Source organism: Girardinichthys multiradiatus, chromosome X (genome assembly GCF_021462225.1).
Source record: "Girardinichthys multiradiatus isolate DD_20200921_A chromosome X, DD_fGirMul_XY1, whole genome shotgun sequence".
Classification (NCBI taxonomy): Eukaryota; Metazoa; Chordata; class Actinopteri; order Cyprinodontiformes; family Goodeidae; genus Girardinichthys; species Girardinichthys multiradiatus.
In genome coordinates, this window is record NC_061817.1 from 14,961,521 (window position 1) to 15,033,609 (window position 72,089).

Here is a 72,089-nt window from a genome sequence, read left to right on the forward strand (position 1 = left end):
GTAACCATATCACTGAAGTCGCCTTGTACTTTGACGGTCCGCAGTAAAGGCGCAAAAGTGTCGCCTACTATTTGTGGGCTGACCACGTCGCTGTAACAGTATAGGTGATAGAAACCAGCCTTTATATCTGCCGGAAAAGGAGCCAGTTTTGGTTCAGATACATGAATCCATTCCCCTGGTTTCACGCCCATCATATAAGCCAGAGTGTTGAAGAAGCGTATTTCATACGGACCGCTTGCTTGAAATGCGAATCTCTTTTGAACTTTGCTGAATTTAATGCGGATACCCGAGTTAATTTTTTTGAAAAACATTTCCATCTCTGTCTCGAGTTGAATAGCGCTGTTATAGTAGCCACTATATCCTTTGCGTATTGATCTCCACATCGCCAACCTTCCTCCATTCAAAGTAGGCATCATAATCCGGTAAATTATGCCATGTATGAGGGTATGAAATCTCTACTAATGCAACCATCCATTGGCCTTCTAAATCAATATGTTGAGCTAAATTTACACGGAAACTCGAACTGGTATTATTTTTAAACACTTCCATGCTAGCATTAGAGGGAAGGGTAATGTAAAAACCGTCATCCTCTGCCTTGCGTTCCCTGATGCTGTATGAATCATTAGGTTTTAGTACACACCTATTTTATACGTTTCGTAGTTCATCAAACTTGATCCAACTGTTGAATTTCTCAGGCCAATTTTTCCAGCATACAAAAACCTGTTTGACACCCTTGACTGTGCGTTGATTTAATATTTTTTCCACTTGATACATCTTGTCCTTAAACATTTTTACTTTTTGAAGTTCCTGAGCGTAAAAAGGTCCCTCAATTGGTTCTCCATCCAAATCTTTGAGTTTGTATACAGGAGGAGATCGGGGTATCCGCTCATACACTGTAAACACTTCATCTGTAAAACTCTGTTTGTATTTTTTGTCAAACACTCCACGGACCTTGGATATTCTGACAAGATCCCCTTGTTTAAACGTTGTCACTGAGTCCCTGCAATATCTGTTGGACTTGACATCGTACAGATTCTGAAACACTTGAAAGGCATTTTCTGAGGTCACTTTCATTGGGCTCATCTTAATGCTGGTGTGGTAGGTATGGTTGTAGCTTCTAGTTAAATTTTGCAGGACGTCAATGTACCGCCGGGTGTTGTTAGCTGTAAAATATCTCCACATCCTTGTTTTTAACGTACGGTTAAACCTCTCAACCACAGAGGCTTTTGCTTCACTTGCAAAATGTTCAATACCGTGTTTCTCCATTAAAAGCTTAAATTTCTTGTTAAAAAATTCTTTCCCTGCATCAGTCTGAAGTTTTTTGGGGACCTGACTTTCTTTAAAAACTGATTCAAAAGCCTTTAGCACCTCTGCAGCAGTTTTCCTCTTCAAAACACGTACATACTCCCTCTTTGAAAAGATGTCAATGACTGTTAATAAATAATTGTAACCGTCATTTTCCTTGGCCAGAGCTTGCATGTCACAGAGATTGGCTTGGAACTGTCTCAATGGTCTGGTGACAAAAACTCTGTTTCTCGGGAACTTTATTCTTGCAGGTTTATGTAGAGTATAGGTATCTTCTCCCGATAAAAAATCTTTAACTTTTTCAACCGCTACCTTCTTCCCTGTTTCATCTTGTATAACCCTCCTCAACCTTTCTAAACCCCCTAAACTTCCAGGATTTGATGGGTTGTAATATACATTTTTCATGATCCTTTTTTCAGACATCCCAGTTTTATGCTCACTCTGACGACTACTTGTTAAATAATGAATAAAACAAACACCTGAGGGTATATTTATACTTCTTTTTTTATTTTATACCCGTATTTAATAGAGAAACAGAAAAACAAAAACACATTCAGATAATAAAGATCAATTCAAACATTGCAATCTTTAAACCAAAACTGTTATATATGTATACCAGTAGAAAGCTGAGAGAGAATACAGAAAAGACAAAACAAGTCATCAATCATCTGAGATCGAATCGTAGCACTCTGAGACAGAGTTAAGCTGCTTGAGACAATCATTACCGCTCATCTTATCGTACATATCAGTGATTGCACTATGGAAGCCTTGTACCGATTTCAGTTCATATAAAACCGTCTCAGCAATCGTTTTCACTCTGAAGTCATCTGCTTGTATGCGTCGAAGTGTCAGAAGTTTCCGAATAGCAGGAAGGAGCTTGGGGTTTACGAGTCGTCGCACGATGCGTTGAAAGTTGACTTGGTAATACTCCTCCTCCAATATCTCCAGGCACTGATGCTGTCGTTGGCTCGGGTGGTTCGTAATGCACCCATAACAAGTTTCTTTGACATAGTTCAAACAGGTTATGTTGAATAAATGAAGTATTGCTGTTTTCACCGTATTGATGAGAGCGCTTGAGATCCAGCCGTCAATTTCATCACCCTGATTACTCTCCTCCTCCTCTGGTGAAGGCTGAGGGGCAGGTATCGGGTCTGGAGTTGGTGGGGAGGGTGAGTAGCTGATGGTTGCCTTGTCCTCCACGATCACCCTCTTGTCTTCAGGTTGGATATCTGTGTGTACAGACTCAGCCACGCATAGTGGTGAATAGAGGCCGGGTGAAGGCGGATGATACGATCTGAGGTTGTATCCTGTCGGTGTCCCTGAACTGAATAGGGACTCAAAGAGCTGCGACGATGAGGCGACTGGTGAGTAGAGGTCTGGAGAAGGTGGATGATATGGCCTGGTGTTGAAGCTTTTCTCATCATGATCAGGAGAGAAGACGGTCTCTTCTTACTGGCTGTAGAGGTCCCAGTATGGTGTTTTCCCGTACGCTCCATACATTCTCAAGGTCTGCCGCCCGCCGTTATGAAGAAGAAGAGTCTGTGAGCTCGCAGTTAGACCCTGATATATAGCGCAGGAAGGTGGGAGGGTCCTCAAGAAGGGGAGTGGGTCCTCAAAAGAGGGTGGGCTTTAGATCCACAACAGGGAACGTCGGGATTCTTTTCACTGACATAACATCAATCCAGCAGCGTGAGTTTTCGAAAAGGTTGGAAAGACGCTGTCCAATTTCATTCATCTTCTCAGCCCAAGCATCATACGGTAGAGCCAGCACAGTCTTGAATACACCGCAGTTCTGATTTAATGCCTCCAACAAAACAGATCTGAGGGGGTCATCTGGTTATTCTTGCGTTCGCTTGCCTGAAAAGACCAGCGGCCATTTGCTGTGGTTTTTGACCCCCACACTGCACTAAAGAGAGGTTCTCTCGCAGCTATTTCGACATCAGAAGGACACATTCTCATCCTTTTTGCTGGTCGAGGAGAGCTTTCATCTTCATCCTCCCTTTCGTACACTGAGACTTATTCAGGGTTATCGTTAAGGTGTGGGATTGCCAGCCGTAACACAGCCCAGTCGTTGTGGGTGAGAGTACACAGAGCCAATGATTCATTAAATACCTCGTCTTGATCCAATTGATACAGGCAGAGCTCTCCTATTTCGTACATGAAAATATACCCCCAGCTACCGCTCAGTCCATATGGTTCCAAAGACCACTCTTCCTGCAGAGTGTCGAACGGAGGCCTTTGTACCTTGCATAGGTAATATGTTGATTTCTTTGGGGCATCCATTTCACGGCGCGTATGCCTGTAGACGGTTACTGGGGTTTCACACAGAAGAGATGTACGTCTTAGCTGACCTGAGGCCTGTTTTATCAGGGGTTAAAACCAGTCTGCAATATCGCATAGACTTGTGAAAACATATGCTTAGAAATATATATATATATATATATTTATTTTTTTATTTTTTTATTTTTATTTTTTTCACTTACTCTCCTCTTCCGGAGCTGTTAATTTTTCCGGCGCACGGTCAGGGGACTGTGGCGCATGAATGGCTTCGCCCTCTATTTCATGTTTAGCTGGGATCGGATTGTCTTTTTTAAAGACAAGTTTCCGTCTCAACTTTGATTTTTTCGGAGGCAGACGGTTACAAACGCTGACCTCTCTTGTTAAATCTGTAAGTAGAATTTATCTCATTTATTTTTTAAATCACAAAATAGCATTCACCAGTTGACTAAACTAGATGTTGTTGTTGCAGTTAATAATTACCATAGTCAGACTGTGTAAAAACGATACCATCCAGCTCATCACTTGTGGGTTCTAAAGAATATAAGTTAAACATTATTATTATCCAACGAGCATTCACAAGCACTTAAAGAATTCTTAAAGATGAATACTTACTACTGAAGATTGCATTGTATCTTTCGATAGAAGCAGAATGTTCACCTTCTTCGTTTCCTGAAATATTTTCCGACATTTTTTTTTCAGCTTCTCCTTACAAGTGTTCTAAAATATTTCAGTGTAATTGGTTAAAAATAAACTTTTAGTTACCAGATTTGAAGCCGATCTCCCAGTAAAGATTGCGCTGTATCTCTCGATAGAACCAGGGATGACTGACTGCTCCACCTTCAGCGCGCTTAGTTATGCCCCTTGGCCATACCCCCCCGAGACACCTCAGCAACAGCGCAGACGCGTTAATTCATTAAACAGTGGATGTGTATTGTCAGACAATGCTCCAGACTTATAGCCAGGAAAATGCCATTTTCCTCTTGATTACTTTTGTCTACAGTTGGTGTGAAGACTGTCTGAGACAAGTTGTCTGCTTTAATTCAATAAACAGTGACATGTCTGAGGATTTTATAACCTTTATTTTTTCTTTTTTCAGTTTCTTGTTACGTTTTACATAGACATACTGGTTACAACCTCTGGCTCCCACGTGGAATGAGGAGAAAACTGTTTTCTCTAAATCATCAAGATCTCTAAGATGAAAAAAAAGAAAAGCTTAAGGTAAGTAAAATTATCATCCATTTTACCAAATGGAGTCTCTCATGATTCCAAACAAAGTCTTTTAGCTGTAGAATCCATTTCTAATTTGGAAACAGGATGCTGAGCACTCATAACATTTTTTTTTTTCAGTTAATTGGTTTCTCTGTTTTAGATCATCTCTACAACAGAAGCCAATTCATCCTTCTTTTCTAAATAGCATCTAAATAACCCCCTGTGTTAAAACAAAATGAATTTACAATCTGTTAGGTTCTCTCTTCTTATCAGAATTTCGTGTGATGTGCCTGCATTAAATTGAGTGACCTTTTAAAGTGGAGAAACTACATGTTTTGTTTTTAGATGTAAAAAACATCTAAAAAACATACAATTAGAAAGATTCGCTTCCTTGTAATGACAACTTCCGGTTAATGACAACATCCGATTAATGATGATATCCGGCTAATGACAACATCCGATTAATGATGATATCCGGTTAATGACAACATTCGATTAATGATGATATCCGGTTACGTCACAGGAAGGCCCAGCCACCGGAAGTCCCGCCCTAGGATGTCCCAGCCACCGGAAGTCCCGCCCACCTGTCAAAATTTTCACACCTCGTTTGATTGAAGGATGTCCTTTATGTCTCTCACACGTCGAACCTTGAGGCAGATGGGCTACAGCAGCAGAAGACCACACCGGGTGCCACTCCTGTCAGCTAAGAACAGGAAACTGAGGTTACAATTCACACAGGCTCACCAAAATTGGACAATAGAAGATTGGAAAAACATTGCCTGGTCTGATGAGTTTCGATTTCTGCTGCGACATTCAGATGGCAGGGTCAGAATTTGGCGTCAACAACATGAAAGCATGGATCCATCCTGCCTTGTATCAATGGTTCAGGCTGGTGGTGGTGGTGTAATGGTATGGGGGATATTTTCTTGGCACACTTTGGGCCCCTTAGTACTGTTAGGAATAACCTTTATTAATATGCTTATAGCTGTTTTTCCCATTTATACCATAGTGAAGTAAAGTATAAGTTCTAATGTTTCCCTTTTGTTACAATATGATAAGAATGCTCATAGACATACAGTACAAGGATAAATGGCCCAAGGTTTGTCATAAAATGACCCAAAGCTGGGGCACTGGGGTTGATAGTGGAGCAACCAGTATAACTGGGTTGATTAAAAAGCTACAGCACACTTAGATTAAGTATGGACACCCGCTACTACACAATCTAACAGATAGACACCACAATGGTGACACATAGTCTACTGATAATCACTGAGGGAGGGAACATCCATTGCATTGGAGTGCCTGATATAAAACTACATGTGACCTTCTATAGAGGCTCTTCGTCATGCTCTAATAGACGGCGACGGTGCAAGACGGGAGCCTCAGCGCAGATCTCTGTAATCATTCCTCTGCCTTAACTTAGATTAAAAAGAGCTAAAAGTTAGAAACTGGTTGAGAGTCGTTCCTTTAAGAGTCATTAGATACAGTATGTGATCGCTTCTGGGGTTCCAAGGACCGGAACGGCTCTGAGGTGTCTGACCGCCAACAGGGTGCGGTAGCTCGGACACATTGGTGTTCCCGAGGCGGAAACCACTTTTGGATAGGATAGGGATGCCACGGAAAGACAACACATCACAGCAGCGGCCGTAAACAGGTAAAGAGATACCTATTAAAAATCTCCAGTGTTTTTCCTGTAAAAACACTCTGGGTGTGTTGTTAGTCCTGAGTGAGCTGTTTTTGTAATTCTTGGAGGCAGAGAAATGGTTCAGAATAATTGTTGCGAACGTGTTAAACCATAAGGCGTGTATATAAGCGGTGCGACTCTAACAGTGGTAGTCCGGGAAGAACTGTACACTCTTCTAAAAGAAACTAGAGACTAAGGGAGAAGGTTTGAATTTTCTTTATTGTATGCGAGGGAATATCGGGTTCCCTCGCACACAATATAAAAGTGAACTCCCTGAATGAGGCACGCTAATACTCGGGTTGGGGTTTGTTGGGTCCCGACCGTTCCATAAGAAGGGTCAAAAGATACTACCGAGGGGAAGTGTATGGGTTTAAATGGCCTCCCTGATCTTCTTAAAAGATCTCAAAACTGCCCACTCCTTTGATCGTAAAGCACGCAGGTGGTGCGCAAACTTGGGTAAGGTTTGTAGGGTCCTGGACCTCGTTAAAGAAGTCCAAAAGATACTGCCGAGGGGAAGTCTTCCTTGTGACTAACCAGCTGTGAAGAAAAGAAAAAAGAAATAAAAAGAAAAAAATATATATATATATATATACAAAAGATGTAACATCAACTGTCCAGTATGGATGTGCGAGAGTCGATAACAGTGAGCAGACGGAAGTGAAGGGGGACACATTAAGACTGATGGACTTTGACTGCTACATGCTGAGCTAACAGGCTAAGCTAACAGACCCTAGCTCACTGAATAAACTGTGGTGAATAAGCTTTGGTGTCTGAGAGATAACGGAATAAGCTCACATGTGGACCAGGGAACGGTGCTGTACCGCCTGGTTGGCCAGAGTGTGTGAAAGTGTGTGTGAAGTGAGCAAATGACTGAAAGAATCACTAGAAAATTAGCTCCTTGCTTGTCCTGTAGGAGTAGGCTTGGAGACAGGGAGGATAAATATATTAGCAAGTTTCAACCACAAAAATGCTTTAACAAGTTAAAACAACAGTTTGATGGAGTTTGTTAAGGTCCCAGAAATAATTGTCAAATCACCAGAAAAGGGTAAGAAATCATTTTTAACCATTAAGTAACGCAAAGTGGTTCCACTCTAAAATGTTGTATTTAAAGGGTAATCTAACTTTTCATGTGGCCAATGTTCGTCCATTTTGTTTGTCTGTTTTTGTGAAATGAGTGTCTGTTTCATGTTATGTAAAAAGTAGGGTATATGTGGTAGGATACATTTAATTTAAATTGTTTTCTGGTATGAAACTAATTGGAATTTTGAGTTTTTAGGTCTTGGGAAGCAGTCCTGACCATGGACCGCCTGCTTAAAAGGTAAAAACATTTTAAACTGTCTGACGCTCAGTGTTAGTTATTAAATAAGGTATCACAATAATAATTAGAGGCTACAAGAGCAGGTCTGATCCAACAGTAGCATAATAATATTAGGTCAGTTCTTTATGATAACACGAAAGGAAGTTCCAGAAAGGGACAATCTCTCCCCTCAAAACATGATTTTAACAGATGGTTTGACTTTTTCCAGTCAGTTTCAGAATGATCAAATTAGACTCAAATTTAACAGAATTACTGGACTGGACTGAAATGGAGAAAACTTGAGTTAACTGAAACAAACTTTAGTTACTTGAAATAAATACAAAGTGTAATTTATAGCTGACTGAAACTTTATGGTGTGTTTATAAAACTAGGTAAGACAAACTAAGATTATAAGACATAACATGCCCTTCGTTTCTGTGTTCATCAATTTCGTTAAGCCTTCCAAACGGATGAGAAGTGAGTTTTTTCCACAGGACTCAGTTACAGTTAAATGTAATTGAACCAGATTTTAAAAATAATAGCTATGGGTCAGATTTAATACTTACATTCAAAATTCAATGAACACAATACTCTGACCCTTTTTGATGCCTACACTACACATAAGAAGAGACCAATCAAGGTATGGAAAGAGATTAAAATAAGCACTAGAACTAATGGAATTAGCACTTCGCATTATTAGAATAATAGCAACTAATAAAAACTAGTGACCTCGTTCTTAAATATAATAAGGACTTACTGCATTAGAAAATATAGATAGATCTAAATAAAGCTAAATTAAAATAGATCATTCAGAGCTGTTATAATCTTGCTGACGAATACCACAAAAATTGTTATGGAACCAGATGATTAAAAGAGAGCAGCTTTATCATGGCCAAACAGAAATATTTGCAGGGAAGATCCAATGTCCTTCAACCTGATTTTGACTTTATTTAACCCTATCATGACACAATACCAGTAGTTATTAAAATCTTGGGTGACACATATTATGTATGGAAAGACATTAAAGGTATAATTGGCAGCACTGATACCTGATTATTTCAAGGGTAGTAACCCCTTGAGATGCACCATCTCATTTTTGACAAGGTCCTTGCAGAACAGAAGATAAACAACAGTTCTGGATTAAATCAATCGATATATCTGTAAAATATTTTATCAGGGGTTAAAACAAGTCTGCAATATCGCATAGACTTGTGAAAACATATGCTTAGAAATATATATATATATATATATATTTTTTTTTTTTTTTTTTTTTACTTACTCTCCTCTTCCGGAGCTGTTAATTTTTCCGGCGCACGGTCAGGGGACTGTGGCTCATGAATGGCTTCGCCCTCTATTTCATGTTTAGCTGGGATCGGATTGTCTTTTTTAAAGACAAGTTTCCGTCTCAACTTTGATTTTTTCGGAGGCAGACGGTAACAAACGCTGACCTCTCTTGTTAAATCTGTAAGTAGAATTTATCTCATTTATTTTTTAAATCACAAAATAGCATTCACCAGTTGACTAAACTAGATGTTGTTGTTGCAGTTAATAATTACCATAGTCAGACTGTGTAAAAACGATACCATCCAGCTCATCACTTGTGGGTTCTAAAGAATATAAGTTAAATATTATTATTATCCAACGAGCATTCACAAGCACTTAAAGAATTCTTAAAGATGAATACTTACTACTGAAGATTGCATTGTATCTTTCGATAGAAGCAGAATGTTCACCTTCTTCGTTTCCTGAAATATTTTCCGACATTTTTTTTTCAGCTTCTCCTTACAAGTGTTCTAAAATATTTCAGTGTAACTGGTTAAAAATAAACTTTTAGTTACCAGATTTGAAGCCGATCTCCCAGTAAAGATTGCGCTGTATCTCTCGATAGAACCAGGGATGACTGACTGCTCCACCTTCAGCGCGCTTAGTTATGCCCCTTGGCCATACCTGCATTAGAAAATATAGATAGATCTAAATAAAGCTAAATTAAAATAGATAATTTGGAGCTGTTATAATCTTGCTGACGAATACCACAAAAATTGTTATGGAACCAGATGATTAAAAGAGAGCAGCTTTATCATGGCCAAACAGAAATATTTGCAGGGAAGATCCAATGTCCTTCAACCTGATTTTGACTTTATTTAACCCTAACTATCATGACACAATACCAGTAGTTATTAAAATCTTGGGTGACACATATTATGTATGGAAAGAAATTAAAGGTATAATTGGCAGCACTGATACCTGATTATTTCAAGGGTAGTAACCCCTTGAGATGCACCATCTCATTTTTGACAAGGTCCTTGCAGAACAGAAGATAAACAACAGTAATACGACGTTCACAAGGACCCACAAACACACACTCTCACAACCACCACCATAGCAGCTGCATGGCACATAGACTTAACATCAAGACACAAAATAAGACAACATACAGATGCAGAGTTCCTGTGCATATCTCTTTGCATATCTCTGTAAGTCCAGAATAAATGAACCTTTATTCTTACTGAAAGTAAGAAAAATATGTTTTAAAATAAAGTAAGTAAAGATAGCTTGGATCTATGAATAACAGTAATACAGCAAGTGAATGAGGCAAAGTATTCCAAGCTGATGAAGCTTTAAACCGAAATGCAAACTGTCAAAATTTTGCCTTATTCTTGGTATAAAACACAAAAAAGATAACTGATCAGTATTTCTCAGGCCATATTGTGAGTTAAATTGGATTAAGTATTTCTAAATACGGAGTATTTCAAAGTTTGAGGGGATGAAGATTAGTTTCTGTGACATGGAAATAAATAACATCTGCGTGTTCTAGGATTGGCAGCACCAGTTGTGGAAAACTCTTTTACGAGCTGGAAGGAAAAAACATTGTCAGAACGATAATGTGACATATTTAAGGCAACATGCTTTCAAACAATATTAAATTTAGGATTTTAATTTCAACCAGTTAGACTCAGATTTTATTTGACTCCAAAAGATGATTTTTTGAAAACTTTACAACAAATAATTGCAGTGATTAAACTTGGAAAAACTTTCACTCATTTATGACTTTCAGCAGGAGGAAAAATGCTGTTAACTTTACATAATTTGAAAAGAATAAACCTACCATTGCCTTCTGACAAAATTAACATTAATGTCATATATTAAAACTTGGTTTTCACCAAAAGTAGTAGTTGCATGAAATGTTAGAGTTGATTTAAGTAAAAGCAATAAAATGCCAGGCAAATTATACATACCGATTTATGTCAAGTCAAATTTATTTATATAGCGCTTTCCAGCAACAAGACACTCAGGACGGTGTGCATAAGGAAGGATTGCAGTGATGCAAAATCAAATAACAGAGGTAAGAATAGAAGGATGGATCAGAAAATGAACGGAAAGTTGGACTGACAACTTAACTAATAATGTTTAGATGTCTGAGTCATTATTTATGCATGAATAGGTTTATTGAGGAAGGCAGAAGTACAAATTAATTTTCAACTTTCACTACTTGATGCTGCAAAAAGGGTGACAAGAGGTCAAGTATCAATAGTTTTTGTGTCAGACCACCAGGTGCAACAAAGGTAGGCTATACTTTCCTTTTTTTGAACGAAATGATTCTGTTTAATCTATTTGCTTTTTATCTTCTTTTACTCCTTAATAAGCTGGTACACAGCAAGACTGCAATGTCATTTATTTTTGTCTTCTTTGTATATAATAATAATAGAAATAACAATGTACAAATATGATTATGTGTTGTGAAATGAAGATGGCGAAAGAAAGAAAAATTGCTGAGTTCACTACCCAAGTTTGTAATTTCCTGTTTGTGTTAATTTGTTGTACTGGGATGACTGTATGATCAAATTGTTTTCAGGCATTGCCGGTCACACTCCTCATGATTTCTCTGGAAAGGTTGATGAAGAGTCGTCCCACTATATTGACCTGATGATGTGAGCGATAACCCTAAACATATATTTTTCTCCTAGGTGAAGAAGACCTGAAAAGGTGGCTGGGACCAGCCTGACAAATGGGTCCATTGACACATTATTACTTAGAACATGAGATCTCTGGGGTTCAGGAACAATAGGAATCCAAAGATTGTGTTTGAGGGTTGAAAACGTGTGGTTGAGAAGAGTGTGACAGGAATGAATGAAGACCCAAGGTATGAATGATGAATGATGTGGGCCACATGAGTGAAAGGTTCATGGATCAAATGGTATGTTTTAGTTTCTGTGAGCTCATTATTTGTTCTGGGTTTTGATTCATAGTTGTGTTCAGACAACTAATGAACGTTTTAGAGAGCACCAAGTTTTGTTTTTCATAGTTTTTCTCTATTGTCGGTATTCTTTATATGTCTTCCAATAGTTGGAACAATTTTCTGGGTTTTAGTTTCAGAGTGAAAACTTAAATGTCTTATGAATTTTCTTGAGGTGAAATTGGATCTAAATTCTCTTTGGGATGGGAACAGAACCAAATAGAACCTTTCATTCTGCCATAGGGTTCTGATTGAATAACTTGACAGTAAAAGATTTGGCCGCCCAAACTTCCTTACGAGGGGAGGCCGAAGCCGGCATGTGTTGTGTGTCTTAAGTGTTTGTCTAAATTTCTGTTTTAATGTTTGTCTCAAATGTTTGTCTGACTAACCTTTAGACTTCAGAGAAAAAAAAAGAAATAATAATCATAGGATGAAAAAAATGGAAATGAATTTATTGGGGAAAAATGACTGGTTATAGCGATCAAATGTTTAACAGGAATGAATAACTAAATAATGGTATAATTAAAGTTGTACAGAATATGCAAATTACTTTTATCTAGTATTGGGGGTAGAGGTTATGGGGAAGGACCCCAAAGGTCTAATTTAGGTAGATATAATCAAATTATCAACATGCTTGAAAAGTAGGTTGTCCAAAACACTGGACACCTTCATGGTAAATGATTCAAATACTTTGTTCTGGGGATGATTTCAAAACTTTTTATGGAAAATAACTGTTTGAACATATCTAACTTTGGCTACTAGTTAACGGACAATAAAGTAGCAACTAACTGGGTTACAATATAATATGATTTTTGGTTAAAGGTAAGAAGATGACTCTGTTATATTATCTACATATAAGATTTTCATGAAAGCAGGTATTGGAGTATTTCCTGTTCTCAACAAGCCCTAAAAGAAATTTTTCAGCGCTGATCTCTGTAATCATTCCTCTGCCTTAATTTAGATTAAAGGAGCTAAAAGTTAGAAACTGTCTGAGAGTAGTTCCTTTAAGAGTCAAAGTTAGATAGAGTGTGTGATCGCTTCCGGGGTTCCAAAGACCGGAGTGGCTCCGAGGCGTCTGACCAACTGGGTGCGGTAGCTCGGACAGTACCAATTGAGCATTGTGTCAACACCACAGCCTACCTGAGTATTGTTGCTGACCATGTCCATCCCTTTATGACCACAGTGTACCCATCTTCTGATGGTTACTTACAGCAGGATAACGCACCATGTCACAAAGCACAAATCCTCTCAGACTGGTTTCTTGAACATCCCAATGAGTTCACTGGACTCAAATGGCCTCCAGTCACCAGATCTCAATCCAATAGAGCACCTTTGGGATGTGCTGGAACGGAAGATTTGCATCATGGTTGTGCAGCCGACAAATCTGCAGCATCTGTGAGATGCTATCATGTCAATATGGACCAAACTCTCTGAGAAATGTTTTCAGTACCATGTTGAATCTATTCTATGAAGGATTAAAGCAGTTCTGAAGGCAAAAGGGGTCAAACACGGCACTAGAAAGGTATACCAAATAAAGTGGCCGGTGAGTGTATATAACTGCAGATGTGTGTCTAAAGCATAGTAACTGCAATTATCTTCCTAAATATAATATACTGAGTTTTAGCAATGAGATTTTGTATATTGGAAACAGTCCTGTTTTATGAATGGCAGCACTTCCATTGAAAATATTAAATACACTGAAGAGGTTTTCCGAATAGATGATGAGATCCTCCAGGTCGACTGGTCAGAGAGACTGTATGGTCCTAAAAACAAACTCAGCTTCCAGTCAGTTTGTTATTTCATTCAGGGCCAAGAAAGGGGACATGCTTCATTATAGTTTCAAAACTTGGTACAACCTCCATATTTGCTCTTGTAAAGCCCCAAAAAAAACCTGCCCATTATCAACAATTGCTATCCACATTGATTGATTAATGTTGATTGATTATTTACTATATTTGAATGTTCTGCTTTTTATCACATTTTAATTTAGTTGAGTAAATGCATTTAATGAATTTATATACAGTAATTAACAAACTGATTAGCAATAGCCCCAATATTGATCCTTGTGGCATTCCCATAAAACAAATAGAACATTAAAACATAATATATATGTTAACTCTGAGGGATTTTTACAAACCCACAGCTCATGTGGAATATTGACCTGTTGGTCATCCACTCCACAAATCTGGCCTTACGGAAGCCTTATGTTTAGGAACTGACTCTCATTAGATGAAGCAAAATCAAAGTTTTCAGCCTGCATGAAAACACTATATGTCACAAAATCTTTTTCTTTTTTTTAACCATGTCCTGTCCGGCAGAGTAGCGCTCAGATTTGTTGTCTGTGTGCCAAGAAGAAGCCCAACAGATTTACTTTCACAAGTGGAACATTACAGCTAACACTTTAATGCTCTCCTCGATATTTATAAAAGGAACTTTATTAGAAACTACTGTGGGATTATTTCAGTTGTTACGGACACGGAGACGGAAACGAAAAACCACCCAGCAGCCACAGTGCAGAACCCCCAGGGAGCTGCAGCGACGAGCCCACTGGCCCCACTGGCAGCAGCTTACGCCAGAGGAGATCAAGCCACGGGCCCAGAGACCCAAAACCCTGAGAAACATCATCCCCGAAGCAGAGGCCCGACAGAGCCCAGGGGCCAGGCCCCGGCAAGCAGCCACCAGGAGTGTGCCGGCACACACCAAAGCACCCAGCCCTGGACACCAAGAACCACAGGTACACCAGCAGGCAGAGACACCAGCCACCAGCAAGTAGTGTGGCGGGGAGGAAACAGTCCCCACATTTGATGGGTGGCCTAAACTGATCCAGGAGAGGGAACAGCCCAAGACCTAACCTGACACAAAAACAGGCAAACACAGTCACAATCACACATTCCTACCCTCATGCGACACATAAAAACACTAACACCCACGCACCCAACGTAAAGACAAACAACAATGGACGTTGTACACTCACTCACATCCCTTAGGGGCAACCAGCCCCCAGACCGAGGAGGTGGTCCCCATCCCTCCCAGTGTGGAGACAGGCAGACCGTCCCAGCACCAGCCCAGACTAATGCTGCACCACCCAAACCCGAGCAACCCTGGCCAGACCCCGACCCCCCGCACTGACCCCAGTCCCCAGTCATGTCCATCACCATTCGGAGAGGGGGCTGTGTACAAAAGAGGGGTCTACCTGGTCCAAACGAGCCCGCCAACCAGAGCCACCACCAAATGAAACAGTTCCAACTCCCCAATGAATTTTGATCCCAAAACCATGAGCCTCCAACTCCCCATGAACCCGAACATGAATTTCCCCAAAGGCCCACCCCCAACCAAGACACAGATATCGAACACATGCCCCTGAACCCAAACGCCATGAATCCCCTCCCCACAGGGGCACACCCCCACAGGTGAGCTCCATCCCCGAAAATAGGACATTAATATGCAAACAGCCTGTTGCCAGTGCAACACCATCTGCATTGCTTTGCCTTTGGGTTCGACATCACCGCAAGTTTTCATCCAACAGAAAAACAATGAATGAAGAGATCAGAAAAAACATAGAATACAATAAGGTGTTTCAAGCACTGTTGAGAGGAGAGATTCAAGGTAATGCATCTATTTTACCCACTAGTGATGTATGAAAAGGTTTATAAGCTGAAAAAAGACAATATGCTGAAACATCATAAAGTTTTTGAATAATGGGAATTTAGTGCACTTTAAGTATTCACATCAAAATAGTAAGAACATAAACACTGTGGCTCCTTTTAACACAACTTTGTATGTGAGAACAGTAGCTTGGGTTATTTCTTCAGTGTTTCTTTGTGAATCAGTGAATTAAAATGTATTGAATGAACTTAGCTACAGAACAGCATGACAGCTAGAAAGCATATGAGGAGTGGCAAAATAATTATTTGGATGATTTTGAGGGACAAAATGAAGTAAGTTGGAGAACAGAGGTATTCCTGAGGTATTTCAGGTAATTGAGGTATTTCACTCCATGAAAAGAAAAGAAGACCCTTTACAAATTAAAGGAAGGAAATACATTTTCCTGAGAAATTGGTGTACAGAATCAATTTCTGCCACAAAAAGCAGACTTTTGTCATGTTTAACCAGTGGTTGTATGACTATGAGTATGAAAAGCTCTTCTAGTGACATACGATCTAAAGCAATTTCCAGTTTGAAACAGTAGAGGTCAGTGTAGAACCACGGATAGCCTAGCACTGTCACTAAAGGTTAGTAAACGGACCTAAGCTAAACTTTTCAGAGAGCATTTTTGAAGTTTCTGAAAATAAAAAAAAAACATAATTTTCTACAGAATTGAGACTGCACTGCACTTGTTAAAACATCCACTGATAAGGAGAAAGCAAGCAGGAGTGATTGGTTTTAGACGTCAATGGCTTCAGTGAATAGTTTATTTACTGTTGGAATCATCTGAATGCATCCCACCCACTGACTGCAAGGTTTGCATATATAAAAAAGCCATAATTCTAACTCTTCTCTAGGTTTAGCAAATATAAAGACAGTAATGTGTAAAGGGTATTTGTCCTTTAAAAGATTACAAACACTTAAATGTTTCAGACCGTCATGCACATTTTAATATCATACAAAAATGACCTCCGGGAGAGCTTTGACTCTTTGACAGATTCCGAGGGATGTTGGAGACATAGAGTCCGAGTGGACCATGTTCTCCGCATCTATTGTCGATGCTGCTGGCCGTAACTGCGGCCGTGAGGTCTGCGGTGCCTGTCGCGGTGGCAATCCCCGAACCCGGTGGTGGACACCGGCAGTAAGGGATGCTGTCAAGCTGAAGAAGGAGTCCTATCGGCTGTGGTTGGCTTGTGGGACTCTTGAGGCGGCTGACGGGTACCGGCTGTGGAAAAGGCAAAAACTCGGGCCAGGGAGGAGTTCGGTGAGGCCATGGAGAAAGCGATTCTGGCAAACCGTCCGGCGCCTCAGGAGGGGGAAGCATTGCTTCGCCAACCTTGTTTACAGTGGGGGTGAGAGGCTGATGACCTCGAACGGCGACATTATCGGGCGGTGGAAGGAGTACTTCGAGGATCTCCTCAATCCTTGCCATCACGCATTCCCTGATGGAAACAGAGGATGGGGACTCGGGGTTGGACTCTTTCATTACCCGGGCTGAAGTCACCGAGGTGGTTAAAAAGCTCCGTGGTGGCAAGGCTTCGGGGGTGGATGAGATCCGGCCTGAGTAATTCAAGTCTCTGGATGTTGTGGGGGTGTCATGGTTGACATGCCTCTTCGACATTGCGTGGCGGTCGAGGACAGTGCCTCTGGACTGGCAGACAGGGGTGGTGGTCCCCCTTCATAAGATGGGTGACCGGAGGGTGTGTTCCAACTACAGGGAGATCACACTCCTCAGCCTCCCTGTTAAGGTCTTCGCCAGGGTATTGGGGAAGAGAGTTGAAAGCCGATAGTCAAACCTCGGCTTCGGGAGGAGCAGTGTGGTTTTCGTCCCAGCCGTGGAACACTGGACAAGCTCTATACTCTCTACAGGGTACTCGAGGGTTCATGGGAGTTTGCCCAACTGGTCCACATGTGATTTGTGAAACTGGAGAAGGTATTCGACCGTGTCCCTCGTGGTGCCCTGTGGGGGGTGCTCCAGGAGTATGGAATCGTGGGCCCTTTATTAGGGGCCATCCGGTCTCTGTACAAGAAGGAGTTTGATCCACATTGTCGGCACTAAGTCAGACCTGTTCCCGGTGCATGCTGGACAGGGCTGGGCTGCCCTTTGTCACCGGTCCTGTTCATAACTTTTATGGACAGGATTTCTAGGCACAGCCAAGGGGATCTTGTTTGGGGACCAGTAGATTTTGTCTCTTCTTCTTGACGTGGTCCTGCTGGCCCCCTCTAGCCAAGACCTACAGCAAGCGCTGGGGCAGTTCACAGCCCAGTGTGAAGAGGCTGGGATGAAGATCAGCTCCTCCAAGGCCACGGTTTTCGACCGGAAAAAGGCTGCTTGTCCTCTTCAGGTTGGAGGGGAGTTCCTGCCTCAAGTGGAGGAGTTCAAGTACTCGGGGTCTTGTTCAGGAATGAGGGAAGAATGGAGCAGGAGATTGACAGATGGATTGGTGCGGCTGCCACAGTAATGAGGGTGGTGTGCCGGTCCGTTGTGGTGAAGAGAGAGCTGAACCGAAAAGCGAAGCTCTCGATTTACAAGTCGGTCTACGTTCCTAACCTCACCTATGGTCCATGAACTTTGGGTCATGACCGAAAGAACGAGATCCTGGATACAAGCTGCTGAAATGAGCTTCCTCTGTAGGGTGGCCAGGCACTCCCTTAGAGATAGAGTGAGGAGCGCGACCATCTGGGAGGGGCTCAGAGTAGAGCCACTGCTCCTCCACATCAAAAGGAGCCAGTTGAGGTGGCTCGGGCATCCTGGACGCCTTCCTTGGGAGGTGTTCCAGCCACGTCCCTTCAGGAGGAGGCCCAGGGGATGGCCCAGGACACGCTGGAGGGACAATGTGTCTCGGTTGGCCTGGGAACGCCTTGGGCTTCCCTGAGAGGATCTGGAGGAGGTGTCTAAAGAGAGGGACGTCTGGCTGTGTCTGCTGAGCCCGCTGTCCCCGAGACCCGGTCCCAGATAAAACGGAAGACATCGAGTACGAGTTCAGAGATGACCGGAAAAAAACATCTTTGTTCTATGTGAAAAAGCAATAGCCCTTCCTTGTTGAATCATCATTTAACTTATGAAGGTCATTTTTTGGTTCAGTTTTACTAGCTACACCAAGGCCTGCTTACTGCCTCACCTGGACCATCATGAACAAATGCATTTCAAAACATGGAGTATGCTAGAAGATGTTAAAAAGAGACACATCGTAGCCCAATTCATAGAAATTCAAGAACAGCTGAAAAACAAAGTAATTGACATCATTCAGTTTATAGAGGGTTACAAAGCCCTTTCTAAGGCTGTGGGACTCCAGCGATCCTTTATCCACACAACATAGAACAGCGCAGAACCTCCTCGAAACTGTTCCAAGAGCTAAAAACATCTAAAGCAATAAAGGTCTCACCTGCTGAGTTCAAATCAGTGTTAATGATTCAACAAAAAAAGAGACTGGGCAAAAATGGCATCCATTGGAGAGCACCAAGGCCAAAACCAGTGCTGATCAAAAAGAACCAAAAGGCCCGTCTTAAATTTGCCCAAAAACTTATTGATGATCCAAATGACTTTTAGGAAATATTCTGTGGGCTTACATGACTGAAGTGAAACATTTTGGAAGGTGTGAATTCTGTGACATCCGATCAAACACTAACAGCCTTTCAGAAAAGAACATGATACTTGCAGTCCTATATGGTGTTGGTAGTGTGATGGTCCGAGGATGCACTTCTGCATCAGTATCTGGACAACTTGTTGTAAGAGATTAGCTCTCTAGCAGAAAATCTTGAAGGCAAATATTCAGTCATCAGTTGTTGACCTTAGGCTGATACGCACCTGGGTTGTGCAGGAGGGAAATGTTTGAAAACACACCAGCATGTCTATTTCTGAATAGCTTAAATAACTTAAAAATTAGTAAGTTTTTAAGTAAAGTTTTTAAGAACAAGGAAAACAACAGATATGTCAGAGATAAAGGTGTGGAGATGATGAAAGAAATGTTAGGTTATAAAACAACTGATAGGTCAGGAAAGGAGAGCATTAACCAAAGAAGCAACCAATAGACTTATTGTGACTCTGTAGGTGCTGCAAAACTCCACAGCTCAGGTTGGAGACTATTAACTGTTCAACTATTAGTGTCACACTCCACAATGATGGCTTTGGCGGAATGGTAACAATATAATCATTCCAGAAAAACAGCTTTAAGAAGACCTGTTGTCCACAAGCCATGTAGGGACATGTGTGGTAGAAGGTGCTCTGGTAAGATGGAGCAAAGCTGATTTATTTTTTCTTGTTTATGTGCAAAATGTTACATATGGTGGAATGCACAATCCCAACAGTGAAATACAGTGGTGTCAGTGTCATGCTGTAGGGAATTTTCTCTTCAGCAGGAAACCTGCACAGAGTTGATGGGGACATTGATGTAGCTCAACATCGGGCAATGCTGGAAGAAAGCTAGTTGGACATTGCAAAGTGTTTGAGATTGGAGCGGATGCTCACCTTTCAACAGGACAACAACCTCAAACATGCAGCCAAAGCTGCAATGGATCGGTTTAGATCAAAGGATATCCATGCATTAGAATGCCCGAATCAAAGTAATCACCTAAATACAATCAAGAATTTTCTGCAAGACCTGAAAAATAATTTTCACAGAAAATCTACACCCAATCTGACGGAGATTAAGCTATTCTGCTGAGAAGAACGGGTGTGACGTTGGTAGGGACGTTGGTAGCAATGTACCCTAAAAGACGAGGAGACTGTTGATTCAGAGGGCAGGATCCACATGCACACCACCCACAGATATATTTTCTTTAATACTGTGGAAACAATGTTTCATTTTTTCCACTTCATAGTTTTGCATTACTTTTTTTGGTCTAGTTGTAAAAACTACAGACTTTGGAACACTGATTTCCAAATGAAATGCCAGATTTACTTTGTTCATTTCTTCCTTACCTTCATCTAAAAAGAGGACTTTGGACCACTGAGCAACATTCCAGTCATTCTTTTTCTCCTCAGATACATTAAGATGTTCCTGACATTGTCTCTGGTACATGAGTGGCATAAATCAAGCAAAGTGGCAGTTGTAGCCCAATGTCCTGGATATAGCTATGTGCAGTGGCCCCTTGACATTTCTGACTTCAGCTGCAGTCCACACTTTGTAAATCTCCACCAAACTCTTTAAAGGGCTTTGTTTCACAATCCTCTCAATACTTTTTTTTTTTTTTTTTGCTTCTGCACCCTTTTCTACCACACCTTTTCCTTCCACTGAACTTCCCTGTATCAGGTTTGAACACAAGACTCTGTTGGAAGCCAGCTTCTTAAGTGATGACATATAACAGGCCTGTAATAAAGGGTGTTGGTGACCCAAAGTATGTCACTATGTGGATTGTAAATCTATATATTAGTTCTACTTCATGAATTAAATTACTGCAACAAATATACATCCGTGTATATAAAGAAAGCACGTAATATAATATAATATAGTGTTTGAATTATAACATCCCTTTTCATTTGTTGCTTCACCACTTGAACTCATCCTTGCAGGTAAAAGGTCAGCAGCTTGTTGCTCCGCCCACTCTATACGTCACTCCCTGACTGAATGGGCTCTGCTGTAGTACAGAGCAGAGGAAGCAGACACGTACTGCACGCTGTACGTTTGGGGACTTCGCTGTTAAGCTGAGCCTAACAGACCCGAACCAGAACCACAGGGCGAGGCAGCGGCTTCGAGCTCAGACAGGAAGAAAGAATCAATTTAAAACTTCAAGTCTAAGTCTGGTTTTTCTTGGAGGTGTATTTTAGAGGACTTCTGAACACCAAGATGTAGTTCCTCCTCATGTGAAATTTTACGTGTAGCACAAGACTGAACCTCCCACTTCTAACTTTACTGCACAGAAGGAAATAGGGGTGAGCTCGCTAGAAATGGAGAAATCAAGTTGCTTTTCTTCAGCTCGAAACATCCTGTGTCTGTTTGACGTGGACGGCACACTGACACCACCAAGAGAAGTAAGCTCCCATTCAACAGACAGCCCATTGTTGGTGTTTATTTGTCATTAGAAGCAACTTCCTCCTCTCTGCAGCTCCTTTCTCTGTCTGCATCATTTGCCTCCTACCCTGAGGAGAGCACACTGTGTCCTCATGGCATTATGTCCTAATTCATTCACTGTTTGGAGACCTTTTTGCACGTAATCCAGTGATAGCAAAGTCAAACAAAGTTGGGATTTGTTTGAAACGTGGAAACTGTCATTTCATGCATCTCTTAGGCTTTTGATTGTTTTAAATTTACATTGAATTATTGTTAATATGGTTGTTTTTGATGGTTTTCCACTGCCATCTATGAAGATTTTCTGCATGCATACATTTATTTTAGTGTTAGTAAAGTGCAGGCTGTTGTGTCAGGGGTTCAACAAATGCTACTACTGCTGTCACAATATGAAAGCAGTCTTTACACTCATGTTATTATGTAATAATTTAAGATATTGCTGTTTTTCAGCAGTGTGCTCACTGAGGTGTGTGTGTCTGTAAAAGGAATATCTGCCATCTGATAACAGATGATAGCAAAAAGAAATAACAGATAACCCAAAGAGCATGTTCCTGCAATCTGCAGAAAATCGACCCAAAGCTGGACGAGTTCTTCCGGACTCTGCGGAGGAAAATGAAGATCGGCATCGTCGGAGGGTCAGACTACCCCAAGATAGCGGAGCAGCTTGGGGAAGGAGATGATGGTGAGCAAGCCTGTTTCCTGTTTTAACCAAACATGCTTTGTAGATGCAGGTTTCAGGGTTCCACCGACATTACCTGAAGGCTCTTGTTGCAACATGGTAAACTAGAAACCAGTCTGTGGAGAGTAGTGAGGAGAAGTTTGGGGATAGAAGTAAGGCCACCAAAACCTAATGACCATATACCCAGTGTTTTCCCATGCATTGTTGTAGAATTACAGATAAATCAATTAGACCAGATCAATGTATTGGCATTTAATTGCATAACCAACAGCGTACAACGAGGGATGTGATCCTGTGAAAGGGTTGTATCATGATTACTGTTGGCAAATAAATCACAGTTATCAAGATGGTTTTGTTCAAAATGTTCAAAATATGCAGAAAGTGTAATTATAATAGTGAAGCCAACAGCATAAATGGTATCAACATCACTGTGAATATTATAATTTGTCGTATTAGTATTCAGTCATATATATCACAAATGAACTGCCTTGTAATAAACGATCTTGTACACTAATTATAGTCTGAAGTCCAAAACAAGCAATGCAATCAGCATTTGAACTGTAATGTTTTTACAAGCAAACAAGTTATTGTAAGCTATTTTGATTTGCTTTAAAATATGTTATTTGAAGTACAGACTGCAGAATCGATGCTGTTTTTTACAATGTAATTGGCTGTTCATACCGAGTGTAAGCAGACAGTAGATGTAGAACACAGAGAGGTCAGTGACGTCTTACACAGACAAATCAGATCATTCTGAAGATCCTACAGATTCAGCTAAAAGTTGAACCTACTTAACATTAGCTGCTTGTGGTGTTGATTCTGTGTGCATTTACTGAAGGCAAGAACATCTTCAAAAAGCCTTTTTGGCACACATAAAAAAAACAAAAAACAGATACATTTATTTAACTGAATGTGCAGTATCAAAAAAACATACGTTTCTTTCACTTTTTTATAAAAGTGTGCATTATTGTTGTTATCCTGAAGGGTTCTGATATTGAATTAAAATGTATATTGTAATTATAACCGACTAAAATTGGTAATCATTAAGACTGGTAAACGTTTCATTGCTACATAAAACACAACAAGAAAGCGGATCGGTGGAAAATGAGGAATATGATTATTTAAGTGGTAGAAACACAAAGTAGATACAAAGAGGTTGGTGTTTCTGCTTTTGATGCTGTGGTGCACCTTTTCAGCTGCCTTCACTATCCTCTGCAGGACCGTCTTGTCTGCCATATTGCCTCTGGAGTAGCTTCTATTCTGAAATGCAATACAACAACACACAATCAGCCACATTTCTGTAGTAAGTCGATATTATCTTTTGGTAATTCTCTCAGCACATTTTAGAGCCAGTTTTCATACTAAATGCAGTCCTCCATCTGACCCAACAGGCTTCAGTTTGGTTGACTTTCTCAACTCGTGATTCCTACAGCTGTTTCCAAAACACACTGACACACTGAGCGTCACACTGATTCAGCCGCCACCTCTCAGGGAACATATGGCTGCACCGGTTGGCTGATAGCTTGTCTGTCGGTAAATATTAGCCTGCAGCAGGAATGCAGATATGTTGTGCCAAGTCGGAACACAATGTGGTTTCACGTCCAAGTGTGTTAAAGGTGAAGCTTTTCTTGTAGATTATCTGCAGCTGATACCTTTGTGCGTTGACCAACAGATTGACTTAAATGGTGTTAAAAGCTAACATCATCATGCAAGAGTATTTTGAGACATCTTCGGAATTGTTTTATTTCTGTATGCACCTGTTGCTTATTACATGTTAAGACTGCAGTCAAGCGAGTTTATCAACCAGACGCCTGATTGAGAGTCATATGATTGTAGTGCAAACAGTAAGGTGATTTGAGATTGTTTTGCTAAAGTAAGTCCGGTTCCTCCTTCCTGGAAAACAGGTTCTCTTAGTAGCAACACATGTTGGTCCAAAGCCTCTAAAGCTTACATTCTTTAGTAGTATTGTTTGTTTTTAGACACTTTGATCTGTCCTCTCTACCCCAGAGAAGACAAGGATTTTCAACAAGTACATCATTTCTTATTTCCAGATAACAGGAGGTCTTTCCTTTGCCTTAGTCTTTGTCTCTATTTTTAGTTGAGGTTTTATTGTTAAAATACTTTGCAAACTTTGTAACAGCAGTCTTACCCGAGGTGTCCAAACCTGCACATTTCTACTACTCTCTCCTCTTAACCAGTAATAAGTATGGTAATTCATTTAATTTTAAAAACCTAATAAAAGTCTAGGATGAAATGAAATATCTGTTTCTCTTACCTTGAGGCTATCGAAAAACAGCAGTCTTCCTTCATATGTAGGTGATCAAAAATCACTTAGGAAAGCTGTGGCTGTTACATTTCGTGACACGAAAGCAGCAGAAGTTACCTGAGAAATCAGTGTAACTCCTAGGTCTCTGTACCAGCCTGCATCAACAGTCTGTATGGTAACCAGCCTCTTCCTTAAAAGATTCAGCTTTTAACTCGGATATTCTTCTGAGCATCAGGATAAAGGTTTTGCAGCACACCTGCTTCCTTGCAACCTAGAAGGAAGGACGTTAGCTGGCAGTGCTGCTAGTACATTTTAAAATGGATTTAAAAATTTTGTTATGGAGGCGGTCAAAAACAAAAACACATCAGTCTCCTACTCACAGTAGAAATTAGTAGACCGTTATATCCAGCGGATGAACATTAGGAGGAAAATGCAGTGGTGTAGTTGTTACTGCAGGCCTAAGTCATACCCAGCTAACCACCTTGGTGTCCACCCTCCAACTCCAAGCACACCGCATTGCCTGCATCTTCACAGTCTGGTTAACTTTCTCATCAGAAGACCATACAGCTTCTCTTCTGCAACAAGCCATCTTTTAGCTCTCATACATATTCAAAGCATAATCTAACCCAGATTTTAAACAAAAAAAGACATAAATAAAGACAAAAATAAACCTACATTTCCCGCGTGTCGGCTGTAAATGTACGTGCTCCAAAGACTCTTCAGTATATGCTCAGGGGCAGACTAAGTAGTTCTGAAAGTTTTCCCAATAGAGGTTTTTATACTTTTACAATTTATCTAAGCTGTTCGAAATGTAGTTTTTATTTTTACCTTCTTGCTTGGAGGTGGATAAATAACTGCCTTAAAGTGTTTTCCAATAATAAACAGGTATGTTCCGCATCGTTTTGGATTACTTTGATACTTTTACATACGGTATAATCAGGAGCCAGTCTAACAACAATGTCAGTTGTTAGTTCATTTTCTTATCGCAAAACTGTAAAAACTTGTTTGAATTGAGCCTCATCTTGTTTTTTCTCTCTTTCAGTGATACATAAGTTTGATTATGTGTTTGCTGAGAACGGAACAGTTCAATACAAAGATGGGAAACTCCTCTCAAAGCATGTAAATGAATGCAAGTACTTAGCATGGCTGTTTTGAACATCTTTACCCCCTGAAAACTGGAAACAGAGAATGCCTAAACTTCCCAGTTAATTCTGCTGGAAAGCAAACGTTTTTGATAATGTTAATTACCATACATTTAAAATATTTCTAGTATCCAGGCAGAAAGATGAAGGTTATGCCATCCTTTAGATCCTTCATTTATACTGTCATGTTGTTTCTTAAGTGCATTTTTCTCCGATAGGCGATCCAGAACCATCTCGGAGAGGAGCTGCTGCAAGATCTCATTAACTTTTGCCTCCGATACATGGGGCTCATTAAACTGCCAAAGAAAAGGTGTATTACACAGCAAACCTTTCTGATAACTTCGAGATGCTTTCTTTGTCTGATAAATGGTTTTGTTCATCTACACTGATGTAACTGAGGATGAAAAGGTGTTCCTTTTCCAATTTGAGAGCAACATCCAAAATTAAAAGTCTTTATAATAATGACAGGAAATTCAGGTTTCGGGATAGTGTTTAATCATGTGTCTTTTTCTTTCTGCAGGGGCATTTTTATCGAGTTCAGGAACGGAATGATTAACATTTCACCCATCGGTCGCAGCTGCACCCTGGAGGAGAGAATAGAATTTTCTGAAATTGACAAAGTGAGTACTTTTTATTCATATTTTATTTCAAATGAACCCATTTGTCCTTTGACTTTTGTACCCAGAGTAGTCAGTATCACAAAGTAACATAAAACACCAGTACTGTCCACAGAGAATGATTAAATCTTAAGGCAGATAAGATGGACGAAAGCCTGTAGTTACCTGTCATTACTTGTTATGGCTAAGCAAACATTCTTACAAAGTGGCCAAAAAGGCCTCTGTGTCTCTTTTTTACAAAGAGGTGATCTCGTTAAAGAGACAAAGAAAGGTCAAACATTGATCTGTCAAGACAATCTAACAGATAGTCCACTGACGGTTGACAGAGTCTGGCAAAATGAAAGAAGTAAAGATCGGCAGAGGAGAAGTTTAAGCATTTAGATACGTGATCACATTATATACATGAATCTTCCTCTGTTTTCAGAGAAAGAAACACAGACTCATTTCAGTTACATTTAAATTGAATGGAGAAAACTTTAAATCATTAGGCTTTAATGTATAAAGACTTGGAAGGACTTTTATGCTCCATCACAGTTTAATTGGTATATTAACACTGATTATTTGTGTAATTATTTAAATATATACTTTCAACATGTTTATGACAAAAACTCAGTATTGTAGCCAAAGGGCAAAAAAAACCTGGAGAAACAACTCATGACTAATTAGGTTAATTGGCAACAGGCCAGTGAAGGGATTGTCTAAAAAGAGCTTCCCAGAGGGGCGGGGTCCCTGGGGCGGTGCTCCTTTGGAAGAAACAGGATTTAGGAGCCCTTGTAGAAATCATTGTCAGGAAATGCAGCTTATTAATGTCTCCACAAAAACTTGTTAAACCTTTACCTTGCAGAAGAAAAACACTGACTAAGATGGATAAAGTCAAGATTGAGTGGAATCAGTGGCCTTACTTAGCTAGAAAATTTGCAGTCAGTAATAGTGAGCTTTTTTAGATTGAGTTGATGTAACTTAATCTGACTGTCAGTCAGTCAGTCATTTTCTACTGCTTATTCCATAGTGGGTCGAGGGGAAGCTGGTGCCTATCTCCTGCAGTCTACGGGCGAGAGGCGGGGTACACCCTGGACAGATCGCCAGTCCATCACAGGGCATTAATTTGTCTGTGTTAACCTAAAAAACAATTAAATTGAACTGGCATCAATGAAAATGAGGCTGATTTCTATAGAATCATATTACTCTTTAAAATACAATAAGATTTTGCCCTGCAAAATTATTCATACCTTTTAATCGTTTTTCCTCTCCCCTCTGGAGAAAAGCATCTGCACAGCATGATGCTGCCACCTCCATGTATCACATTGGGGATGGTGTGTTCGGGGGTATGTGCAGTGGGTATCTGATTAATTCTCTCTTTGCCTGGCCTATTAGAGTGCCGGGCGGGGGGCTTTCTGGATGATGGATTGAAAGCTCCAGGAGATGTTCAATATTGTTTCATAACCTAATTTCAAACTTTAAAAAGCTCACCGGTTTGTTTCTTGTTTCACAGAGGGAGAAGATCCAGGAGAAATTTGTTGCTGCCTTGAAAAAGGAATTTGCTGGAAAAGGGCTGCGCTTCACCAAAGGTGAGAGGAAAAACACACAGGGAAGCCTGTTGACACAACATTGCTCCAGATCTCAGTCGGCATCCGTGCAGAAAGGAGAGGAAAGGACACAGAAAGGAATTATATGCAGCTAGAAGATCTTGTTTTTGGTGGACACTCTCTCAGGGGAAAAACAAGCTCATTAACATTCGGCTTACAGCTCTGCAGCTTAGTGCCACACCAGTTTTATAGCATTTCAGTCTGCTTGTTGCTTCTTATCTCCTGATAAAAACAGAGACCCCCCCACCTTTGGTTCGTCCTGAACCTTCGTGCTGGAGTTGCAGGTTAACTATTAGACAGACGCTGTTCCATCTTGCCCTTTTGACAACACAGCAGCAGGATGTACTCGATGTTTGCATACGTGCCCCGCCGCTGTGCTGATGAAGCGTGAGGGCTGTTCACACTTCACACAAACAAGCCTGGCCTGTCTGGTTTCTTTGAAAGCCTACATATTAACTGCTGAGATTTCATGCTCACTTGGGCTTCTGGGGTGTAAATCAGCGGGGAAATTTGCAGCCTTTGCTGTGGCTTAAGTCTTCACGGTGTTGACTCTGACGCTGTGAAAATAGCTTGATGGGTCCAGAACATTTATTTGTTTCCTTTTCCTTAAAGTTTATCTCTGAAGGGCACGGCTGCCCTCATCAGCTGATATGAGTGATCTCTGCGATAGGTGTTACATAATCTGACATCACCTGATCTGCACTGAGAGGACACAATGTAAGAGCTGAGTGTGTTCAGGGATGTTTTTCTCCTGTTAGAGGATTCAGTGTTAAATAACGCAGGTGCAGTAAAGTTTAACCCATGATGCACCTATGATCTGGGCTTTTCACATATTGTGGCATTTCTAAAAGAGTACAACATGCAGGCTTAGGTGGTTGAGGTTGGTTAAAGATGAGACTGAAGCGCTGAGTTGTTTATCACGTTTATCACCCTAACGTTTGAAGATGTTTGTGACAGAGCCATGAGGAGGGTGTGTGAGGACAGGACCTCCTGATTGGCTGGAGGCAAGGCAGTGAAAGTCATTTAAGTTGGAGGGAAGAATGTCTGCAAAAGGCCATCAGACAAATTTCTGTTTGTTTTTTTTTTTTTTTCTCTACACAGATTTCACAGCACAAAGGTTCATGTGAGTTGAAGTTCAGCAGAGACAGATTGTCTCAGTTTCTCATACAGCTGATGATTTATGAGTGTCACGCTGGAGTCATGTTACGTATTATAGTTTGGATTACAGAAAATCCAAACCCCAGCAGTGATTTGTTTCTTTTCACACTTCACATTTTCTCACGCTGTCGATGGGAAAAAGTACAAGTTTTATTTTCCACTGTTAAATTATTTACTGCTTAGTGAACTGGATGTGATTAAACCTATGATTCTCTTTTTGTGACTTGTGAATATTTTTATTCATTTTCTTTCTTGAAACTATACACACCAGACCCCACCCTAGGAGACAACCCCGAAAATATATACATAAATAAAAACGCAATAAAAACGTGCATACAGTAGACTTCTCCATGCAGTCAAGTCCAAAGTTATTCATACTCCTGGTAGATTTGGATTTTAAGTAATCTGTCAGATTCCTTAATTTGACCTGCTGGTCTTAAAGTTCATTACTAAAGGTAAACATGCAAAACGTTGGTCAGCAATTATAGGAAGGGTTGGACTGCTAGGAAAGGCAAGGCAAGTTTATTTATATAGCACATTTCAGTAGCAAGACAATTCAAAGAGCTGTACATGAAAAAAAGAGAAAGAGACATAATAAAAGAGTACATTGCAGCAGCATAAAGGTAATCAAATAATTTACAAACACAGACAATTAAACAATAAAAATTAATAATTAAGATGATAATAAAAAAGAAAAATGTATGATAACATGATTGATAAGAAATGAAAGTTGGACAGAAAACGTAACTAATAATATTTAGATGGCACAGTCAAAGGCCACTCTAAACAAATAAGTTTTTAATCTTGATTTAAAGCAACTTAGGGTTTTGGCGCTTTTACAGTTTTCTGGGAGTTTATTCCAGATTAGTGGAGGATAAGAACTAAAAGCTGCTTCTCCTTGTTTGGTTCTGGTTCTGGGTATGCAGAGTAGATTTGAGCCAGAAGACCTGAGAGGTCTGGGTGGTTGATACATTGACAACAAGTCTGTAATGTATTTTGGTGCTAAGCCATTCAGTGATTTATAGACTAACAGAAGTATTTTAAAGTCTATTCTCTGAGCTACAGGGAGCCAGTGTAGGGACTTTAGAACCGGGGTGATGTGCTCCACTTTCTTAGTTCTAGTGAGGATGCGGGCCGCAGCGTTCTGGATCAACTGCAGCTGTCTGATCGACTTTTTAGGCAGACCTGTGAAGACACTGTTGCAGTAATCAATTCTACTAAAGATGAACACATGAATTAGTTTTTCAAGGTCCTGCTGAGACATTAGTCCTTTAATCCTGGAGATGTTCTTTAGGTGATAGAAGGCCGACCTTGTTACTGTCTTTATGTGCCTCTGAAGGTTCAGGTCTGAGTCCATCACTACACCCAGGTTTACAGCCTGACTGGTGGTTTCTAGCTGTATTAACTGAAGCTGTGTGCTAACTTTTAAACGCTCTTCCTTTGGTCCAAAGATTATTACTTCAGTTTTGTTTTGATTCAGCTGAAGAAATTTTCAGCCCATCCATGCATTGATTTCTTCTAAGCATTTACCAAGCGCTTGAATGGGTTCAAGTCACCTGGTGACATCGTAACGTATAGCTGTGTGTCGTCTGCATAGTTATGATAACTTATGTTGTTGTTTATTATAATCTGAGTTAGGCGAAGCATGTAGATATTGAATAGGAGGGGCCCTAAGATGGACCCTTGGGGAACGCCACATGTGATTTTTGTGGTCTCTGATGTACTTAACTACAAATAAAGTAGGAACAAACATTTTCATATGAAGATGGAGATGAACTGGCCTGGAGCCATTAACATCATGTTATGACCAAACCATGATAATCTTGAGACATGATAATTGTCTCCTTTCAGGTGGTCTCATCAGTTTTGATGTTTTCCCCGAGGGCTGGGACAAGAGCCTGTGCCTGGATTTGCTGGCCATCTACTTCTTTGGCAATGAGACCTCAGATGTAAGATCATCCTGTTATTAGCATCAACACATAATTTCTTTGGTTGTGGAAAATATCATGACCAAATTAATAAAGGAAAACGGCAGAAGCATAAATGGCAACATGTTCCCTATGCTCTGGAAAACTATTTTAGAGAGATACACATTGCATTGGAAGCTAACTATGAAGAGCTCCTAACATGACCACTTGGAAGTGAGAATAGGTTGTGAAGAACAATGGCCTTAAAGAGCCAGAAGCAATAAAAACGAAGCATTTTTGAGAGATAAGGCATCAGAGGTGCTACAGAAACATACGTACACACATTTGTGCATTTAAATGTTGCAAACAACAACTAAAATAATTTGCATTACAAAATAGTAGAAGCTCTTACAGATAAACCTCATTTTGAAGTTTAACCCTCCAGTTGTAATTAGCATCAGACAGAGATTTGCATGAATTACCTGGAATTAGATGACATGTCCATGTGCAGATCTCTGCTTTATATGCACACTTCTTATTCTGTTGGAAGGGATCATATTTAAAAGTACTGCACTAGATCTGAAAACCAGCATTAACGTGGATCTACAAAGTTTATTATTTGCTTGTCACCTTGAAAACTCATGAACCTTCCTCCGCCCTCTGGTTTGAGTTGCATGTAGCTTCGAATAACTGCAAGCTGCAGCAGCAGTCTCTGACTTTTGGGTGATTTTTTTGTCTTTTCTGTGCTTCAGAATGACTGGCCTGTGATAGCCTTAGGAGATGGGAGGCATGTCATTAGTTGAAGCAGCTCTTGAATGTGGATGAAGGCACATTCATCTCATACCGCTGAAAGAATGTAGCAGCATTTGAGCAATCTGGCCTCAGGTTCTCCTGCTGGGTTTCAACCTGGACCTCTGCACTGATCTAATCATTGGAAATCTGCTGTTAATATTCCAACAAATGTCAGAGTAGGAAAATATGCCTTGCAAAAATATTCACTCTTTGTTACATTTACATATTTCATTGGGATTTTTTTGTGATAGACAAACACCAAACAGCACATCATTGTGAAATAGCCAGAAAGGATACATGGTTTTCAAAATGTTTTACTGATAAAAGCCTTAGACATTTGGCATATATTGCATTCATCCCTTCCTGAATACTTTGTGTAACTGCCAGTTGTTCCAGTTACAGCCTTTGGGGGTATGTCTGGAACAGCTTTGCATTTATGCTTTGTGTTTATTCTTTTTTTGCAAAATAGTTTTTGCATTGGATCTTATTTTGGGGTATCAGAGTATTGGAGGCTGAATACAAATGTGCACCAAACATTTAAAATTTTTATTTGTAAAAAGAAGAAATTTGTCTCCTTTTCTCGTCACTTCCCAGTTATCCACTAGTTTGTGTAAATCTGTCACACAAAGTCCAGATAATATGCACTGAGGTTTATGGTTGTAATGTGACAAAGCGTGAAAGAGCTGAAGAAGATTGAAAACTTCTGCAGAACAGTGTAAACAGAAAGCCTCTCTTTGATTCACTGTGCTCTTATGAGAGGACCAACATGCTGAGGGGAAAGAGCTCTGACAGAGAATGAACACATCTGTTCTTGGGTGTCTGATTTGGTGGTTGGTTTTAGTCAGGTGAAGGAAAACAAACCACATAAAGCTACAGCTGTCAGCTCTGCTCTGACGTTTATGATGACGGTGGTTCTGTTTCCAGGGAGGAAACGACTATGAAATCTTCAACGACCCAAGGACGATCGGATTCACGGTCTACTCTCCCGAGCACACGGCGCGGCTCTGTCGAGAACTTTTCTTTGATGCTTCTCCACATCTCATCATGATACCTTCGGCCAAAAACCCCTCTGATATGGATGGCAACATGACTATTGATCGCAGGGTTTTAATGAACTGCTGAATGGTAATACTACTGATCTCCCCTTGTTAATAATATTAGTTTAATATATGAATGAAAGATGGAAGGTTGGTCTTTATTTAAAGAAATGGACAGTTGTTATGGAATACTGTGCCAAAAACTGTTTCACTTGTGCGATAAGTAACATGTAACCTTGAATCTAACCCAAAATTAGCAGGAATGTTCATCTTGCACGTTAGTTTGGGTATGAAGCAATATTTTGTACTAATGCTGGGATCCTTTTATTCTTCTTATTGACAAACCCACTGCAGTATGTGAGAAGGATGGAAGAGAATGGGATTAAAACATGGGATTATTTTTTGTTTTTTTTGGTTGCTCAGAAAAATTTGATGAACTTGTTGAAACAAAGACCTCTCTTCTTTTAAGGTTTAGGGTGAACCAAAGACAAACAACATTCTTGGTGCTTTAATTTTTAAACTGGATCTCTTTCAGTATTTTAACTGTTTAACATTTAGTGTCAAATATTAACATCAACTTCTCAAAGTCATGAAAAAGATATTAACTCCTTTTTTGTGTTCACTGTGGGTCTTTAAATGCATTTAAGATTTAGCAGATTTTAAGCAAAGGTTAAATTTTTTAAGTGCAGTTCTGTTGAGAGGTTGTGAATAGTCAGTATCTTACCTACCACTTGATAAGATGAAAGATTAATTGGGTAAAAATGAACTTAATCCCTAAATATTTTAGTAAAACAAATATTTCAGTATGAAAGGTCATTGTTACCGTTCGCAGGCTAACACGGTCTGAGTGTAAATTCGATTCAAATAAATATCTAATGCTAATAAAGTCACTGTCTACATTAACTAGACATCAGCTAGAAATCCAATCTCTTTCATCAAACCAAAGATTGTAAGAGACTTATCCACTGCAGGTAGGATACTTCATGCTCTTAGGCTCTCAGCAGAATCCCATCTTCAAAACATCTGGGCCCGTATTCACGAAGAATCGTAAGACTAAACGTAGCTCCTAGTGACGTCATTCTAAGAAAAATCTCAGAATTTCACAAATATTATGATTTTTCTTAGAAATTCCCCATGGTCAGATAAAAGTTATTTATGAAGCATCTTAGGCCTTAAGAGAGCTCCTAACATGAGGAAATGTTAATAGTAGCGACAAGGACTTCTAGTGAGCTTAAGAGTGTCTTAAGCAGAGATGATGGTGGAAAGACCAAGAGAAAGGAGAGATATTCTCCAAACAATGAATAACAGTGAATTAAAATGCTACCAGCTCTATCGCGCAGGGATTCACCCCTTTAATAGTCAAGTAAATGAGAACATAAACTTCTATAACAATCATACAATAATTAATATAGAGATTAGATTAACTTTATCATTCCCCTATAGGGCGAAAATAAATCGTTTCAGCAGCAGGACAGGTTAATGGTGCACCTCTAGTAAAGTAATATTAGGAAGGATAAATAAATAATAGAAACAATAATGAATAACCATGAATAAAACGTGAACAACACTACAAACAATATCGTGCAGAATTATTTAAATATTAACAGACTGTAAAATGCTTTCACAAACTTAATTAGGAAAAAACTTGAAAATATATACAAACTCTGCAAGATACAGTACAATAATATAAGCACTATATACACAGAAGGAAGATGTAAATGAGGTGAAGAAGTAGTTGCTGTATTGTTCATGATGATGCCAAAACAACTGAAATAGATCTTGGATAACTGTAAGAAAGTGCTGAAAGATGCTGAAAACAAATATATCTTAAGACCCTTTAAACAAATTATAAGAAACTCTCGATTAAAGAAATAACTGATAAAATAAGAAGTGTTTTAAGACTTTTGCACAATACTGGGTGTTCAAAAATGATAAATGGCTCAGTGAGAAAATTAATCTCAACCAGTGAATTGAGCTACTGTGACTGTGTCACTATTTTAACTTTTTTTTTTTTTTTTTTGGCATTAGTGGCCTTTTTATTATTATTTTTTTTAACAATAGGCAGACAGGAAAGAGGGGTAGAGAGAGGGGGAGACATTCGACAAATGTCGCCGGGTCCAGGACTCAAACCCAGGACGGCTGCTTCGAGGACTGTAGCCTCCCTATATGGTCGCACGCTTAACCCGTACACCATCAGCGCCGCGACCACTATTTAAACTTTTAAGACAAAAATATTTGATTGATCTTTATCTGCATGTTTAGCTATCACCAGTAATTATTTTCATAAAGTGTTTAAAGCATTAAGATGTTTTGTGATTGCTGAACCTTGCAGCAAAAGAAATGTTAATTACATAAAGTTTCCAGAGTGCTTGTTTGGAACCAATTTTCTGAGCTTGACAACATTTTATAAAATGTATGGTCTTTTCCACCACTGTTTTAAGGGATTTTAACCAGGTTTAGGGAATACATAATTTATGGTTTGGGAACAGACCACCCTCATTAAAAATCTGACCATCCACACTCCTTCAACCTGAAGGGCTACAGGGGACTTTTAACTGCATATCTGACAGTTACCTTATAATGTGTCTGTGGAAGTAACTGTTGGTTTTTCAGCCATTCATGGAGAAAAAGAAGCTACTTAATGTAATAAATCCCGTTTTAACCTCTTGTTACCTTCTGGTGTTTATTTTTTACCCTGCTGAACTTTCAGGTGGTCTCCTCTGTTGTCCAACCTGCCTTGTCATTCTGCATCCAACCACTAGATGTCCTCTTTCCTCACAGACATAACCTTTTAAAAGGTTTGCTTTTAGCTGCAGCTTATCTCGTTGCTTTACTGCTTCTGTTTGAGTCCTATCATGTTTCCTGCGAGTGGTTGGAGTAGACCATCTTGTTTACTTTGCTCACCTCTCTGTCACTTGTATGCAATCAAGTCCCCGCCTGCTCCCAAGAAAAATCAACCACAGGCTTTGTTCGTCAGCTGTCTCTGCCCACTGGAGAGGCTCATAAGGCTTATAAAGGTTAAAGCAACAATATCCACCAATAACATCCTCATGTGGTAACAATTAATATCCAATAAATGTACTAGGCATGGGCTGGTATCACGTTTTCATGGTAGGATAACCTTGAATAAAAATACCCTGGTATGGTATTTACACACAAAATGTAATAAATGTACAATTACTGCCAATAATATGTTGATTATTACAGTTATATTCATGTTATTTCTAAAATGTAATTAGTATTTTGAGTTTTTATACAGAGGTAAACAACAGCTCAGGTAGACTACACATTAATTTTTGTCTTAATGTTCATTTAAGTATCAGACTCCAAATAAGCACACCTTCGTTCAAATCATTACCACACTTTAATGTTTCTTCATGGCTCAGTTGAAGTGATAAAAGCACCCTTTCAGGCAGTGACACAGACACATATGATGGCAACAGAGTCTGGAATACTTGTAATAGAAATGACATGCAGTATCACATTTAACCTGAATAACTAGAATGTAAAGAGTTGGTTTAAACATGATATCGTGAGACAGACTCCTATATTTCCTAAACTGGTCATCGACACATGCTTTTCACTCACTGCCAGTAAAACCACAGCTGTGATGTTTGTTGTAATGCGGTAAATCATGTAGTTTACATACTAAGTGTAAAGAGTGTAATCTGAGGACAAATACAAATATAGATTCACACACAAATTAACAAATATCCACACCAACAGAACAATATATGTATTACTACGGAAAATGTGTGCAGCTTCTTTCTACCAGCTAATGATGGCTTTTTATATGGACGATCTGGCTCACTGCCCAGGGCACCACTCCTTTACGGGGCAGCCCAGGCACTCAAACTAAAGTTAGATCAGTTATGCCACTAATTAGTTTAATGCTGTTCATTTAGTAGTCCAGACAATGAATGGTGGGCATCCTTCTTTGTTGTGAATATATATATATATATATATATATATATATATGAAATTGGGTTTAAGAGAATGAGATGTTCTGAGAATATATTTTAGCAATATTTCTGAGAAACAAAGACTTTTTTGTTAAAACAAAGCAAAAGGTAAAAAATTCTCAAAGATATTTCTTTGAACAAGAGATTTTCAAATGTTGTCAAGAGTCGTCCAAAGACGTAATAGTTCTTTAATTTAGTGCAGAGTAGGAATCTGTAAATCAGTGACAGACTGTTTTTACAGAGAACCACCACTGATTTAAAATTTCTGTGTTTAGAAAAGGTCAGTGGCTGGTCTGCTCAAGGTCAAATCTCCTATGATGGGAGATAATGGGAAAAATTCCTATAATTACCCCGATTTTCACTCTAAACCTTCACGGTTCTTCTCTAATCTACACAATGAACCTTCCTGCATTTGTCTGATCCGAAACCATTAAGCGGACCTGAGGGATCCCATTATAGGAGCAGATGTTAAAATCCTCAAAGTTTCCCTTGTTTTCCATGATTAACCCATCTTATCCCATCTTTCTATCCCTTGCTTTTGCATCTGCTGTTGCCTGTGTTAAATACATGCAAACGTGACCCTGGAAACTTCGAAGTACAATAGACAACAGAGAAACCACTGCTAAGAGGGGAAGTAAAACTGACAACACTTTGTCTCCTCTCACAAACACACTCTGAAGTCTGCACCACAGCAGGATTAATGTTTTTCCTCGTTTTTCTTGTTGTTTTTTTTTTACACTAACAGTGGACAAAGTGACACAAAAACTCCCAGCACTTCACAGTTTGGTTAATTTATGGTCCCAGCTTCAATTTAGTGATCACTGTAAACATAAATAACACAAAGAGGATTTGCTTTGCATTAGTTAAATTCAGCCCACGGGCAGAATAACTTATTGTAGCTGTGGTCTGAATATATCAGCTCTGTTCATTAAGTACCTGCCTGCACTAGTAACAACCTCATATCAGCTCTGACTGAAACAGAGTAGACTAACATAAATGTCTATAAGAGCCCAGGAACACCTCTGCTATTCCCACCAATCCGACCCGGAGCCTCGCCATCCACCAGGAGCAGATCTCCGTTACGAGCTGATGATCTGTCCGGACCAGGTCTCGTGTTTGGTCCCCGGGTTGAGATGTATGAGCTTCACCTCCACGGCCTGCACCTTAATGTTCTTAGGGGGGACTCGGCACACTTTGTATGTCACCTCGTCTCCCTCAACTGGAACGTACTCCCCCTCAATGCTGGAAGAGAGACAAACAGAAGCAGGGAAGCTCTGTTTTCCTTTAAAATGTACTTTTAGAGGTAAAACACACAAAGGTTGAGACTGATATAGATACATTTGTATTGGATGGAGAGATGGATGGTGTTTAGCTTCTTTTTAAATGAATCATGGAGCAAATCAGATGGACCACGAACAATTAGGTAAAATGTCCAGTCTGGCGTTTTGAGGAAAATAAGGTTATACTGCAGAGTATATTTGCAGACTGTGCTTGAACTCCTCTAACATTAGACGCTTTCCTTAGCAGAAAGAGAAAGCAAAGAGAAGCTGTTTTATTTCCAGACTTGCCACTGCAGGTGCGGTGTTACCAGTAATTCAGCTAACACGGCGTGTTTCTTTTGCTGCGTGTTCGCTGTTGTTGCCACTTACTCTGAGATGTGAACAAAGATGTTTTCTCCAACGTGGGATGGTTGGATGAAGCCATGGCCTTGTGATCTGGAAAAGTTCTTACATACGCCCTTAAAAACTGGACCTGAGTGAGCACGGACCGTACTGCAGACAAAAAAGTGACAATAAATGACTGGGAGAAACATTAAATTGGTTAGGATAGGTTACTTTTTCAGTATTCATGTGAAGTTCACACGCAGAGCTTCACAGTACACAAAACAAACCAGTTTCTACCCCCTTATATAACAGTTTTGAAGAACATTTTCTGTCTGTCTTTGTAAGCCAGGTATTATATTCAGGTAATATATAATATATTCCTGCAGTTATGTTATTTTAACTAGTCAAACTCCTTAAATGTCACATTTTGCACATCAGTCTCATAAATATTATTGTATTCTATCAGGATTTTAATATGACAGGCCCTGTATGCTACTATTTTCTCTAACAGGTTTCCTGTTCTGTCAACACTACAGTCCCTTCTATATTTTGATAATAATGGAGGGACGCTTAAAAAATAAAACTCCTTCACATTTCTAAAAGGTAAAAATGGGACAACCCTGACATGCAGAAATTACTGCAGAGGTTTCGGAGGGTAAAACAGGAAAAAAAATTGAATAGTGACCTTTAACCTGCAGTGAAAGCTACTGGAACAGTGTGTCTCGTTGTGAAATAGTTGCTCAACAGCAGGGAAGTTGGTTCCTGCTAATGTTTTAAAATGTATGAGAGCATAGTGGGTTACAAGTCATCTGTATGGAATAATTTTGGTTTTGTACCATAATGCTTCATCTGCATACCTGCTTTCAAATAGATTAAAATATATATCAGTAACTGTTGTCTTTATGTGCTCCCTAATGCAGCTTTTGTTGGAAAGCTAAAGGGACAAGTCTGCAAAGCAACAGTTAAAAACTACTTTACCAAAAACTAAACTACAGCTCCTGAGCATCATCATTAAAGAGGGCTGGAAACTACAGGAAGGAGGTTCACAGCTGAAACTTCACATCAAACTAGACATTAAGACAGAGCTGTGTGGTTATCTACTTCTCAGCTTGGCAGCAACTGTTCATACATACGCTGAATAGGTGCGGTTGCGTTTGGTCGGCAGTGGGCTGGGTAGGTCCCGGGGAAGCGGGGGCTCCCTCCCTTCCTGCCACGCCCTGTTCCCCTCCCTTGGGAAAGGGAAGGAGAGGGTGAGGGGGGTGTTGGGGGAGCGCAGCGGCGTTCCGGAGGGTGACGTGAGGCTGGGGTCTGCCATGTCAAATGTGATGAAGGGACGTAGGACTGAGGAAGATGATGTGGAGCAAGTGGTTGCTGTGCTGTCACCACTGTCTGTCCTCTGCTGTGTCTAATAAGTGAGACGCCCACCACACTGTGGGTCAGCACTGCCGATCCAGCTCTGTCAGCAAGACTTACTGTGAGGAGAAAGAAAGAGGGGAGAACAAGAGGTCATTAAGGGGCTGTCTTATTTGGATGTGATGGTTAGAAGAAAGAGTGGGGGGAGATCTATAAATAAAAACCCTATTTATGCAACAAATAAGTCAGAAAATATCTATTTTTCTTCGTTTATTCAGTGTCCTTAAGTAAATATTTTAAAACAATAACGCAACGCTAATAGATTATACTGGCTTGCATTTGAACTCCTAACCAATTAAAGTTTTTTATATTTTGTCACTTTACAAATAAAAAAAAATCATGTATTTCATTGGAATTTTTTATGTTAGACCAGTCCTTTTTTCTCCTACTGTTTGTCAGAAAACTAACACTGCTCATCACCCTGAACACACCAGCCCTACAGTGAAACATAGTGGTGGCAGCATCAGGCTGTGGGGATGTTTTTCTTCAGCAAGGGCAGGGAAGCTGATCAGAGCTGATGGGGAAATGGGTGGAGCTATATAGACGTAAACACCGGAAGAAAACCTGTTAGAGGATGAAGAAGACTTATCAATAGAGCAGAAGGTTGTCTTCCAACAGGACCAAAACCAAAAACATACAGTCAGAGCTACACTTGAATGGTTTAGATCCGTGCATATACATGTGTTAGAACAGCCCAGTCAAATTCCCTTAAAAACTGCTGTTCATAGATTATCATTGCAATCTGATTGAGTTTAATCTATTTTAAAATGAAGAATAGGCATAAATGTCAGTATTTTGGTGTAAAAAGGATGTTAGATGCATCTTACAAAAGACTAGCAGCTGTAAATGTAGTAAGAATGAAAACTATTGACTCAGGTGGTTAAACACATATACACACATTATTTCATAAAACCTTTTGAGAACCATGTACCATCTTAATTCCACTTCATAATAATTGGTTTTCAAAATAATTTAGCCACACTTGTGGTTGTGATGTAGAAATGTTCAATAAATGTGGAAATCTGTGCAAGGCACTATGCTCTTAATTTTGGGTTATTTCAATGAACAAATGTCTATAAACGATGCAGAACAACATTATTCATACCATGATCACTTGGAAACAAATGCAGGAGCACAGTGCAGTGTTTTGATAACCCGCATCATGTCACTCATGAGATACCCTGTGGCACCCATCTAAACAATCCCCCCCAGCCCCCCTAGACACAGGGTACCGACAACATCAACATGTATGCAAAGCAAGACCAGTTCAATTAATACCACAAGACAACCCAACGCCAAAAACAATCTATGCTCCCACTCCGTGACAACATGTACAATGACTTTTCAGAGCTCTGCTGACTGCAAAAGGGAGGATTTCTATTAGGGTGTCTTGCTATTCATAAGCACTTCTTCTTCTATGGCATTTCACAAGCTTGGAGCAAATAGAGAGAGGGATCTTGGACCATTCATTTTTCTCTCTTGTGCAGAGTTCTGGGTTCTCTTTTATGCTTTCTTCTCCTCAGGTTTTTTAAAACATTCCAGTCTGGGGATGGAGAAGGTCATGGTATAAGGTTGATTTTATGTCTGAAACATTTCTGTGTTGATTTGGCCACATTTTGGATCTTTGGAAGAGAAATAGGCCCACAGCATCACAGATCATCCAACGTGCCTAACAGTGGGAATGACGCACTTTTCCACATATTCATCCTTTGTTTCACACCAAAATCCCGTGAGCAACATCCTAAAGAACTTGTCCCACCTTGGTTATTCTCTGTTTGAGCTACTGCTGTTAGGCAGACAGTACAGGGTACAGGGCCATCAAAGCAAGGACAAATAGACTGAAAAACTGGTTTTATCCAACCGTGGTTAGAGCTATGAATGCCAGTGAAATAAAATAAAATAGCCATGTCAAATGTCACCGTAAAATAATGCATAAATATCTTTTAAGTTGTAGTCATCATATCCATTGTCACTGTACAAGATCTACCACTGCTGGAAATGTCCATGGTCTGGTATATACACACACACACATACATGTAAATAGGACCAGCCTGGTAGCCAGTCTTCATTGATTGCACATTGCACCAGTAAGAGCAGAGTGTGAAGGTTCAATTAGCAGGGTAAGAGCACAGTTTTGCTCAAAATATTGAAATGCACACAACATTATGGGTGACATACCAGAGTTCAAAAGAGGACAAATTGTTGGTGCACGTCTTGCTGGCGCATCTGTGACCAAGACAACAAGTCTTTGTGATGTATCAAGAGCCACGGTATCCAGGGTAATGTCAGCATACCACCAAGAAGGACGAACCACATCCAACAGGATTAACTGTGGACGCAAGAGGAAGCTGTCTGAAAGGGATGTTTGGGTGCTAACCCGGATTGTATCCAAAAAACATAAAACCACGGCTGCCCAAATCACGGCAGAATTAAATGTGCACCTCAACTCTCCTGTTTCCACCAGAACTGTCCGTCAGGAGCTCCACAGGGTCAATATACACGGCCGGGCTGCTATAGCCAAACCTTTGGTCACTCATGCCAATGCCAAACGTTGGTTTCAATGGTGCAAGGAGCGCAGATCTTGGGCTGTGGACAATGTGAAACATGTATTGTTCTCTGATGAGTCCACCTTTACTGTTTTCCCCACATCCAGGAGAGTTACGGTGTGGAGAAGCCCCAAAGAAGCGTACCACCCACACTGTTGCATGCCCAGAGTGAAGCGTGGGGGTGGATCAGTGATGGTTTGGGCTGCCATATCATGGCATTCCCTTGGCCCAATACTTGTGCTAGATGGGCGCGTCACTGCCAAGGACTACCGAACCATTCTTGAGGACCATGTGCATCCAATGGTTCAAACATTGTATCCTGAAGGCGGTGCCATGTATCAGGATGACAATGCACCAATACACACAGCAAGACTGGTGAAAGATTGGTTTGATGAACATGAAAGTGAAGTTGAACATCTCCCATGGCCTGCACAGTCACCAGATCTAAATATTATTGAGCCACTTTGGGGTGTTTTGGAGGAGCGAGTCAGGAAACGTTTTCCTCCACCAGTATCACGTAGTGACCTGGCCACTATCCTGCAAGAAGAATGGCTTAAAATCCTACTGACCACTGTGCAGGACTTGTATATGTCATTCCCAAGATGAATTGATGCTGCATTGGCCGCTAAAGGAGGTCCTACACCATACTAATAAATTATTGTGGTCTAAAACCAGGGGTTTCAGTTTCATTGTCCAACCCCTGTATCTATATAAGTTGTTTCCTTATTTTCTAGACTTAAGTCTGCATGATGTTTAATTATTATGTTTTTATATCTGCCCTGAAAGGCCTTCACCTTAGTATCCGCTGTGCTTGTTACAATGACAATAAATCTGTAGTGTTTGTTGCAAAACAAAATCTTACTTTTAGTGTCATCTGACAATCACAAACAGTTCTACGTAAAGGTTGAGTGGACTTTGATAAACTCCATGTTCATGCTGGGGTTTGGACAGAAAATGCTTTGCATCACTCCTATGCAGCTCTTTGCTGCAGTTCTCTGTTTACCTCCCTTATCACCCGCTCTCTGTGTGGTGACAACATAAACATGAGCCGTCCTCTGACTTAGTTTTATACCCTAGGTAAACAGAAACAAATATAAAAGTGAAGTGTAAATTTAAAAAGTGCTTCGCTTACATTTATTTTAAGGGATTGTTAGGGGTCACCAGTGACCTCCTGTCCTGTGTGTGCCTACACCACATTGGGAACATATTCTATGCGTCACACACTGACTGGTCAGGTGACCTCGCCTCTCAGTTCCTTCAGACGCAGCTTCTCCTTAGACCCACGCCGTTACGCATCTTCTTACAATAGCTGATCATTTCACCATGATGACAGTCTGGAGGACAAAACAGCTTACGTGTTTTTGCGTGTGTGTGTCTTTGACGTTCTTTACGCCCAATCTGTTATCAGAGTGACGTCAGAACAACTGCAGAGTGGTGCGTTCATGACGTCAGGGACCTATTCCCATATGATAAATTGCAGATGGCTTACTTTTCCTGCAGGACTGCAACACGAGAATTACTACAACTACTACTACTACAGGGCGCCTTGCTGTATATACAGTTACTACTGTAACATAAACCAAAATAATAACACATGAATAAATAAAGCAACAATATTTTCCTGGTCCTGAGTAATCTGACATATGTGCATTTGAATTGCATGTTAGCAAAATAAATAAAAAGGCTACAAATAAAAAGGTTCCACAGCTGGCACTTATTTGCACCTTCAGCAAACAGACTCGGCCACTCGCCCTCTAATCTCAGCAGTTTCTCTAAACTGGGTGAAAAGCAATAAAAAGATCATCTGAGCGCAATCAGACAATAGAAAGTCAAACAAAAGCAGAGGAAAAGGTCGCTTCTCCAAAACAAGATGATGTAGGAATGAGGCGAATATATCAGCCATAAATGATATAAACCCTTATAAACGGCGATTATTCTCCGGCAGAACAACCATCATTGTTCCGATCTGTAAAAACAAAGCAACCCTGACCCGCTGCGCTCTGCAGGCGCTTCAGCATGCACACACCCCTCAGAAAAACTAGCACTTACTTGCAGCATGGGTGCCAGAAGAGGCAGAGGACGATCAGATTGTGTGTGTGTTTTGGCTCGATGCGGATTATATAAAGAGCAATTAAATAAATAAATCGAGTAAATCCGCGCAGATCTGCCGGAAAACCCTGGTGTGACGCCGGCGCTGGAGTTGACGGTAGAAGGTCTGCGCAGCTGCAGGAGATTCCGATGGCGTGATGTGACTTGTGCCTGAAAGTGACTTTGGTCATCTCCCCCCACCTGACCTGCATCCGCAGAGGGAACAGAGAGGCCAGTGTTCCTGGGGAATCTTTGCCCCTGTCTGGAGAAGGCTGTGACATAAACTCGTTTTATTTGGGCTGCAGTTATTGCAGCTGCTACAGGTTGAATGATCCAAACAATGATGGGATCACATACTTCCCTATTGGATTGGAAAGGGTTGATATTTCATACATATTTTAGTCAATCAGAGCAATCAGTCATTTTGATTAGCTTTTACAACTGGAGCATTGACAGGTAAGGGGGAATTGCCCATGAAACAAAATGTTTGCCTATTTGATTTTACAATAAACACAAGTGGGTCAGACCTAACAGTGTGTGATGGTAAGAGCACACATCTGCTATAATCACATGGGCCTGAGTCCGTCACTTTGCGATTTTAAATGCAGGTTGATAATCTCTGGATATATCCTATACATCCTAAATGTTCTTATCATCTGATTGGGATAGTTTGCATCAACTGATTGAATCCTGGATAGAACAGGACAATGATCCCAAATAAACATCAAAACTGGTTTTGAAATGGATAAAACAGTGTAACATTCAGCTTCCAAGAGCCTCAACATCAAACCTTATTGAAAATGTATACATTTGTGTTCAAAATAACACCAGTCTAACTAGCCTAACCTGATCAATCACTGTTTTTAGTAGAAATCATCTTAGTACATGGCAAATAAGTTACTAGTAGGTATAGTAGAGTCATAGAAAACCAATAGAACCAACATTCATTATATGCATGCTCCTTAGTCAGTGTAATTGAATAATTATACTGAACGAGGCATGTTCAAAATAATAGTGTGGAGGTCAATTACAGAGTTAATTAATTCTGTGAAGAAACAGTGTCAATAAGGTGGCTCTTAAGAATAACCACGGCACATGTACATGCTTTTCTCTCTGAAAATCTGACAAAGATGGGTCATCCCAGGCATTGTTCAGAAGAACAGCACACTTTAGTTAAGACATTGATTGGAGAGGGGAAACATATGAAGTAGCACAGAAAACAACAGGCTGCTAGTCTAAAACTATTTCCGAGGCTTTATAATAGAAGGTAAAACCAGAGAAGTGGAACAAAACGAAAGCCTCCCATTTGAATGGATCGAAGAATAGTCAGAATGGCAAAGACTCAGCCAATGATCATCTCCAGGGTGATCAAAGAAGGTCTGGTGTTAATGGTGAGTACTGAGACAATTAGAAGAAGCCTGTGTGAAGCTACGCTACGGGCAAGAAGCCTCCGCAAAGTCCCACATGCTGGAGAGGAGACAATTTGCCAGAGACCGCATCAACTTGTCTAAAGAGAAATGGAGAAATATTCTGTGGACTGAAGAAAGACTGTTCTTTTTGGGTCCAAGGGCTGCAGACCATTTGTCAGGCGACCCCCAAACACTGACTTTAAGCCACAGTACACTCAGAAGACAGTAAAGCACGGTGGTTCAAGCATCGTGATATGGGGATGTTTCTCTGACGATGGTGTCTGGCCTATTTATCCCATACAGGGGATCATGGATCAGTCTGCACATATACAAATACTTGTCTTATGCCGAAGAGGAAATGACCTTCAAAATGGGTGTGTCAAAGACAACGACCACAAACACACCAGTAAGAGAGGATCGTGGTTCCAGACAAACAAAATCAAGCTCTGGAGTGGCCAGCCTAATCTGTGGACCTTAATCCGATTACAAACTTGTGAGGCGACATCAAAAACAGTTTCTGGAATGATAAATCCTAAAGACTTTCAAGTTTATACAGTAAAAAATTGAGTTTGTACAGAAAAATGCAGACACAGCTTGATGTTAATTTTCTGTCATGTGACTACAATGACTGATACATTTCTCTTCATGGTTTGATTTAGAATATAATGTGCAATGTTCCCAAAGAATGGAAATACAAAACTATTCTAAGGATTTTTGGCTTTACTCGCATGTTTAAACACACTGCTACTATTTTTAAACACAGCAGTAGAATGTGTTTAAAAGCCAGCTTTGTGCCAGGAAACCAACCAATTCAAATGACCCCTGCTCTTTCTGCCAAGAATGGGGGTCAAATACTCTGCCAGAATGATCATAGCTACAAAAACCACAGGAACGTTTACCCAAATATCAGTGGGGGTGTATGTATATGTTTGAGCATTTTTGTATATTTCTGTTTCTGTGTTGATTAGAGAAAATTACAAACCTAAAGTTATGCACGCAATTCTGTGTTTAATATATATATAAAAAATGTTTTCATCTAGAAAAAAAGGAGATTGAAATGCATCACTAAAAACCTAAAATGAACGATATTTCTCTCCATGATGAGTCCGTGTAAACTGACAGACCACACCACCTCCTCTGGTGAAACGGCTCTTCACACGAATGAAAGTTGATAAAGGTTGATAAAGACGTGGAGCCTGCAGTGAGGGTAACAAATTGATTACAAGCCTGATTCCCAGTTAAAGCTCATTACTTCGTTGTTGTCATGTTGCTGTTATTTGGATCTCGACAGCAAATCAGTTAGGCAGAAGAAGAGTTTATTGCAACAAAATAGTCTCTCCCCACACACAAAAACTCATTTTAGGACAAATAAAATTTTAAAACATCTGCAATATAAACCACATTTATTGGCACTCCTGGTAAAAAGCCTTAGAATAGTTTCTGCTTTTACTGCAGCAGGATAATGTCACACAGAAAAGCTCAAAGATCCTGCCTTTAATTGGAGTACATTTATTTAGTGGAAAAATTAGGGTTTCAACAAATTTATTTCAAATTTCTAAACTTTCAGTTTTCAGATTCTTCTCTCAGTTTTCATGATATTAGGATCATTTGAGTACAAAGAATTCACCTAGCAGGGTTTCTCTTCTTTTCAGAAATTATCTATTTCTACTTAAATCAGTTCGTATCTATCAAACTTCAAATCTCTGAACCGGATCCTAAATTAAACAAATGTACTTCAAATCATAGCTATACCTTTATTTCATAAAAACACCATAAAGTAGGAATTTAAACTTTGTTTTGTTCTAAACCGAGCTTCGATCAAGACCCTTTGGTCTGGTTTAACATCCAGGATGTAAAAGGCAGAAAAAGCGGTTGAATATACCTTTTTAGATTTTTGAGTGAGCGTGTTTCCACCTGTTAGTAACTCCTAAATCAAAATTATCAATGACTTAGGTAAAAACTCACATTTCGGTGTGTCAAACTGACAATAATTATATCACCTGAAAGTAAAACTGTATAGGAAGTCTTTATTACCTCAGAAATGAATGTTTTTTCCTTTAGCTAATCAGAGAAGAAATGGTCTGAAAACTCAAACCGTTTTCCATAAATACCCAGACTTGGAAAGTAATCACAATCCAGACTTTAAAATTGTGAAGAAACCCTGTTAAATATTCCCTCTTAAGAAATGATAGTTTCTTAAGAAACCATAATTTCAAAATCAATCTTTCATCTCAGGATCCCGACCTAAATCCCGTGGAGAACCTCAGAAAACCTTTCGGCTGAGCTGAAGAAGAGAGCACTCTGCAGGGACTGTGCAAAGAGGAAGGATAATTGTGCAACCAGGTTGGATTTGTCTTCTTTACAACTTCATCAGTGTGTGATTATGCTGCTACATATTTTAAGGCTTTTATATAGATCTTTTTTTTTGGGGGGGAGGGGGTTATGATGAAACTGTACTTTTTTTACTTTAAGTTACTAAGAATTGAGAGACTACAGTAGAACATAAATAAATTATTATTGGCTTAATTTGTTTTTTATTTTGGAAACTTATGTTGTAGAAATCACATGAATATACTTGTTTTGTAAACAAATACACAGAGGACCCAGTATGACACGTTTACGCCAGCTACTTCCTACACCGGAGCGTGGCTCTGTCCAGAACGCAGCTCGACTCATGTGACAAAAACAGCAGATTTCTGTTTACTGTCCTAAATGTCTCCGGATCAGCTGCAGCGCCCTATCTGCTGACAGATGTCCAATCGCGTGTTTGCTCCTCCTCTGTGGTGCTAGCTGTTCCACCAGGACAGCAGCCCCAGTCCGGACTCACAGATGGTCCCCTGGAACGAAAACACAAAGTCAGGGTGATTGCCGCTCGTGTTCGAGCAGCGACATGCAGGCCAAAGTCTGAGTCACTGAACACGCACAGCACTCATAGCTGCATGACTCTGCTGTTAAAGGCCCAGAATAAGGTTTAGTCGGTGAAACCTTCAAACAAAACCACAGCAAAAAGAAAAAAAGGGTTGATTACCCGTAGACAGAAAAATAAAATATGTAAGTAAAAACTAATCTGGGCTTTATGGAACTATAAATAGTATAACGAGTATGAACCAGCTTGATCAACATAATAAGCTGTTAATAATAAAGGCTTAATGCTCACCATTTGAGCAGGGGTGCCACCAAAGGGGGCTGGAGGGTGGGACAAATTGGGGGTACCGGCCCCCCTTCTGGTTCTATGAACAACATTTTATGCTCACCCCAGCTCCACTTTATATATGATAACTACATAGTGAAATGTTGCAGAGTTTTAATAACTGCTGGTTTTGGTGATTATCGCTGGTCCCCAGCTGTTTGGAAACGTTTTGCAACATCATGGTGACATAAAGGCAGCAGATGGCTGAAATTAAAGTACCAAAATGATTTTGGGAACCTTTATTTTAATGAGATAAGAATGGTAAATAAAAAGAACAAACTGACTTCTATAACAATTTACCACAATGCTTTGCAAACGTATTCAGTTGTTCTTATATTTTGTCACATTACAGCCACAAACCTGAGTGTATTTTATTGGAGTTTCATGTGACGTACCAAGAAAATAGTGTATTGGTGTTGAAGCGTGAAGGGAAAGGATTCATAATTTTAAATGGTTTTAGAAATTTTGCATTTGTTGTTAGGCGTTTCTATTCAACCGCTTCACTTTGCTCCCCTTAAATAACATCCATTGCACTTAATTCCCCCCAGCTTTGCACATCAAGAGAAATAGCTCTTAACTGGAGTTAGGTCTGGACTTTGACTAAGCCAGACCAGATGAAGCTATAACTATGCCACTTGAGGAGTTCTGGATAGAGCATATTTACAGACAAAATGCAAACTGAATATTTTTTTGTACAATTTTTGCCTAATTATTGCTCCAGTTAACATAATCCAGCTAACAATTATTTGATTATTAAATTAGTCAGTCAGTCATTTTCTACTGCTTATTCCATAGTGGGTCGCGGGGGAACTGGTGCCTATCTCCAGCAGTCTATGGGCAGTCTATTAAATTAGTTGACGATTATTTCAATAATTGATTATTCACAATTAATCCGATGAATTGTTTCAGCCCTAATGTAATCCACTTTATTATAGCTCTGGCTGTATGTTTAGGGTTGTTGTCCTGCTGGAAAGTGAACCTCTGCTTCAGCTTGTTGCTGCCACCACGTTTCACAGCTGAGATGGTGTTTACAAGGGGGAGACGTTTTCTTTCCATTTTCCATAATGGCCAAATTTGTCTAGTGCAAAACTCCACACAGGTGGATTGAATTTACCATTTAATTAGTTGCATTTTTAATTAAAGGACATTAGGGTACAGGGGGATAAATGCAAAAGCACAAAACACATTTGCATATTTTTATTTGGTCAAAGTTTTGAAAACCATGTATCACTGTCCTTCCACTTCACAAATGGCCAATACTCTGGGTTGGTCTACTGTGTTAGTCAGTCTTTTCTAGATTCTCCAGAGCATTGGCTGCATCCATCTGTAGTAAACTAGAGCAAAGCTGGCTGCCTTTAGATTGAATGTTGTGATATCTAATGCAGTCTGTGGTATTATAGCCAAAATAGTTTTAGAAATCTGGCAAAAAACTAAAATATTCATTTTATGTTCATTTGGAAAGTCCTTAATAATGTTACATTTGCTTAGAATTCCACTTTAATATATGGAGTTTATAGGAGCACAGATTCTGGTAAAATGTTGGTGTAGGCTCTCAGAAGTCCCACACATCACACTCTTAAGTGTTTATGAAGAAGACAACTGGACTTCTGGCCCTACTCACTTATTTGATTTAATATTTGAGTCGTTCACACTTGACGATCCAAACATGTCACACAACGATGTAAATGTGGCTTGTTTTAGTCACGTGTCAAAGTGTGAATGGGTGGAAAACCACCTGGGAGGCTTTTGAAGATAGCAATGTGACACATTTGAATGGTAAACACAGGTGATTTGAGAGAGGGGTGAAAGACTTTAATTAGAGGAGGTGACCATCAAGTTTTACCTTTTTAAACACCTACAGAGCAGCCTTGACTAGTCTCCACAGGTGGTTTTACGGCAATTCACGCCGTGAGACGTGACCAAAACAAATTAGGTGACATGTTTAGATCGCCAAGTGACAATAATAAACATCGAACCGAACAGAGGAAAGGGTCATGGACTCATGTGACCCCATAAATGGCCCCATAAGTGATCTTAAAGGCCCTTTCAGTGTGATTGTTTTCACTAAGACTTGTATAAGCTTGATACTTCCAACCCATGTTCAGAACTAAGGAAGCCTTTTGGATGAATGGCGAAGCATCTTCATGAAACAATAGAAGAAGTCCAGTTGCTTTCAACTTGAACAATTAAGATATTTTGGAAAACTGCAAACACCATCAGATCTATCAGAGTTTAAATTATTGAAAAGACTCCAGAAATATCTGATCTTTCACAAAATCACAGTGACTGATCTCACTACGTTTTATAAAATTAATGATTCTTACAATCAGTGTGTATGGAGCCTGTTTTTTGTCCCCACTTTCTTGTGCTGGCGGTGCAGTCGCCTGTCCAGGTTGGGCTGGAGTGTCAGGCGTGGCGGTGGCCGGCCCTGTTGGCGACGTGTCCACAAAAACTTCATCTGCCACACGGAAACGGATCTCCTCTCCCTGGTCCATGTAGAGGTCATGTGCTCCCTCCTCAGTCTCGTACTCCCAGAGCCAAACCTGTTCTGCCTCGTCACTGGGGCTAAAACTAAGGAACGCTCAACTCAAACTACAGATTTAGTAAAACAGAAAGCAAACATTATTCAATAATGATGCTCAATATTAAACCCCAATGCTTTATTTTAAAAGGTTAGGATACAATTTAGCAGGCTGCTGAAGAGACTCAGGTGGGATCAGAATGTCATCGAAGAAACCCATCGTCACTGTGAACCAGAAAGGTTGACCACATGAATAACGTTCCACAGTTGTATTATTCACTATGAATATAAGGACATTCAGAAACATCCTCTTGAGCTCTGGAGAACTTGGATGATTCTTGATTTTGTGCCGTAATCCTATCATAAAGTCAAAGGCAAAAGAAATGATGTGCTTGCTGTTTCCATCGGGTTTGAAGAGGAACCGTAAAACCCAGTGACGCTAATCAAATAAACTTTATTAACTGACGATCAGAAGGTGTGATAGCCACTATGATAGCAGAGGTCTAGGCAGTATGCTGCTCTGGAGCAAGTGTTAACACAATGCCAAGCAGGAAAGACATCAGCAATGAACACAGGGAAGTAACTGTTTCAACCGGTTCAGACAATCATAGGTGCAACATCCAACTGTGAGAAATAATCTAGTTTGGCTTGTCTGGAGGTGTAGTAGAAAACCCCCTCCTTTAAAAATGAACATTATTAAGGCTGCGTTTACAAGAACCATAAGAGTTCTGGAACAAAAAGCTTCAGACAGATGAGTAGAGATGCTTGGTCATAATGCACAGCAACACGTTTGAAGAAAACCAAGAGGGGTTCTCATCACATACCAAGCATGGTAGTGGAAGGGTGATGTTTTGGGCTTGCTGTGCAGCTCTATAAACTTGTTTTCCTGTAAGTTTTGGATACACTTTAAACTCCTCTGTGTACCAACATATTTCAGAGTCAAATATGAGTCAGACAACAAAAACTTGGCCCAAATTCTTTGAAAGAACAATAATCAAAGACATCAGCAAATCTACTACAGAAAGGCTAAAAAACAAGAGTCAATGTTACAATGGTCCAGTCAAAGTCCAAGCCTCCATCTGATTGCAAAGCTGTAGCACGATCTTAACAGAAATGTGCAGAAACAAAGGCCCACAAATCTCACTGAAATGCAGCAATTTTGTAAAGACGAATGGACCGAAATGTCTCCATAAAGCTCTGAGACTGATGAAGTCAGATAGAAAACAGCCCACTTAAGCTATTCAATCAATGGATTTCTTCAACGTCTGTCTATTCTATATTATATTTAAATATATTCATGTTTGTGTAAGCAGAATCATGACTAAGGATGGTAATGGTTACCATGAACTCCCTCCTGACTGCAGTATTTGATCTTGCCAATGAGGATCTCTTCGAGGAACGGGTGGAAGACGACAAACCTGAAGTGGACTAAAACAAAATCAAAGGAAAGATGGGATCAGGCATCTGTAACCTGAATTTATTCAACAAGGCATATTGATATAGTGATTAGCCAGCAGTCAGTGTGACATTTAGATGATCCTCAAATTACCACGAGAAAAACTCTATCACATCACCTTCATCACTGTCATACCTTTAGTGTGTGAGGCGCCGTCTCCGGGAAAAATGTAGGAGTCTTCCAGTTTGGTGATATCATACAAGCAGATGCAGAGACCCACATTGTAGACCACCTGGGGTCAAAGAGCAGGTGTATTAATTTTACCATAAAAAAGATTTAGTACAGCAGCACAAAATGCAGGAAAACACATAATTATATGTGACCCGGTCTTTCTTCTCCAAGTCTGACATTATAGGAAACTAAACCTTTCCTCCTGACAGAACTGGTATAACTGGGTTGGGTTTGTAGGCCACCTTGCTCACGCACACCTTTTTTACTCTGCTGCCTACAAATGTTCTGTGTGAGCAAGATCAGGCCTTTGTGATGGCCACTCAAAAACCTCGAGTTTGTTGTCCTTTGCAACTAACTTACTTACATGCTTAGGGTCAAAGTTCATTTCGTAGACTCACAGATGTCTCAACTTTCAGCCTGATGTCTTGAGATGTTGCTTCAAGTTTTCAATGCTGGCTTTTGCTCTGAGGTTGATGAACACATTTTTCACCAAAACACGTTCCTCTCTGGGACACAATAACAGATTCCTTCCTAAGAAATATTATAGTTGGACATTCCTATGAAGTTTAATGTCCAGCCATAATATTGACCTATGAAGTTGGACTTATGAAGGTCCACAATTCACTTGTCACAAAAGGAGGAACTGTGTTTGAGGCGTTGCCTTAAAATACATCTACAGGAGTGTTTCCAATAAACTTAAATGTTGTGATTTGAACCCATCAGTAAATCACCAAAGCCATGACATTATCATCAGGGCTTCCACAAAATTAGAGATGCACCAATATGAAAATTTGGGTCTATAAATGACCACACTGCTGACATTGCTTCTCTGCTTCATCGCACAATCCCGTGCTGCATCATTATCACATGACCAAACAAACACCACATGGCCAACTCCCTCCCCTCCTGAAACACAAAAATGGAAATAAACATCAGTTGTTACTATCAGCCCAGCTTTACTCATCAGACCGATATGTTAAAAAGTGACTAACATCGACCAATACCAATGTTAATGGAGATATTTCATGGATCTCTTAAAACTTCTTCTCTCATTAACATGGCATTTAGCAAATATAATTCATTTTGGTAATCCTAACTAAAACAAGAACGTTTAGTCTGATTTAATGTCAGACAGTGAGAAAAAGTAAAAGTACACTGTCTTTATATACAGTGTATGTAAATATGTGGTTTTAACTGTATGTAATCAGGTACAAATCACCAATTAGTGATCGGTTGGCTTACAAAACTGGTTATTTTATAAAACAAAACTTGCATAGCTGTGAAAACATTTTGGTGTAACATATAAACTGTTAAATATAAAATATTCCACTACAAGCTTTTAGGGTTAGGACGTCTAATGCAGGATTTTGTACATTTCAAAGGTTGCTTTGAATGAAAGAGTAATGGGAAAAATATTTAGTTGTGCAAACTTTGCAGCGGCAGTTTTCGGGGCAACTGTTCAATAAGAAGGGTTGTCGGTTTGATTCCAGCTTCCTTTTCTGCCACATATCTATGTGCTTCTGGGCAAGGCATAACTTGCTTACTGATCTGTGTATGAATGTGTGCATTTGTGAGTGTGACTGGGTGAATGTGGTTCTAGTGTAACACGGACTGACTAAAAGGCGCTTTAGAAACTCTATCCATTTACCACACATTAAGATTATTGTGCCAAGTGATCAGATGCATATTGATTCACTGCAAAGAGCTTTGTTGGCTTAAAAAGACCCACTTTATAACAGAAATCCATGTATGCTGTATTATGACTATTTACTTAAATTTAACCACGTCTGCCCAAATCACGGCAGAATTAAACAAGCACCTCAACTCTCCTGTTTCCACCAGAACTGTCCGTCAGGAGCTCCACAGGGTCATATACACGGCCGGGCTGCTATAACCAAACCTTTGGTCACTCATGTCAATGCCAAATGTCAGTTTCAATGGTGCAAGGAGCGCAAATCTTGGGCTGTGGACAATGTGAAACATGTATTGTTCTCTGATGAGTCCACCTTTACTGTTTTCCCCACATCCAGGAGAGTTACGGTGTGGAGAAGCCCCAAAGAAGCGTACGACCCAGACTGTTGCATGCCCAGAGTGAAGCATGGAGGTGGATCAGTGATGGTTTGGGCTCCCATATCATGGCATTCCCTTGGCCCAATACTTGTGCTAGATGGGCGCGTCACTGCCAAGGACTACCGAACCATTCTTGAAGACCATGTGCATCCAATGGTTCAAACATTGTATCCTGAAGGCGGTGCCGTGTATCAGGATGACAATGCACCAATACACACAGCAAGACTGGTGAAAGATTGGTTTGATGAACATGAAAGTGAAGTTGAACATCTCCCATGGCCTGCACAGTCACCAGATCTAAATATTATTGAACCACTTTGGGGTGTTTTGGAGGAGCGAGTCAGGAAACGTTTTCCTCCACCAGTATCACGTAGTGACCTGGCCACTATCCTGCAAGAAGAATGGCTTAAAATCCCTCTGACCACTGTGAAGGACTTGTATATGTCATTCCCAAGACGAATTGATGCTGTATTGGCCGCAAAAGGAGGTCCTACACCATACTAATGTATGTATTGATCTACAAATGCTACCCGAGGGCATCAAACCTCCTGTCCTCTAGTAGGCCTGTTCACCTAACTTGTTTCAACAGATCAGGATTTCTCAAAAAGTCAGTGTCAAATGTTCAAATTTCAAAATCCATGTTTGCAATTTCATGTATAAATACAAACGTTTGCTATAAACTTCTTGTCGATTTCTTCTTGAAGAATAAGCAAAAACAGGATGCATGGACTGAACCGATGGATGAATACATGTGGATAGATGGATTCGCCCAACCTTTATCCAGACTTGTCTTCCAAGTGAAGACCCCCCAACGCCCACGTGGGGAACGACAGTGACACCTGGAGAGGCGTGATCGGGAGGAATGGCCTCCTGAATCCGAGTGGTGTTTTGTTATTGGACTTCTGTGCTAGTCACGGATTGTCCATAACGAACACCATGTTCAAACATAAGGGTGTCCATCAGTGGACTTGGCACCAGGACACCCTAGGCAGGAGGTCGATGATCGACTTTGTTGTTGTATCATCAGATCTTCGGCCGCATGTTTTGGACACTCGGGTGAAGAGAGGGGCTGAGCTGTCCAATGATCACCACCTGGTGGTGAGTTGGATCCGCTGGACGAGGAGAAAGCCGGACAGACTTGGCAGGCCCAAGCGCATAGTGAGGGTCAGCTGGGAATGGAACGGTGGAAGGAGTACAGGTGCTTCTCAAAATATTAGCATATTTTGATAAAGTTCATTATTTTCCATAATGTCATGATGAAAATTTAACATTCATATATTTAAGATTCATTGCACACTAACTGAAATATTTCAGGTCTTTTATTGTCTTAATACGGATGATTTTGGCATACAGCTCATGAAAACCCAAAATTCCTATCTCACAAAATTAGCATATCATTAAAAGGGTCTCTAAACGAGCTATGAACCTAATTATCTGAATCAACGAGTTAACTCTAAACACCTGTAAAAGATTCCTGAGGCCTTTAAAACTCCCAGCCTGGTTCATCACTCAAAACCCCAATCATGGGTAAGACTGCCGACCTGACTGCTGTCCAGAAGGCCACTATTGACACCCTCAAGCAAGAGGGTAAGACACAGAAAGACATTTCTGAACGAATAGGCTGTTCCCAGAGTGCTGTATCAAGGCACCTCAGTGGGAAGTCTGTGGGAAGGAAAAAGTGTGGCAGAAAACGCTGCACAACGAGAAGAGGTGACCGGACCCTGAGGAAGATTGTGGAGAAGGGCCGATTCCAGACCTTGGGGGACCTGCGGAAGCAGTGGACTGAGTCTGGAGTAGAAACATCCAGAGCCACCGTGCACAGGCGTGTGCAGGAAATGGGCTACAGGTGCCGCATTCCCCAGGTCAAGCCACTTTTGAACCAGAAACAGCGGCAGAAGCGCCTGACCTGGGCTACAGAGAAGCAGCACTGGACTGTTACTCAGTGGTCCAAAGTACTTTTTTCAGATGAAAGCAAATTCTGCATGTCATTCGGAAATCAAGGTGCCAGAGTCTGGAGGAAGACTGGGGAGAAGGAAATGCCAAAATGCCAGAAGTCCAGTGTCAAGTACCCACAGTCAGTGATGGTCTGGGGTGCCGTGTCAGCTGCTGGTGTTGGTCCACTGTGTTTTATCAAGGGCAGGGTCAATGCAGCTAGCTATCAGGAGATTTTGGAGCACTTCATGCTTCCATCTGCTGAAAAGCTTTATGGAGATGAAGATTTCATTTTTCAGCACGACCTGGCACCTGCTCACAGTGCCAAAACCACTGGTAAATGGTTTACTGACCATGGTATCACTGTGCTCAATTGGCCTGCCAACTCTCCTGACCTGAACCCCATAGAGAATCTGTGGGATATTGTGAAGAGAACGTTGAGAGACTCAAGACCCAACACTCTGGATGAGCTAAAGGCCGCTATCGAAGCATCCTGGGCCTCCATAAGACCTCAGCAGTGCCACAGGCTGATTGCCTCCATGCCACGCCGCATTGAAGCAGTCATTTCTGCCAAAGGATTCCTGACCAAGTATTGAGTGCATAACTGTACATGATTATTTGAAGGTTGACGTTTTTTGTATTAAAAACACTTTTCTTTTATTGGTCGGATGAAATATGCTAATTTTGTGAGATAGGAATTTTGGGTTTTCATGAGCTGTATGCCAAAATCATCCGTATTAAGACAATAAAAGACCTGAAATATTTCAGTTAGTGTGCAATGAATCTAAAATATATGAATGTTAAATTTTCATCATGACATTATGGAAAATAATTAACTTTATCACAATATGCTAATATTTTGAGAAGCACCTGTACTTCGAGGATCTCCTCGATCCTGCCATCACGCATTCCGTGGTGGAAACAGAGGCTGAGGATTCAGGGTTGGACTCTTTCATCGCCCAGGCTGAAGTCACCGAGGTGGTTAAAAAGCTCCGCGGTGGCAAGGCTTCGGGGGTGGATGAGATCCGCCCTGAGTACCTCAAGTCTCTGGATGTTGTGGGGCTGTCATGGTTGACACGCCTCTTCGACATTGCGTGGCGGTCGGGGACAGTGCCTCTGGACTGGCAGACTGGGGTGGTGGTCCCCCTTCATAAGAAGACCGGAGGGTGTGTTCCAACTACAGGGGGATCACACTCCTCAGCTTCCCTGGTAAGGCCTACGCAGGGTATTGGAGAGGAGAGTCCGACCGATAGTCGAACCTCAGCTTCAGGAGGAACAGTGTGGTTTTCGTCCTGGCCGTGGAACACTGGACCAGCTCTATACCCTCTACAGGGTTCTCAAGGGTTCATGGGAGTTTGCCCAACCGGTTCACATGTGTTTTGTGGACCTGGAGAAGGCATTTGACTGTGTCCCTCGTGATGCCCTGTGGGGGGTGCTCCAGGAATATGGAATTGGGGGCCCTTTACTAGGGGCCATCCGGTCTCTGTACAAGCGGAGCAGGAGTTTGGTCCGCATTGCCAGCACTAAGTCGGACCTGTTCCCGGTGCATGTTGGACTCCGGCAGGGCTTCCCTTTGTCACCGGTCCTGTTCATAACTTTTATGGACAGGATTTCTAGACGCAGCCAAGGGCTGGAGGGGGTCGGGTTTGGGGACCAGTGGATTTCGTCTCTTCTTTTTGCGGATGACGTGGTCCTGCTGGCCCCATCTAGCCAAGACCTACAGCATGCGCTGGGGCGGTTCGCAGCCGAGTGTGAAGCGGCTGGGATGAGGATCAGCTCCTTCAAGTCCGAGGCCATGGTACTCGACCGGAAAATGGTGGCTTGTCCTCTTCAGGTTGGAGGGGAGTTCCTGCCTCAAGTGGAGGAGTTTAAGTATCTCGGGGTCTTGTTCACGAGTGAGGGAAGAATGGAGCGGGAGATCGACAGACGGATCGGTGCGGCTGCCACAGTAATGGGGTCGCTGTGCCGGTCCGTTGTGGTGAAGAGAGAGCTGAGCCGAAAAGCAAAGCTCTCAATTTACCGGTCGGTCTACGTTCCTACCCTCACCTATGGCCATGAACTTTGGGTCATGACCGAAAGAACGAGATCACGGATACAAGCGGCTGAAATGTGCTTCCTCCGTAGGGTGGCCGGGCACTCCCTTAGAGATAGGGTGAGGAGCTCGGCCATCCGGGAGGGGCTCGGAGTAGAGCCGCTGCTCCTCCACATCGAGAGGAGCCAGCTTAGGTGGCTTGGACATCTATACCGGATGCCTCCTGGACGCCTTCCTCTGGAGGTGTTCCAGGCACGTCCCACCGGGAGGAGGCCCAGGGGACGGCCCAGGACACGCTGGAGGGACTATGTCCCTCGGCTGGCCTGGGAACGCCTTGGGCTCACCCTGGAGGAGCTGGAGGAGGTGTCTGGGGAGAGGGACGTCTGGGCATCTCTGCTGAGTTTGCTGCCCCCGCGACCCGGTCCCGGATAAAGCGGAAGACAACGAGTACGAGGATGCATGGACTGGTAATGGAAAAACCGATGGATGAATACATGTGGATAGATGGATGCACCCAACCTTTATCCAGACTTGGAAAACACTTAAAACGGATTCCATGTTTTTACACAAGAATCCCTAAGCTCTGACTTAAGCTCACCGTATGCAATCACCTGTTACTCTCTGCTATGTAAAAGTTGTGAGGCCACCTGGCTGCATGTTGTCATTTTGCCTGCTGTGTAACTGTGTGTCCTGCTCGCAGATGCAGTTCTTTGCAGCATAAACCTGCCGTGATCCAGCTGATCTGCCGCCCTCACCTTGTTGGCCAGCTTCTTGTTCAGCTCCTCCGCTATGGCATCATTCAGTTGTCTCTCGAAGTTCCACGGAGGGATCCGCACAGTGTCCACCATCTCCACCAGCACGAACATGATCCACGCTTCACGCTAAGAGCAGCCCCACTCCCACAGTCAAAACACTGCCGAGTGGCGACAAGAAGGACGCTGAGTTTAGTAGAACAGCATTTTAAATTCTTGTTCTCTTCAATTAATTACAGTGGCTTACAGTGCAGGAAGAAACAACGTAAATATTGTACAAACTTCTTTCCTACATCGCACTGAATCAACGTGAATTCTTGCGACAGTACACATTTGATTTTCTTCTTCTGGTTTGTGCGCCGGCCTAGTCTCACTGCTGCCACCTCCTGGAATTATATCACTCCTACAGCGTCCAGTTAGTCTTCTTCTTCTGTTTTTTTTATTTGCGGATGGCAACCATCTTAAGGTGTATTTACCGCCACCTACCAGGCTGGAGTGTGATCATAAATAATCTCAGAGGGAATATAATAATACAACACAAACATACACACATACTTTAAATACGATTAAATAACCCTGTGTTTATTAAAAATCTAATTAATTTATTTCTAACATAATTTGATTTATTTCCTAAAAGATTTATCATAGAAAATCCTATTTTCTCTCAATTTAGTATCGATTTTAGTTGCTGATGTTCCTCTGAATACTTATTACATTCTAATAATACATGCTCTACTGTTTCCATCTGTTTACAATAATTACAAGTCCCTGTTTCGTGCTTCCCCATTCTGAAGAGAGAACTATTAAGTCCAGTATGACCAATTCTAAGTCGAGATATAACTCTTCTTTCCGCCTACCATTCATACAATTATTACCCCCCACATACTTTTGAATTTTATATAAATCTCTACCAGTGTCATGATTATCCCACTGTTCCTGCCAAACCTTAAGGATTTTATTTTGAATGATAGATTTACTTTTGCTTAAAAGAATACTTAAGTTAATAATATCTGATTTCAGGGCCTGTTTAGCTAATATATCGACTTCTTCATTTCCCTCTATTCCTACCTGAGCAGGAATCCAGACCAATCGAACAAAACATTTCTTATTATATAGCTGAACTAATAAGTGATATATACTTAATAATAAATCTAATCTCCAAGATTTGCCAGATTTTATACTTAATAATGCAGCTTTACTATCGGATGCAATTATATATTTACTTTCTTCCCTAATATTATCACGCAACCATTCTAAAGCTAACATAGTGGCAGATAATTCAACTGTAAAAACTGCTAGATGATCTGTTGTTCTCCTTTTAATCCTGACTTTATGCTGTGGGATATTCACAGCTGCTCCTGTTCTGCCACTATTTGGATCTTTAGATCCATCTGTATATATAATTATAGTATCTTTAAATCTTCCAAAATAATTATTCACTATAACCCATTCTGGAGTCTTTCCCTTTTTAAGTAATTCTCCCAATTTCAGATCAACTTCTGCTGTGATAAATAACCATGGTGGAATTGGTGACTGTGGAACCATAAAACTATACTGGAACTGAGTCAATCCAAAATTATGAGCTTTTATGTCCCCAATCCATCCAAAGCTATTACAATCAGATTTATGATGTTCCCAACAGTCCGGCAGCACAGCCTTGGTTGGATGATCATAATTGTGTCCCTGTAGGTTTACCCAATACACATACATTAGCTTCAATCTTCTTAATCTTAAAGGAAGCTCACCAATTTCAACTTGCAAAGCAGCTAAAGGAGATGATCTAAAAGCTCCACAACATATTCTTACCCCTTGTGTTTGTTCGCTATCAAGTTTCCTCAAATGGCTATCAGCAGCTGCCATATATGCTATACACCCATAATCCAAGGAAGATCTCATGAGAGCCTGATATATTCCCAACAGCGCACTTCTTGAAGCTCCCCGTTACTGTCCAGCGAGACATCTCAACAAATTATTCATTTTTTACATTTATTTTGAACTGATTCTATGTGCTGTTTCCAAGTTAATTTTTCATCAAAGATGACACACAAAAACCTCACTTTATTCACTTGTTCAAGCTTCTGATTATAAAGATTTAAATTAACTTCCTTATGTCTTCTGTAAAAACAAATAACTTGGGCCTTTGCAACTGACATTCTAAATCCCCATTTATTTGCGCAACTTTCCACTTCCAAAATGGCATCCTGCATCTTTTTCTGCAAATATATAAGATTATGTCCCCGCACCCACAGAGCCCCATCATCTGCAAATAAAGATTTCCCTATACTACCATCTATCTCATCAAAAATGTCATTTATCATTATATTAAAAAAAATGGACTACACACACTGCCTTGTGGGGTACCATTCTCAACAATATATCTATTGGAAAGAGCAGCCCCAACTCTAACTTCTATTTCCCTACCAAACAGAAAATCTAAAACCCAGTTATAAATCTTACCACTTATGCCAAATTTTTCTAATTTAATCAATAATCCCTTTCCATAACATATCATACACCTTTTCTATGTCAAAGAACACAGCTATCACTATTTCTTTATTTGTTTGAGCTTTCCTTGCTACTGACTCCAGGCACAATACCGCATCAATCGTATTTCTCCCTTTACAAAAACCACTTTGAAAAGGACAGAATAAATTTTTACTTTCAAGAAAATATGATAGTCTGTGTTACAATTCTCTCCATTATTTTCCCTAATTGAGATGTAAGAGCTATAGGCCTATAGTTTGAAGGGTCTGTTGCATTTTTTCCTGGCTTCAACACAGGAATTATAACTGACTGTTTCCATGCAGCAGGAATTATCCCTGTCTCCCAAATCAGATTAAAAAGTTTTAAAATAACAGTAAGAGATATATCATTTAAATGTTTAAGCATCATATAACAAACTCCATATTTTCCTGGTGTTGATTGTTTACCATTAAAAATAGCTTTTTTTTAGCTCATACATAGTAACAGGCATATTTAGCTCTTGATCTGAAACTATTTTCTTATTAGTGACTCCTGGATTTTCAGCTAAAATCTTCTCTTTATAACTCTTTATATCTTCAGATACATTTTCTGAACTATGCACTGTAATTAACGTTTCTGCCTTTTCTTTATTACTAACAGCTATTTTCCCATTAATTTCTAGAACAGGTAATGAACATTTCTTCTTAACACCATTCATTTTCTTAATAACTCTCCATACCTCAGATAATTTGGTTTCTCTTCCAATAGAATTACAATACTGCCAACAGACCTTAGCTGCTCTAATAGTCCCCTGAAACCTGAACTATGTCCACCTCCACAATTACAACATTTTAAAGGAGCTCCTTCCTCACATTTCCCATACTCATGATCCCCAGCACATCTCCCACACTTCTGTCTGTTTCCCTTTGCATACTATCGCAATATGTCCACATTTTTGACACTTAAAACATCGCAGTGGCGGAGGAATAAATGGTCGAACATCATAACTCATATATCCCACAAACACTTTGTCTGGTAGAGTGTTCTCTTCAAACTTTATCATGACAGAAAAACTATCACTCCTTTCTCCATTTTTGTTTCTTTCCAACTACTTTCCCTCCTGACATATTTGATTTAATGTCATCGACTGGCACATCAGGAGAAATACCTGAAATAACGCAGCACACATATTTCTTGTTTTCTAGTATTCTCCCCCTTACATTCTCACCTAGTACTTTTTTTATATTCAGCGCCCTTTCTTTTTGTTTAACATCATTACAAATGATCAATAAAGATCCATCTCTCAACACTTATATTTCACTTTTCCAACAAGTAAGTTACCCAATGACACACCCTCTTTAACCGTTTTCAAGACTATTTTAAACTGTCATCACAATTGTTTCTCCTTCAGCCTCAGAAACAGATGATTCTGTTTGTTGTCTTTATTTTTTGCGTTTGTTTTTAGCTTTTTGAGTATACCATATCTCTTCATTTTCCCCGCCATCAAAACCCTCGTCCATTTCACGTCACTTCCCTCTGACATCTTTCCAACCATTCACAGCCCGGCAGGGCCTCATCCGCCCCGAGAAGTCAGGACGTCCGGTCTTCTTCTTCTTCTTGTATTAGTTTTGGCGGTTGGCAAATAACTTGAAGATGTGCATTACCGCCACCAACTGGTATGGAGTGTGGTTCTTCATGGTTTTAAATCTTATTTACTATTACAACAATCAAATTCTATTTATTAATTTAGTGCTTTTGAAAAATCTAATTATAATTTGAATATGTTTGCTACCTAAACTTCTTTGCAAAGTATCTATCAAAATAAAATTTTCTTTAATACCTACAAATTCTCTCCTCAAAATTGTTCTTTCTTGTTCTTATTTCTGACACTTCAATATTACATGTTCTATTGTTTCCTCCTCTCCACAATGATCACATTTTCCTGTATTATGTTTCTTTATCTTGAACAATGTAGAATTAAGTCCTGTATGTCCTAGTCTTAATCTTGTAATTAATCTTTCCTCTTTTCTACTCCTTCCTCTAGTTCTTACTTCTACTATCTTGTTGATTCTGTAAAACCATCTTCCTTTCTTTTCTTCATTCCACCTTTTTTGCCACTCTTTCCTGATTCTCTGTTTAATTATATTTCTTGCCTCTGACCTACTAATATTAATTATAAAGCTAATGTTGTTTTGTGTTGCCTTCTTTGCTATCCTGTCCGCCTTCTCATTCCCTCCAACTCCTACATGTGTTGGTACCCATAAAAACACTAATATTAATCCCATTCTTTGTATTCTAAATAAAGTATGTTTTATTTCCAACAACATGTCTGGTCTACCCTCTGAATGATTATGTTTTAAACTTAATAATGCTGAACTTGAGTCTGAACAAATGATTGTTTTTAATGGTTTTATATCCTCCAGTCCAGTCAGTCTATTCACTTCCTGCTTCTTTAACAACCACAGTCAACCCATTCCTGTTATTTATATATATTTTTAAAATACTCTAGAATAATTATTTAAAATGTGTTATACTTTATGTTTTGTAATCTGTGATAAATAAGAAATAAGTTCAATCAAGTTTAGAACAAAGAAGAAACCCTTTAAAAGAGCCCCTGTAAAAAGAAACAATTTTTTAGTAAATTGTTCAAATTTTTTTAGTAAGAAGACCTTTCCACAATTTACTGACAAACTCACACAATGCTGCTTCACTAGTGTCCTGTAAATTCTTTTCAATATTTATATTCTGGATAAATGGTTGAGGAAGACATTCAGAAAAATTCTCTTAAAGCCTTTAAAAGGTGATAAAAAAAAAAGCATCTGTTCAAGTAAGAAATTAGATTTTCATTAGGGGACAATGTGGTATTTCTTTTGTTCCTGTAATCCTAATGTGCAGTCATGGGTAAACAGAACTGCATCCCTGCTGCTTACACAGGATCTCATAAGAAAAGCACCAATCATTAATTAACTTATATTCATTGCATTGTAAACACAATCCCTAGGTGGAAAGATGTCAGCAATGATGCAAAAGAAGCAATTGCTGCTACTGTCCATTAATTTGGAAATCATTATAAGGTTGTTTGCGAAGTTATTTTCATTCAGACTTCTTCTTCTCTACATTTTACACATTTTCTACAGATGGTGCTCATTACGAGCAGTTTCTAGCCATCTATCCTTTTCATCAGTTCATCCAAGATCAGCTTGCAGAGGTTGCAGGTGTGGGAGCGGCATCCGTAGCAACCCTTAACTAGTTAAGAAATAACTTTTATCTCAATATTGCTAGATCTCAAATATATGATCTGTACATTTTGTTTTATTCTTACAGATATACTCTTATGTTTAAATAAAGAACTGAATCTGAAAATCACAGAAAAGATACACAATATTATTTATATGTTCCTTGTGCTTTGAAGTTACCCACATACTGTATAATCTCCAGCACCTGGAAGCAAATGTATGTGGCTTACATCGAATACATTTTTACTGAAACCTGTAGGGAGGTCAAAAAATAATTGTGGATTGCATGCAATCAATTTAATGATAAATAATAAAATTAATAATTTACCTGCTTGTGTCCAAATATCTGGGTACAGGAGTTCATTTAGCATTACTCCATGACAAGATAAATGTACTTAGCTTAGAAATATGCGATATTGTGAACTTTTATTTTTATCCCTGCAAAAGATGTGTAAAAACATAAATTGCTGCTAGGGAGATTCAGTTATCCATCTGCCTTATACTGTGTTGAGATATAATAAACGTAGGGCCTCGTCCAGCTTTGTCTGTCACAGTTTCAGTTATTTGAAACCTTTAATTGTTGCTCTGGTAATATATAAGGGCATGTTTAGGTCATTTCCTGACTTCTGAAGGTCAAAATAAGTCCACCTTTTGTCATGTTCTCTTGTCTTTTCCAATTTGAAGTGAAATGGCCCTTGTCATAACATTTTGAAAACCTAAAGGGGAACTTTTATTATTTAAAAGTTTCTATACCCTCTGATCAACCTAAAGAAAGGAAAGTACATCCTAAAAAAGTATAAAGTACAGACAACATAAATTATTCGTTAATTTTAAAGTAATTGTCAGGGTTCCCAACTTTTTGCATCAATGCTGGTTTTGTTGAAAGCATTTAGTTGTTAATGTGGGGCTTTCTCCCCGCATTAAGAATTACTTTACATAAAAATATGAGACATCAGAAAAGGCTGGTGTCTAACTAAAAAAGATTTTTGTTGAACTTCACAAATCAAGTTGTGCAAATTCAAGGAGATGGTATCTAAGCAAAATCAATTCAAATTAATTAAATTATGTTTATTTTTATACCAACAGTTCACAACACGTCGCCTCAAGGCACCTCAAAGTCAATTCAATCCAATCATACAGACAGAATTTAAGTCAAGTGCATTCATTCCAATTACATCCAAGATATCAAACATTTCAGTCAAGTACAATTAATTATTCAAGTTGGTAAAAAAGGTTTTCTATCTAAGGAAATCCAGCTAACTGCATTGAGTTACTGACTTGCATTCACTCCACCTGGACTAACATGTATTGACAGATATGATCAAATTTATTAATTCTCCAAAAACAGTGATAACTCAGGGTCCAGACCACAAGGCAGAATTGTAGTTTAACACACCTCTCTGCACATGTTGTACTGTTACCTACCTATTATTCCATTGCCCACATCCAATTTAGCTCTACTGAAATAAATATAACAAATTATATTTATTGGACATGAGATTTTTCTTCAGAGAGTTTGTTAATGACTTCATTTGTCATTCAATCAATTGATTATTTTGCCTCACAGAGGCCTGGCTACAGCAGGAAGATTATGTTAGTATAAATTATTGAAATTCTTCTACTTACATTTTCCCATTCCTCAAAATGCTGGCCAAGGAGGATTAGCAACCAAAATTCAATCAGATATATTTATGAGGCCCTAGGACGGTTAAAAGCTACAATTATTTCAAATACCCATCACTGAATTTCTCTAATGTAAATTATAAAGTACCCCCTTCTGTTTGTAGTTCTGTATTGCTACCAGACTGTTACTCTCAATTTCTAGATCACTTCTCAGATTGATTATCTGATTTAGGAATAAATATTGAAACATTGGCAGACCTACTCACTCTTGGCTTCATACTTGGGATCCTGCCGACAAATGGGATAATTTTCCAATGTTATACTGATGATACTCAGCTATATTTATCAATAAATCTTGGTGATCCAATTAGTTAGGTAGACTGCATGCACATCTTGAATACATAAAAACCTGGATGACTTAAAATTTTCTGCTTTTACATTTACACAAGACGGAAGTTGCTGTCCTGGACCAGAGCCTTTGAATAAGAAACTGCTTGGTCAGCCGCTTACTTTGGATGGCAACAAATTGGCCTCAGATAATAAGGTAAAGTACCTTAATGTAATTGCTGACGACATGATTATATCCCATATCAAACAGTTTCAAGGACTTTCATCTAAACGTGGAAATGGAGGGAGATAATTTAGCCATCAGGCTCTTCTCCTGTGGAACCAACTTCCAGTTTTTGTCTGTGAGGCAGACACCCAATTTACTTTTAAGACTAGGCTTAAAACTTTCCTTTTTTTTTTTTTTATAAAGCTTAGAGTTAGAGGGGCTTAGGTTTTCCTGTGCTATCTCTGTAGTTATACAAATATACGCTTAAATTGATGGAGGCCATATAGAACACTCTCCCCAACTATTTTCTCCCGCTACTCTAACTGTACGTTATTTAAAGTTATTTCCCCTATTAACTTTATTTTCTCTCTCCGTTTTGTGATTTCATAGAAGATACACCTTGCCTGGTATACCGGTCCTTCTCAAAATATTAGCATATTGTGATAAAGTTAATTATTTTCCATAATGTCATGATGAAAATTTAACATTCATATATTTTAGATTCATTGCACACTAACTGAAATATTTCAGGTCTTTTATTGTCTTAATACGGATGATTTTGGCATACAGCTCATGAAAACCCAAAATTCCTATCTCACAAAATTAGCATATCATTAAAAGGGTCTCTAAACGAGCTATGAACCTAATCATCTGAATCAACGAGTTAACTCTAAACACCTGCAAAAGATTCCTGAGGCCTTTAAAACTCCCAGCCTGGTTCATCACTCAAAACCCCAATCATGGGTAAGACTGCCGACCTGACTGCTGTCCAGAAGGCCACTATTGACACCCTCAAGCAAGAGGGTAAGACACAGAAAGACATTTCTGAACGAATAGGCTGTTCCCAGAGTGCTGTATCAAGGCACCTCAGTGGGAAGTCTGTGGGAAGGAAAAAGTGTGGCAGAAAACGCTGCACAACGAGAAGAGGTGACCGGACCCTGAGGAAGATTGTGGAGAAGGCCTGATTCCAGACCTTGGGGGACCTGCGGAAGCAGTGGACTGAGTCTGGAGTAGAAACATCCAGAGCCACCGTGCACAGGCGTGTGCAGGAAATGGGCTACAGGTGCTGCATTCCCCAGGTCAAGCCACTTTTGAACCAGAAACAGCGGCAGAAGCGCCTGACCTGGGCTACAGAGAAGCAGCACTGGACTGTTGCTCAGTGGTCCAAAGTACTTTTTTCGGATGAAAGCAAATTCTGCATGTCATTCGAAAATCAAGGTGCCAGAGTCTGGAGGAAGACTGGGGAGAAGGAAATGCCAAAATGCCAGAAGTCCAGTGTCAAGTACCCACAGTCAGTGATGGTCTGGGGTGACGTGTCAGCTGCTGGTGTTGGTCCACTGTGTTTTATCAAGGGCAGGGTCAATGCAGCTAGCTATCAGGAGATTTTGGAGCACTTCATGCTTCCATCTGCTGAAAAGCTTTATGGAGATGAAGATTTCATTTTTCAGTACGACCTGGCACCTGCTCACAGTGCCAAAACCACTGGTAAATGGTTTACTGACCATGATATCACTGTGCTCAATTGGCCTGCCAACTCTCCTGACCTGAACCCCATAGAGAATCTGTGAGATATTGTGAAGAGAACGTTGAGAGACTCAAGACCCAACACTCTGGATGAGCTAAAGGCCGCTATCGAAGCATCCTGGGCCTCCATAAGACCTCAGCAGTGCCACAGGCTGATTGCCTCCATGCCACGCCGCATTGAAGCAGTCCTTTCTGCAAAAGGATTCCCGACCAAGTATTGAGTGCATAACTGTACATGATTATTTGAAGGTTGACTTTTTTTGTATTAAAAACACTTTTCTTTTATTGGTCGGATGAAATATGCTAATTTTGTGAGATAGGAATTTTGGGTTTTCATGAGCTGTATGCCACAATCATCCGTATTAAGACAATAAAAGACCTGAAATATTTCAGTTAGTGTGCGATTAATCTAAAATATATGAATGTTACATTTTCATCATGACATTATGGAAAATAATTAACTTTATCACAATATGCTAATATTTTGAGAAGGACCTGTATGTGTTTAACTGGGATGCCATCCTGGACGACCCATCGGCTGAGCTACTGTTACCAATAACTTCAACATGATGTAAGCAACTCGCCACTGTCCCTTAATGCTCATTCAGGAGGAGGGATTGTTGCAAAGTCATTGACTCGATGCAATTGGGTGAGTTTCCTTAACTTCAATGATAAGCTGGCTGTGACTGCAAAGTTTAATAGCTAGCTTGAGTTAGAATGTATGTTATTGACTTAAAATCATAATATGATAGCCTGCTTTGGTCTGTATATAACTTAGGAGTTTTTTTATAAAGTGCCCTGATTGGACATTTGTCGTGAATCCCCACTATATAAATAAACTTAACTAAAACTAAATTGAAAAGAAAAACACAATAATTTAAGATTTTATTTATTGTTTATATTTGTAAATATCAATATATTTCAACTTTGTAAGCTATAAAACAGCAGATTACTTTTACAAAATCAAGTTTAAAGAAACAAGTGAGAACAATCATGATTTGGAAAGAGCATTCCTCCATATTCCAGAAACATTTAGAAGACATTTCAAAACACTGGAGTAGGAGCTTGGTCACACAGAGTTCACCTGAGGTTAACATAACGACAAAGCCATCATGTGGACCACCCTTAGATTAGTCATCTGACACGTAATCTGAAACTAAACAGCACAGCCTCATCTTGATTCACAGTTTAAGATAAATGTTTTTTGTTCAGAGGGGAAATAAAACAGGGTGGTCATGGTCATATGCAGTAAGAATTTAATAACATACTGAGGCCACATCGCACCTCCTTACCACAGCTACACCTTACCACTCCGATTCAAGTACTTTAAAGCCCGTTTTTAACGGAGCTCAGTCTTTCTACCATCAATGATGAATTGTTGTATTTCAGTTTTAGTCAAAAGTAGAACTTGTAATGAGGAAAAACAAATGAAGTCAAAAGCAAAACTAAAATAATTTTCTTCACTCTATAAGTTCAAGAGTACAGGCACCCGATTACTAGATTGTGCGTTAGCTTCTGTTAGAGAAACGGCTTTCCCAACACACCTTACAGTGGAAAAAAAAACCATTCAGTTCAGAGATTGAGACAATGAACATAATCTCATCATAGCCACCTTGGAGTAAATAGTACAGTAGCAAGCAGACAATTTAACAAACAACATAAAAACCAGACAGACTTGTGAAGCTCTACAGGATTTACATTGTGCATGTGTTTAGTTTTCTCTATGGACACACCATGATAATGGCTTGTTTATTCATGAGTAATACTTGAAGAGCTCACTTCTGCTAAGATAGGATGGCAGGAGGCTGAAAACAACAGACATTTTGTTAAACCGAAACAATTCTGGACACTAAAAATATTTAAGAAAGAAAATATGGTAAATTTACTACAGTAGAATGAGTACAATTTAGTCTAGTTTGTGAGGAATCACACAGCTTTTTTCACCAAAAGTAATTATACTGTCTTGCAAAAGCTTTTATAAGATTGGAACCTTTCCACCTTTTTGTTACAGTACAAACACATCCTTTAATGTCTTTTATTATGACTTAGAATTGTACTTTTACTTAACATATAAATATCTGAGAAGTGTGGCATTCAGTTATTTTCAGAACATCTTACTCTGACATCCCTAAACAGAATAAAATCAGGTGCAGCAAACTGCTTTCAAACGTTACAGTATTAGTAGACAGACTTGTGTATAATTTCATCTTAGAGTAAATTACAGCTAGATTTTCATCCACTTGCTCTTGACAAATAACGGTTTTGTAACATACATTGAAGTTTGTGGTTTTAACTTCACAAAATGTTAAAAGGTTCAGATGTTATGAAAGCTTTTACAAGGCACTGTATAAGGCAGCATTATAGGGAGTGTCCGGATACTGTCGCGATGATGCAGATGAACTTTGGTTGTGCATTAAAAAAAAAAAAAAAAAAAACGTGCATGGAAACAAGTGAGAGGAGTGTGAGCTGCAGCTGACCGCACAGACGACTGATGGGATTACAGCTAAGCGTGTTAGTTTATGACCGACTAAAAACAGGTCATGGTTGGGGCCGTGCTTTGTGTACCTTTTTAGCACAGCTGTAGCAATCTAACAGCTTAGTTAGTTTAGTACCAGCCAAGGACATTTGTTCAACTCAAGGTGGTTTCCGTGTGTAACCGCTGTCCTTCGGGGACAATAATGGTGAACTGAACATGTCG

At 40.0% G+C, this 72,089-nt stretch overlaps 4 protein-coding genes across 7 annotated transcripts in view; 1 reads left to right on the top strand and 3 right to left on the bottom strand.

Moving 5' to 3' along the window:
* The first annotated feature begins 21,259 nt into the window (after positions 1–21,259).
* LOC124862910 (phosphomannomutase 1-like) lies at positions 21,260–35,513 on the top strand. Its single transcript, XM_047357112.1, has 8 exons — positions 21,260–21,625; positions 22,227–22,344; positions 25,650–25,726; positions 25,968–26,059; positions 26,270–26,369; positions 27,859–27,934; positions 30,962–31,059; positions 32,734–35,513. The coding sequence occupies exons 1-8, from the start codon at positions 21,542–21,544 to the stop codon at positions 32,929–32,931; spliced, it is 843 nt and encodes a 280-aa protein (XP_047213068.1). The 5' UTR covers positions 21,260–21,541; the 3' UTR covers positions 32,932–35,513.
* Positions 35,514–36,485: 972 nt separating this feature from the next.
* LOC124862911 (cold shock domain-containing protein C2-like) lies at positions 36,486–44,739 on the bottom strand. Its single transcript, XM_047357113.1, has 4 exons — positions 44,421–44,739; positions 39,546–39,884; positions 38,458–38,580; positions 36,486–38,050 (listed from the first exon to the last, which is right to left on the bottom strand). Exons 2-4 carry the CDS (start codon positions 39,725–39,727, stop codon positions 37,888–37,890), a joined length of 468 nt encoding a protein of 155 aa, XP_047213069.1. The 5' UTR covers positions 39,728–39,884; positions 44,421–44,739; the 3' UTR covers positions 36,486–37,887.
* A 2,424-nt stretch (positions 44,740–47,163) lies between these two features.
* LOC124862333 (DNA-directed RNA polymerase III subunit RPC8-like) lies at positions 47,164–60,432 on the bottom strand. 4 transcript variants are annotated; one of them, XM_047356186.1, is made up of 7 exons: positions 60,286–60,432; positions 59,996–60,153; positions 53,171–53,267; positions 52,921–53,007; positions 51,741–51,804; positions 51,383–51,617; positions 47,164–48,705 (listed from the first exon to the last, which is right to left on the bottom strand). In XM_047356186.1, exons 2-7 carry the CDS (start codon positions 60,104–60,106, stop codon positions 48,655–48,657), a joined length of 645 nt encoding a protein of 214 aa, XP_047212142.1. In that variant the 5' UTR covers positions 60,107–60,153; positions 60,286–60,432; the 3' UTR covers positions 47,164–48,654. The 4 variants fall into 4 exon arrangements, with proteins under 4 accessions (XP_047212142.1, XP_047212143.1, XP_047212141.1 ...); XM_047356187.1 differs by having other exon boundaries at positions 60,275–60,415; XM_047356185.1 differs by having other exon boundaries at positions 60,240–60,378.
* A 9,831-nt stretch (positions 60,433–70,263) lies between these two features.
* Positions 70,264–72,089, bottom strand: part of LOC124862953 (aconitate hydratase, mitochondrial-like) — a 19,230-nt gene continuing 17,404 nt past the window's right edge. The window contains exon 18 of the mRNA XM_047357165.1: positions 70,264–72,089. This exon is cut by the window's right edge and continues 791 nt beyond it. The gene's annotated coding sequence lies outside the window, so the exon portion shown is untranslated.

What these genes read in the sequence shown, in the direction of transcription:
- LOC124862910 (XM_047357112.1), top strand. Translation starts at nt 21,542, where the DNA reads ATGGAGAAATCAAGTTGCTTTTCTTCAGCTCGAAACATCCTGTGTCTG. An exon ending in CACTGACACCACCAAGAGAA is followed by an intron (nt 21,626 to 22,226) that starts GTAAGCTCCCAT and finishes TGCAATCTGCAG; the next exon opens with AAAATCGACCCAAAGCTGGA. An exon ending in TTGGCAATGAGACCTCAGAT is followed by an intron (nt 31,060 to 32,733) that starts GTAAGATCATCC and finishes TTCTGTTTCCAG; the next exon opens with GGAGGAAACGACTATGAAAT.
- LOC124862911 (XM_047357113.1), bottom strand. Translation starts at nt 39,727, where the DNA reads ATGGCAGACCCCAGCCTCACGTCACCCTCCGGAACGCCGCTGCGCTCC. An exon ending in CGCAACCGCACCTATTCAGC is followed by an intron (nt 38,581 to 39,545) that starts GTATGTATGAAC and finishes TTTTGTCTGCAG; the next exon opens with TACGGTCCGTGCTCACTCAG. An exon ending in ATCTTTGTTCACATCTCAGA is followed by an intron (nt 38,051 to 38,457) that starts GTAAGTGGCAAC and finishes TCTCTCTTCCAG; the next exon opens with CATTGAGGGGGAGTACGTTC.
- LOC124862333 (XM_047356186.1), bottom strand. Translation starts at nt 60,106, where the DNA reads ATGTTCGTGCTGGTGGAGATGGTGGACACTGTGCGGATCCCTCCGTGG. An exon ending in CGGCGCCTCACACACTAAAG is followed by an intron (nt 53,008 to 53,170) that starts GTATGACAGTGA and finishes ATTTTGTTTTAG; the next exon opens with TCCACTTCAGGTTTGTCGTC. An exon ending in AGGCTCCATACACACTGATT is followed by an intron (nt 48,706 to 51,382) that starts GTAAGAATCATT and finishes TTTTCGTTCCAG; the next exon opens with GGGACCATCTGTGAGTCCGG.